This window comes from Cucurbita pepo, chromosome LG05 (assembly GCF_002806865.2).
Source record: "Cucurbita pepo subsp. pepo cultivar mu-cu-16 chromosome LG05, ASM280686v2, whole genome shotgun sequence".
NCBI lineage: Eukaryota > Viridiplantae > Streptophyta > Magnoliopsida > Cucurbitales > Cucurbitaceae > Cucurbita > Cucurbita pepo.
In genome coordinates, this window is record NC_036642.1 from 7,211,830 (window position 1) to 7,283,156 (window position 71,327).

At 35.0% G+C, this 71,327-nt stretch overlaps 7 protein-coding genes across 7 annotated transcripts; 4 read left to right on the forward strand and 3 right to left on the reverse strand.

The window, feature by feature from the left end:
- Window positions 1–1,717: 1,717 nt before the first annotated feature.
- Window positions 1,718–4,836, reverse strand: LOC111795235. The gene is made up of 3 exons (XM_023677533.1): window positions 4,642–4,836; window positions 3,193–3,456; window positions 1,718–2,022 (listed from the first exon to the last, which is right to left on the reverse strand). Exons 1-3 carry the CDS (start codon window positions 4,657–4,659, stop codon window positions 1,975–1,977), a joined length of 330 nt encoding a protein of 109 aa, XP_023533301.1. The 5' UTR covers window positions 4,660–4,836; the 3' UTR covers window positions 1,718–1,974.
- Window positions 4,837–6,261: 1,425 nt separating this feature from the next.
- On the reverse strand, window positions 6,262–10,842 carry LOC111795236 (UBP1-associated protein 2A-like). Its single transcript, XM_023677534.1, has 2 exons — window positions 9,243–10,842; window positions 6,262–8,061 (listed from the first exon to the last, which is right to left on the reverse strand). Exon 1 carries the CDS (start codon window positions 10,740–10,742, stop codon window positions 9,255–9,257), a length of 1,488 nt encoding a protein of 495 aa, XP_023533302.1. The 5' UTR covers window positions 10,743–10,842; the 3' UTR covers window positions 6,262–8,061; window positions 9,243–9,254.
- A 1,920-nt stretch (window positions 10,843–12,762) lies between these two features.
- On the reverse strand, window positions 12,763–23,805 carry LOC111795237 (small GTPase LIP1-like). Its single transcript, XM_023677535.1, has 7 exons — window positions 23,196–23,805; window positions 21,091–21,182; window positions 20,864–21,005; window positions 15,003–15,307; window positions 14,243–14,296; window positions 14,009–14,139; window positions 12,763–13,277 (listed from the first exon to the last, which is right to left on the reverse strand). The coding sequence occupies exons 1-7, from the start codon at window positions 23,284–23,286 to the stop codon at window positions 13,082–13,084; spliced, it is 1,011 nt and encodes a 336-aa protein (XP_023533303.1). The 5' UTR covers window positions 23,287–23,805; the 3' UTR covers window positions 12,763–13,081.
- A 3,473-nt stretch (window positions 23,806–27,278) lies between these two features.
- On the forward strand, window positions 27,279–29,939 carry LOC111794588 (violaxanthin de-epoxidase, chloroplastic). Its single transcript, XM_023676638.1, has 2 exons — window positions 27,279–27,700; window positions 28,581–29,939. Exons 1-2 carry the CDS (start codon window positions 27,383–27,385, stop codon window positions 29,871–29,873), a joined length of 1,611 nt encoding a protein of 536 aa, XP_023532406.1. The 5' UTR covers window positions 27,279–27,382; the 3' UTR covers window positions 29,874–29,939.
- Window positions 29,940–31,111: 1,172 nt separating this feature from the next.
- Window positions 31,112–38,122, forward strand: LOC111796064. Its single transcript, XM_023678753.1, has 15 exons — window positions 31,112–31,253; window positions 31,521–31,582; window positions 31,674–31,762; window positions 31,860–31,973; window positions 32,050–32,158; window positions 32,518–32,629; window positions 32,882–32,955; window positions 33,040–33,156; window positions 33,233–33,338; window positions 33,416–33,680; window positions 33,760–33,927; window positions 34,038–34,098; window positions 34,175–34,270; window positions 37,656–37,769; window positions 37,871–38,122. Exons 3-15 carry the CDS (start codon window positions 31,674–31,676, stop codon window positions 37,928–37,930), a joined length of 1,485 nt encoding a protein of 494 aa, XP_023534521.1. The 5' UTR covers window positions 31,112–31,253; window positions 31,521–31,582; the 3' UTR covers window positions 37,931–38,122.
- Window positions 38,123–42,811: 4,689 nt separating this feature from the next.
- Window positions 42,812–49,920, forward strand: LOC111796248 (S-adenosylmethionine carrier 1, chloroplastic/mitochondrial). Its single transcript, XM_023679012.1, has 13 exons — window positions 42,812–42,852; window positions 42,959–43,018; window positions 44,301–44,408; window positions 44,910–44,992; window positions 45,359–45,435; window positions 46,144–46,234; window positions 46,532–46,585; window positions 46,669–46,764; window positions 47,345–47,434; window positions 47,760–47,811; window positions 49,130–49,191; window positions 49,281–49,361; window positions 49,601–49,920. The coding sequence occupies exons 2-13, from the start codon at window positions 42,985–42,987 to the stop codon at window positions 49,724–49,726; spliced, it is 954 nt and encodes a 317-aa protein (XP_023534780.1). The 5' UTR covers window positions 42,812–42,852; window positions 42,959–42,984; the 3' UTR covers window positions 49,727–49,920.
- Window positions 49,921–56,061: 6,141 nt separating this feature from the next.
- On the forward strand, window positions 56,062–57,809 carry LOC111795089 (probable WRKY transcription factor 13). Its single transcript, XM_023677331.1, has 4 exons — window positions 56,062–56,324; window positions 56,395–56,589; window positions 57,306–57,473; window positions 57,608–57,809. The coding sequence occupies exons 1-4, from the start codon at window positions 56,062–56,064 to the stop codon at window positions 57,609–57,611; spliced, it is 630 nt and encodes a 209-aa protein (XP_023533099.1). The 3' UTR covers window positions 57,612–57,809.
- Window positions 57,810–71,327: the final 13,518 nt, after the last annotated feature.

A 71,327-nucleotide genomic window follows, 5' to 3' on the forward strand; every position in this document is an offset into this window, starting at 1 on the left:
AAGTAGATATAAGAGTTATGTCAATGTGAGGGTAGGAACTTGAAATTTAAGGTAAGTGGCAAGGTGTTCTTGAAGGTGGCTTCGATGAAAGGTATCTTGAGGTTCAAATAGAAAGGCAAGTTGAGCTTACACTTCACTATGAGTTCGTGGTAATGTAACTAAGCAAAAACGGAACTGCTACCGGGAAAATCATGAAAACTCTGGCAAAGTGCTAGAGTTTTCGGATCTCCAATTGACCACCCAACCTCACACCCATAATTGAGCATTTTTCTATATTCTCCCACTCAATACTTTGCAGCATACACACTCCCGACAAAGAGAGAAAACTCCACGCACTCAGAGCGTACAGATCATCGTCACAAGCCCCGTCGACGCGTCCCCATTCCTTGAGTCAGTTATTGTAAAGTGACCGAAAACGATTTGCTATGTCGTGTATCGACATGTTCTTCCCGTGCGTCTTCGATCTAGAAAATTAGGGGTTTTATCGTTGATATCAGAGCCTTAGGTTTTTAGATTATGTAGACCGATCTACGATCTTGGTCTAGCATACTTTATGATCCTTCAACAAACATACCATTAATGTAAGGTATGCATTTTAAAGATAATAACTGGTTTTGTTAGATGATGTATGTTGTTGATCGATTAGAATAATGCAAAGTTTAGCTTGCAATGTTTGTTATGTTTGTATGTTGAAATGAGGGGTATATAATATATGTTAAGATATAGACTTAGTATGTTATGTGTTGAATATAGATTATATCACCTAGAAGTCGAGGAAGAGGGCGTAAAGGACGACCCCCCTGCCAGGGGTAGTCTCATCCGCGAGAGATCACTAAATCGACTTGATGAAGTAGTGCCACCTCCACTGCCAGTGAAGCCTCATGCCGCACGTGATCATACAACTGCTCTAATGTGAGAATCATTCCAGGTGATTATGCAAACAGTTATAACTACCCAACAAACTAACGTTTCTTCATCAACTAGTGAGGCAAGAAACGTGTGAGACTTCAAAAGATATGACCCTTGTACCTTTAATGGGACCGCGTTGGATCCGATAGTAGTACATATGTGATTAACCTCAATAGAAGCAGTGTTCAGGTTCACTAATTTCTCAGACGATCAAAAGTCATGTGCATTGTTTATGCTGCAAGACTATATAAAGTTATGGTGGGAGTCCAAACTTAAAACATTAGATAAAATTGAGAATCTCTGTTGGTAGATAACATTGAATCTCAAACAAACTTAAAACATTAGATAGTATAGTATATTTTCTCCTATTTTTAGGAGTTAGTCAGTAATTGTATTCTATTTAATTATTGTGAACATTAATGAAAATACGTTGGATCCCACTTATTTCTAAATTTTAAGATGATATCAAAGCCGCATTCTTAACAATCCGGAACTAAGAGACCGATAATGGGGTGTATCAAAGCTAAGCGGCTACCGGGAGACCACTATATCAAGTTGGGAGTTGTTTTTTTTATTATTATTATCATTGTATTATGGTTTTATGTAGTTTCATTCTAAAACTAAAAGGCTAGAGCATCATACTAAATAAATCATCACCATGAGTATCTCATTTAATTAGATGATATAAATCAATGTCTACTAATAAGAAATTAGAAAATAAAAACATCATCAAATTAATTAACAGTTCCTTTTCTAAATAAATATTATATTCATATGCAATTCATTGCAAAAAAAATTAATATATTTATAATTACATTCTATTAAGAATGCATATTACATACCCACAAGAAAAGGTTCAACATTTTCTTCTTTTTTTCTCCTTTTTTTTTCCAGTGAAAAGTAGGTTAGGAGCAAGAAATAAAGAAGAATTATATATCTATCTAGCTTCAATTAAAGGAGTTCCTTGTTCATATAGTAACTCACAAACCAAATGTGAAAACAAAAAAAAAACCTGAGAGAAACCAACACAGCATTAGTCAAGATTGGTGAACTTTGAGGTTGTGATCATGCTTTCACACAACAGTTGAAGTAGCTTAGTATGCTCTTCCTTGTCTGATACGAAAAAGCATAAAACAAAAGTTGTAAGACAGAATAAAGTTTGTGATCATGCTTTCACACAAACAGTTCAACCATATGTTGTCTGCAAACCAAATCACATGCATTCTATGTATTCAACTATTAGTATCCACAAGTTGTATAATAAATGTAAAGGTAGAAATACAAAATTGCAATTAGAAAAGGATGCAAAATCGCTCCACAATCTTGAGGATTGTTGGGAGGGGAGTCCCACGTTGGCTAATTTAGGAAATTGTCATTGATTTATAAGTAAGGAATACATCCTCATTGGTACAAGGCCTTTTAGAGAAGCTCAAATCAAAGTCATGAGAGCTTATGCTCAAAGTGGACAATATCCTACCTTCGTGGTTTGAGATTCCTAACATGAACACTATGGGGCTCAACTTCCTCTTCACTCATTAGTCGAACATTTCCTAACTTATGTCAACCTATCATGAGTACTACATCATACTGTACCAACCAACTAGGGGGTTTTGCCAGGAGGAGGTTCGAGACTTCATGATTTAACATTGTTTGAACAAGATGTTACCAACTGTTTCAATTAATTGTGTGATTAACTATGATTATTAAAAAAAGATTTCTATTAAATTTTCTAATGAAATAATTTTAATCTGTTTTATTATTAGCTGATTAACAAATTGTTTTTAAAAGGAGTTCTTGATATTTTAACTTAATATAATTGTGAACTGGTTAGTAATTACAATGAAACAATAAATTATATTAATATTAAATATTATACTACACACAATTAAACAACTAATAAACCCACACCCACAGTTAATCTACTACAATTAAACTAACTTAATTATAGCACAACTACTTAATCAAAAAGCTAGGTTCTATTTTCCATCTCAGTTGACTTTTAAAAGAAATTATTTTTTAAATTCATTTAATGGTAATTTAACAGCTACTAAGCCTTGGGCAGGGTGGTAATCTTTATTAAAAAAAGAAAAAAGAAAAAAGGAAAAAAAGGCTTTTAGATCAAGTGACATTAGGGATTGAGCTTTATTTTTTCTAACAATAGCATATTGAATAAATTATTGAGGGGGGCGGAGTATGCGCTATCACGAGGAAAAAGGAGATGCTTAAAGTAGAAAGCTGCAAAAGGAGGGGGAAAAAAGCAAGTAATGAGCGAAGGAATCTTACCGTTGGGGAGTTGGTGTTTGAATGATTCAATTGATGATTCTCATGAGCATGAAAATGAGATGCGTCTGTGGTGGTGGTGGTGGTGGTGGAAGTGGCTGATGAGGCCATCAGTTGCTCCTCATTGCCAATGCTTGCCCTTGACAAATCCCTTTTGTGCTGTTTCCTATTTTCCCTTATTTTTGAGAAATCAACCGAATAATCAGGCACCTCTCTCTTTTGCTCCCAATCTCCAAATTGTGGAACACTCAGCCATGGAGCCACTTTCTGCATCCAAATTTAAACCACTCAAAATCATACCTAACAACAACCATCCAATATCAAATTCATAATATCAAAACTATTGCACTTTGCTACAAGACAATCCAGAACCAAACAGCCAAAACAATGCCAAATCTAACCTCAATAAAGGGATTTCCAACACGCCATAAATCTACTTATAAATGGTGTTCTTTAACTTGTAGAAAATTTTACATTAAGGGGATATTCAATTTCATAGCTCAATTTAATAAGACTAGAGTTTTAAGGTTAAATTCTGACACAATAGTGAAGTATGGAGGTAACTAGTTAGTGATATGTTTACGCGTTTCGGTACAGGCCCACTATCAATAATGTAACCCACTAGTTTGTTATCAGTTTGATTTCATGTGATTGGACGGACTATTGCTTCGACTTGCCCCACTTTCTCTCTTCTCTGCGCCAAAATCGAGCAGTTCTTAGGATCAAAAGCTCAGGCAAACAAGCTTTTATTTCATGTTTTTTATCCAGAAACTCCTTCCTATCCATTAAACATACTGAAATTGCTTTCAATAACTAATTATTCAAGTCTTAGATGGACTCCAGAATTCGTCGATTTTGATGTGTGAGAGCGGAGTAACATCAGAAATGAATCAAACAAATCATGGAGAAACGGAAGGGGAAAGTTCACAGAGGAAAGATTCTGAGCACGAAAGGCACACGAATTTCGCTGGAGGAGAAAGTAATTGAAATTTGAAGTAGAGAAATCGGAAGCAGCAGAAACTGCAGAGCTTCAATAATGCATTGGGGGAAAAGGTAATATTCAATATCGAGTCTCAGAAATTTGAATTAAAAACAGAGAACACAATAAACTTTGCCAAGAGTTCAATCATTCTATGGAAGCCGATGTTTTCGTATGGTACAAAATCGAGGAATACGCTCTGTTTCGTTTCCAAGAAAGTGCATCAAAATGACTATATAAAGAGTCTCCAATGTGTTCTAAATAACTAAGAGCGGAGTGAACTGTGCAATTAAGTGACAATAAAATCCTTCTACTCATAAACTGAATTCATCAAATCCTCTAAGATTTTCTTAATCTGCACACTCAAGAAGAAGGAGAAGAGATCAACATCATCGTCGTTCACTTCCACAATCTTTTCGCGCAACAGAGAAACCAAAAATGAGTGAAATCATAAGCATGAGTTCAAGAATTACCTCTTTGCGATCCTCCATGAGATTGATCTCAAAACCTTGGGGAATTTGTTTGTATGATTGAAGAAAACAACCGCGAGAGAGAGAGAGAGAGAGAGAGAGAGAGAGAGAGAGAGAGAGAGAGAGAGAGAGAGAGAGGTAATCTAAAATGAAAACTGAGAGAGTAATGAACTGAAAAACACACCGAAAGCTGTATGGACCTACGTTCCGTACATTTGAGACAGATGACCAATATTTAATTTCAACGAAATGTTAACCACAAACAATGAAAAACTATTATATGTATGTTTGGTATTTTAAAATTTTAAAAAATAAATAAATAAATAAATCAGGTGAATTCATAGTAAATAAAATAATATAGAACACAAAATGAAATAGGTATATCGCGACCAAGTGGTACAATTCTTAAGGTCATAATGTATAATAAGAGAGGAAACGCGCGGGGAGGAGGGAATTATGCCAAAGGGGGGAAACACTCATCTCTTCCTTAGAGCGTTTTGGCTTAGGTTGGTCTAACCTCGTGCTTGAGGACCTTGGAAGAGTTTTGGTGGGGGAACCACGATGAGTTTAGTTTGCGTGTAGACAAATTCTTCAACTTTGCTTAATAATTCTAGAGGAAGACGCTCTATGGAGAGATATCAAAATAGGACTAGAAGGTATGATTCATTAGTGTTTTTTTTATAAAAAATATTATTATTATTTATTATTTATTAATAATAAGAAGATTCAAATGCTCATATCTTCCTCCCTCTATAATTTTCTATAATTCTTATAAAATTGCCTTTTAACTTGAAGAATATTAGAAGATTGGACAATAGAGAGTGTCAAGTTGCTATTGCAAGAATTCAATGAGCGAAACAGAACGGGTAAGTGCGAACGGGAGAAGACCCACTGTCTCGAGATAAGGGACAATCGGTCGAAGTGGATCACTCGGTTTGACTGAACACACCAGTCTAGTCCAACCAAATAAGTTTTTCTCATTTTGATTGGTTTGACCATTTTTTAACGCGCTTTGAGGCTCACCTTTTCTTTTAATTTCGGATTGATTTGAGAAGTTTAAACAATAAGTATTTTAAGGACTCAGAAAATTATCCAAAAGAGATTGCACCTCAAGACTTTAGGTTAAGTTATGCTTGCAGTATGTTTGAATGCATGTTGTTAAGATGCTTGATTTTTCTGAAGGTAAAACGAACTCTAAAACTGAATGAAAATGAAAACATAACTATATATCCATCTTTAAGCCACTATAGTCTGTACCTTAGGATGATAAATTCATCTATGAGATGCTCAATACTATAATACAAGGATAATTAGGAGTTTTAAGAGTTCACCCACTAACCCTAATCGTGAACTCAACTCAGTTGCCGAAAGCTCGGATGACATTTTAGAACTGACTATGATTTATATGTGCTCTTCGGAGACAAGTAGAATCACCCATGATCTAGTAAAAAATCATGTTTAAGATAACGAAGTAGTTGGTTAAGGGAATCACGCATGTGTATAATGAACATAGGATAGACTTAAGTGGCATATTAAGATCACATAAAGTGTCCTAACACCCAATAATTCCAGTGGTAACCTAAGAATTTTTCAAAAAACATCTTTTAAATGGAATAGAAATGGTACCAAAAATAGGTTCATTCCAAAACCTTCTAAGCCATCATTCACAAAGTAACTCTCAATTTAAGGGTTAGGATCAATCTAAATATTATGAAGGAAAAGAACTAAGAATCTGAAGCTGGAGAAACCTCCACTACTTACATCATGACACTCTACCCAGTTCTAGTACAACAACACGTCTCCACTGTATAATAAGCCAATTCAGGTGAATGTCAGTTCTTGACTTGTTCTATTCCTACACCCATGAGACGTGAACTTCAAAAAAGGAATATCTATTCACCAGCAAATGCTGAAACAGTCAGATCCAAGACACCAGAAATATGTTAGCAACGACGAATGCATTTGAACGTCAAAAGTGACTCGAATGAGGTTTAAGCTGATATGCAATATAACCATGCTCTTGAAATATCTACAACTCAAAGCAATCCTCAATTCTAAAACAGTGATTGAATCAGAAATGCAAAAGGGGTCAATATAACAGATCAATATAAAAGGTTGTAGAATAATACAAAAGGGAAATGGAAACAAGATCCTAGATGATGTAACATGAAAATTGTGAGTTCTGAAAGGGTCAATATAACCAGATCAATACAAAAGGGAAATGGAAACAAATTAGTCATGCAAACCATTATTCCTTCACAAAAACGACCTTATTTCACGAGTAGCTTTTACAAACTGCAAGCCGACAAGATACTGAACTACCTACAATTACATTCTATTCCAAGATAATCATAGGTTATAGGTTATAAAGAAAATATTGAACTCAACAAACTCATTAGATAAACAATCTATGTCAGGGTGACCACCAAAAGCCAATTCTCAAATTCAGTAGAAAGAAAAACTTACAATGAAGTTAACATATAATCCCTCACAAGCATCCTATACAAAGTATAATAAGTACACAATAAATGTTTTTTCAGGTCAAATTGTTCCAATTCCTCGGCCCTTAGCACTGCAAAATGAATTCCAGGCTTAACTAAGCAAAATACAAGAATTTACCTTACAGTGGAGACAACCTGCAAAATAGTAGTTCTTAATTCCAACCGAGCAACCTGATTAACGTTAACTACCATATGCACACTCCATAGCATGAACAATATCAGCTCCAGACCTCAGCTAGCTCAGTAGTAAGGAAAATATAAAAAGCTAAATGAAAATTGACATTTGTGGATCAAAGAACAGTCTAACAAACATTTAAAATCAGAAACCTCTTCAGTACAATAACAATAGCTCCTTGCTTCCAAAAAGGAAGTAACATATGTGAAGGGAATAAAGATGAACTAAACATGAAAACAATTTGGAGATGCAGATCTCAGATCTGGATTTCAATATCGTAAAGAAAAACACAGACTAAAACAACCCATGTTTTACAGCTCCCCAAAGCATAAAAAAATTAGCTATGAACCAAGATAACCAATTTCGAGCAATAAGATAAGAAATCTAAATAGTAATCGGGTATTAAACTCTTGCAAAGTATAGAATTTTAGTTGGAATAATAGTTACCAAAATCAATGAAAGAGAATTAACCATAACTTAACTGTCTTGGGCAAGATCTATTAAAACTATTGGAACAAAAGAGTTTGAAATATTTTTTGTCAACCATTGAGCTAGAGTTTACACAATTTTACTTGAAAGTACTAAAACTGATCCAAATATTTAAAACAAATCTTGAATAGATCAAAAACTACAGATTTAAAATGGAGCTTAAATGAACAGGGTCGAAAACGTCATTTGCATCAGCTCCTTAAACTTCAGAGAATCACCTGATCAGTACAAAAATACTGACGCACATATGAGTGAGATCTGCACAATGAATAAGAAGGCATGAAAAAATAATTTCAGAAAACAAATTTTCTAGAACATCCTTTTCAAATTGTTTAATATAGCTATTTAAATTCAGGATATCACGTGGAGAAGAAAGAGGTCTTTGACATTAGAAAATTTCCTTTAGTTATGTGAAGTGAGTCAAAACTATCAGAAATAAAGATAAAGTATTTATCAGATGTCAAAGAGAGAATTTAATTTCAGAAAAGCATTTAGTAGAGAAACAAAAGTATTACTGACTATAAAAGAACTTGAGTCGACATTTGTGAAGCAAAACAAATTGTGGCAACACATGAAAATGGGGGGGGNATGAGAAATGAATTGGTTTATAGCATGCTAATGTGACCAAAATGTTAGTTCTCAAAGAAAATGGAGGAAAAGACACAGAAGGAACTGAAGAAAAAGAAGAAGAAAGCATTAACTTTAACATTTGAAGCTTTGAATTGAAAGAAGCAAAAGCTTCTCCCTACAATTTTACAAACGAATTTAAAGCATTCTATTACAATCCTGTATGGAAAGCTTGGAAAAGGACTCTAAATGCTGCTAAATAATGGATCGTAGTTAAATAGTACTTGCATATAAAACAGTGCAACTCTAGAAAGCTTTCAACGCCAAAAAGTAAGAGATCAATTACATCATCCTATTATACTAGCATCAAACAGTTAGAAAAATCATTAATCAACTTAGGTTTTGGATCAATTCCAAGAACTAAAATGCAACAGAATGATACTACCAGAACTAATATGCAACACATACAAACCTAAAATAACCACATAAAAACACGTTGATAAAATCAAACTGCAATTAAAAAAAATGCTACAGAACTAAAATACATACAATTAGCTTATCACAAAAATCCCATAGCTACTACCTTACGTCTATGAATTCAGGTGAAAATATTACTTAATGAAATCAGCCTACATACAACCAAGGAAAACAGATGCCACATTGTTAACACCATAAAGTCCTGTCATCAACTTTAGTATTTTAACGAACCAATCTTTTTCTCTATGAATAACTACTTTTTGTTTAATTTAAGGTCTTATCATTCTATAAATATCCTTCACAGCTCCATTATTTAAAGATTTGTTAGTAGAAAAGTCAATGCAGTAAATATTATATAAAACAAAAAATTGAGTACAAAGAGAGTGAAACAGTACCGAATCGAGGCACTAGTGCCCCATATAACCGCCAGGACCACCATACTGTCCAACTCCATGCTGCCCTCCCCTTACGGTTCCACCCTGTCCCATCTGTTGGTTTGGATATCCACCCTGCACACCGCTTTGACTTCCATATCCAATTACACCAGGACTTATATTTGCTTGACTACCATACCCACTTTGTACTCCAGGTCCGCCGCCTTGCACAGCTGGATTCAGCCCTGCAGCAGATCCGAGCGTCCCTAACAAATTAGTTAGTCCTAACCCAGCACCCTGACTCGCCAGCAAAGCAGTCAGGGCCTGGCCAAGAGCTGGGTTCAATGCTTGAGGAGGTCCTTGGTTGTAACCAACACCAGGCCCTGCAGGTGCCATCAGGTGCCCTGATCCAGATGCCGCCCCACCTGCATAATTCGGATTCTTATTCCTCTGAAACGGAGCATTTTGTACATGATGCTGGTGCTGAGACTTCCCTGGCTTGGGACCGTCGATGGCCCTCTGGCAATGCAACATATGACCCTCAAAGTTCTTGTGGGGCTCCTCCAAAGCCCTCTTAGCACTTTCTATCGTCTTGTACACAAATAGACAGAAACCTTTAGGCTTGCCTGTCACCTTGTCAAGCCCCAATGGTCCTTCATCAACTTCACCGAACTGGGAAAAGAAAGTTAGCAACTTCTGGGGGTCTACATCAGCTCCAACATTGCTCACATAAATCTTCCTCTGAGTATATTCCGAAGCAGGTGGTGCTTGAGGGGTTACTACCGCCGCACTCGACGATGGAACAGGCCCAACCGAAGCCAACTGACAGGCAGTCATCCTATTGCCAATCTTCTTCTGGGGTTCCTTCAGTGCTTTTCGAGCCCCACTACGCTTCTTGAAGAGGATGAAACCGTAACCCTTGGACTTCCCAGAGACCTTATCACACACAGCTTTGGAGTCCTCAATCTCCCCATATTGCTTAAACACGTTGTTCAAAGTTTCCGTATTGGTATCCCATCCGAGCCCGTGAACAAAAATCTTGCGGTGGGATGGGTCCGCATCAGCAACCATTCGAATTCTTCCATCCACATCCGCGTGCTTCTCAGCCGCTTCACGCAGCAGATTTATAAGCTGGTCCTTGCTGAAAGGCTCCAAGAGCTTTTGAATGGGCTCATCGTCGTCGTCAGCAGCAGCAGCAGTAGCAGTAGTTGTAGCAGCAGCTGAGGAGGTTGAAACAATAGGGGTCTGATGGTGGTTATCGACAGTAGTCTCATCGCCTTCATCTTCCTCCTCCTCCTCCTCCTCCTCGTCATCATCATCCTCCTCGTTTTCATCTTGATCGCCATCATCTTCTTCCTCGACCACTTCGTATTCCGCTAGATCCTCATGAACGACGTCCTTAACGGGTTCATCTTGGGGCTTGTTCTCGTCGAGTTCAGCTTGAGCTTGCTGTTGGAGCTTTTTGGGAGGCTCGGCAGGCTCGGAGGATTTGGAGGAGTCGAGCTTTCGCTTTCTAGCCATGGAGGAGTAGAAGAAACACCGAGGAGGAGGTTTGAGGGGGTCTAGGGTTTTGCAGAGAACAGAGAAACAAAGCAAGCGGGTAGGATGCGGCACCAATGTAGATGATAAGAGGATTAGGTCTTGAGATCAGATATTGAGATATTACCAATTTTGGGCCTCTAGAAAATAATTAGGCCCAAGCCCAAGCCCAATTCTTTCTTTGAGATAAGGGATAATATCGTCATTCTCGCATGTTTTGTCCTCACGGGTATACATCTTATGAAAGTTTCCATCCAACCTATGATCGTTCTAAGAAAAATATGTTAGTCTTTCTTAGTTATCTTGTCATTAAGATCACTCTCATTCAGATATGATCTTAGTTTATTTATATACCTCTCATTTCCTTGAGTGTCACGTGCCCACTAGTTTTCACCTTGGTTCATTCTCGAACCCCACATCTTACTAGAAGATACTAGAAGAAGTATCACTTTGATACCATTTCTAAGGACTCATGTCCAAGATTCTGAATTCGCATTTGACATCTTATGACATCGGCAGTCCCCTAGATCTTCTAGATATGGTCACTTTACTTGCTCCTCACTTCTAAAAGTGAAGACTGTCCCCACAAACTAACATAAGTTATTCTAGCATTCTCACTCACGTGCTTCCTAGAAAAATTCCCGGGAGAATACCAACATAAAATTTCTCCAACTTTAACTCTCTAAGTACATGATTAAAATTGGCTTTTGGAAATTTTGTAGTTCACGAGGTTTGTAATCTTAAGATCATCTTAATCATCTACATCTTCTAGAATGGAATTTGATTAAACGGAAAGTCTCTGTACTCAGAAACAGCTCTCGATACTTCTCTTTTATCTCGTCCTCTCGTTCGCATGTAGCCTCTTCTATTGGTTGGTTTCTCCACCACACCTTGACAATGCAATGTTTTTGGTGGGTAGAGTCTTTACCTTACGAGCCAAAACTTCCAACGGCTTTTTCTCATAGCTTAAGTCTTCTACCACATCCAGAGTCTCATAATCTTGAAGAAAATGAACTCTTCATCTACGTAGCGGAAGCATTGGGAACCAATTGCAACAACTATTCCAACTGAGGTCGGCTGATTATGCCGCACAGAGTAAATAAAAGCTTTAATGACGATAATTAGCTACTATATAAATGTAATCTGATGTTTATCTTGCATGATTGATGTCTTGGTTCATATCACTTTTTGTCTTTTGATTATGTCCATAGATGCAACTAAGGTATCACACTCTAAAACCTAATAGTAAGGCATATCCATGAGTGTAATTCTATTATGAAGATCTAAGTTTTGAGGCCTTAGATCCATTTATTACCTAAACAATATCTAAGTTTTGAGGCCTTAATCCATTTATTACCTAAACAATTTGTCATGGAATTAAATGTTCATAAACTAACTTTAACTTCACTTTTAAGAGTAACATTATAAAAATAAAATAGTTGGAAAAAAAAAATACAACACCCCACAAGTTTTCATCGGTACGTTGGGTCCTTGTCTTCACTTGGAAGAATGTAAAATGTGATTTGAGTATTTAAAAGTACTTAGTAAGTGACTCTACCGTTGGAGTCAAAAAATGCAATCATAAGCAATATGCTTCATTATGTGACCTACTTTTCGTGCGGATTACTTAAGCTCTACATTTTTTTTTTCCAGGTAGGACAGGATGTATAGCACTTATCAACATATGGTTCACGCTTGTGTGGATCAACCCATTAGGCAGGCTCGATACATACCTGTTAAGCTCTACGAAAATCCACCCCTACGCTACCACATTCCCGTTATTGTTACTCGTTTATCACCACCCTTCCTCATTAAAGTAAGCTTTGATCAATAATTATTAAACTCAGCACTCCTCCATTCCTCGCATCACCTTATGGTGGTATTTCTCCTGCCTCTCAACACACGATGGTTTGTGAAAGAACGATTTCATTCCCTTGCTTGTTCTAAACATAACTTGAGAACACAAAATAGCGCAAGGAACAAAAGAAAACGATTTTGAAAGTTGAGCACCGAATAAAAATATATCTGAACCTTCAACAAATGTATTTATCCTATACATACTCGTGTGTCTAAACCATAATAAAAAGCAATTTTGTGATGCAAGGAAACAAACAGTTGATCGGGAAGAATGGGCCGTAGTTGTTTTATAGCATATCATTAAACATACAATGAATCAAAGCACCAGTTACAGAGACGGAACCCTGAAGCCATGAAAGAATTAATGAACTAATTTTATGTCAACCAAAGTGCAGACAACTCATAAAGGTATATTTATAGCATGCCACAGCCACTGCTAATGTCCAACCTCGTCATTTGACCGATCATACGTTAATATCTGAGCGCTTTGATCGGGTAGAACTGTTTGTCTCCTGGGAGGCTGAAAGAGCAAATTTTGGAAGGTTGTAGTTTTCAGAAGCCGAAAATGGCTGCTGGGGATAAAGTGTTGGCGGTGGAGTAAGATTGCGCTGTGCCGGGAGCGGAGGAAGTGTGTTGTACTTGTACGTTTCATTGGTTAAACTGCAATTAGTTTGAACATCAGTACAATAAGCTACGACCCAGAGTCAATGTAATGCACATAAAGGAAGAGATCTTATGGAATCCCACAAGCATTCCAGCAGTTCGATCACACAGAAGAATTTGCATACGCTCTTCTTTCAGCCATTTTGGTAAACTAACTATATCATAATTAAATAAGATTCACAAATAGAAACAAAGTTGGAACTCAAGGCTGACTGGTTTCATACTAAATATTCAAGTATGTTTGAGAATGCCTTACGGTGGGTTAATCCACCCTCTCAAATTAGAAACTACGTCCTTCTACAACCTATAAAAATTGTCCTTTTGTTCAACAGTTGAGGTCTGAAAAACAAGCTAATGTATATCCAATCAATCAGACGTAATCATTTTATCTATGGAGATGGTTGCAAAACCAAAAATTCTTTTCATTGTCTCATACACCTCGAGTTACTCTCTTCTAATTAAAGGCACACATATCTCATGCAGCCACTAAACGTACAGAACTGGTCGAAAAAAAATTCTCACCCAAGGTTTGTGGTGTTGAGAACAAACGTATATGATTAAAAAATAAAAAACAAAAAAAACTCAGCAAGGTTATTGTACCATATACAGAAAAAAATAAATGGATAAACCAGACAAGAATCTTGCTAACAAATAGTATTGGAATTATCTTGCTATTAGATAAACGGCCTCTAATATAAAAAAAAGAAGCATTTTTCTGAAAAAAGTACCTAGCACGACTGTAGGACTGGTCTTCATCACTGATACCATCATCTAGACGCTGTACAGATTTTGGAACTGAAGACATGGACCAAGTGTTTGCTTCTGGTAAACTATCTGAGAAATATCTTCTCCGGATGAGCTGGAAAAAGAAAATCAACACATTGGATTATCGGGAGAAAGGAGCTATAATTTACAGGTAAAAGAAGAGCAGTAAACAAGATAATAGTAATAGAAAAGCTGACCATGCGGAAAAATTTGGTCACAGCTTCCTTGTCATATCTAGCCTCTTTGGCAGCCTGTGTCAAGAACATCCACCACAAGACTAATGAAAATTGAAATAGTAATGTACTGTTCGCAGCTTCAGAGTTCCATATTTTGCATACAATCAGAAGGAATTGGGTGCTATTTTTACTAGGACATTCACTAGTCAGTTAAGTTAACCAAGCTCACAGAAGTTGGATCATTATTATAACAGACGAAATGCAGAAGAAATCAATTATAGACACTAATATAATTAGATCTGCTCTTCATAGACAAACTTGGGATTTGCGATCCCAGGTAAGATCGGTTCAGGATCATGGGATCCTTTTCTATCAGATAGGAAGGGCTGTTGCACAAAATGTACTTCTAAGTAATTGCTCCATAGATCCTATATCTATCTATATGAAGAAGAAATCATGTAACAAAGGGGGTTCTTATTTGTACAAATGGTACTTCGAACTTGGAACGAGCATGAAGAAATTAACGATACTTCTTTATCTTTTGAGTTGTTCTGCCGGATCGGTCGTTCAAGACCTTTGGTCTCTATNCTACCAAATAATCCCAAACTCTTCAACAGATAAGTTGGGAAAATAGGGAAGTATAGAACACGTGAATGAAATGGAACCATGTTATCAATAAAAGAATTCAAAGCTATTACCCACAATCTACAATCTTAAAAACATACTAGTAATCAATTAAGATAAAGTTTGAGAAATATGAGGAAGAAACAATAATTCTTACAGCAATAAGTCCTCCACCGCCAGGGAAACTTTCAGTTAATGGAATTTCCTCACTGAAGGGAAGTAGACCCTGCTTCTCAACCCACTGGCGAGCAGCATCAACTAGATTGCCACTACTTCCTCTTGTACCCTCTTTAGCAGCAATATCCGCTTTGTTACCAATAACAATAAAAGGAACAGGAAGGCCACCAGGGCCTCCAGATCCTAAGGGAGCCGAAAATGTCCCAACTGTTGCAATCTCTACTGCCCACTTCTGTAGGCTTGATTTTGTTCTTCTCTGGGAAAGATCATGAACAAAAATGACACCTGTATACAAAATAAAAGAAAAGGGGATACAAATTAAACTTTAGGAAAACGAAGAAATTTAAGGAAGTGAAATTACCAAGAAAAAAAAAGGAGGGAGACAAGCCAATCCCCAAGCTAAGTTACAAAAAAAACCTTTTCAAATGTCAATAAGAGAGATTAAACTATTAAGTATTAGAAGGGACATAAAATTTCCACCGTGAAAGTGCTACAAAGTGATTTCCTTGAACTCAAGGTCAATATACAACCTAGATTGAAAAGGTCCTATTCAAGTAAGGCCACACAACAAAGAGATTCTATTCAAGTAAGATGGTAGCTTCAAAGTGATATAACCCAAATGACCTTTTCTTGAAATTTGCTGAAGACTCAAATGTTTCTCTCGAGCCATAAAATCCAAAAGAGAAAGCTCTCAATAATTGACGAACAAGACATTCTTCTCTTTTGATAGGGTGGCCTCCTAAAATTGAGGATAGATCATAGAAGGTAGTTGATGTTGAAGGTCAGAGCCCCACCTGCCAACTATGGCTGATGAAGCAAGAAGTTCACAAAATTCCAGCAAGGCAGAAAGTGTTAGAAAGACATCCAGGACGTCCAGGACCCTTTTACATAGAGGACACCATTGGATGAGCTCAATAAAAATTACCTTCTTTTGAGTACTTCTAATACTTGCAATCCAAGCAGTGTTTTAAAAGACTTGAGGTGCACACCTAAGTGCAAGGAGTCACAATTGCCCTCTTTCGAGACTTGCAACGCGATCATGTGGCATTTACTCTTGCCCTCGAGTAATTAGATCGCAAGTGAGCCAAGGACACAAATGGCTTACGGTTTAGCTTTCACCCCTTTCTTGGAAAACAAGGTTTAAAGAACATTTTAGAAAACAATTTGAGAAAGCAAATATCATAAGCTAGCAATCAATAAGGGACAATAACAATGATAGCATATAACCCAGGTAGAAAGATTTAACGACTAGTCGTATCCCTCTATAGTATATCTAAAGCAAATTGCCTTTGGCGGGTGTAACCACCAAAAGTGGTGATGAGTCATATGTTAACGAAATTATAAGGAAAATAAATAACTATGCTAGAATGAAAAACATACATTGAAAGCAAGGTAAAAAAAGTTGGAAATGAGTATGCGGTCACAGGCAACACACCCTGGACAAGCATGATTGTGACATTTTCTCACATTTAGTTGGTTGACGTCCTTGTCAACTGGCTATGCTTGAACTCAACAATGGGAATATCAAGTCTTCAACACGTTCTCAGATTATAGGGAGTCCCTTCCATCATACAAGGAACTCTTGCACAACTCTTTTCGACTGGTTGAGCCGTTGTGTCTTCTAAGCTAGGATCTCTTCAACAATATTCTTCATTGCAATAGGAGGTCATGTCACCTCGCTGCACCCTATGCTGTCTAGATAGGGATGGTAGGCTTTCAAGTTACTTACATGAATGTGAAGGAGAATTTTCATCCATGAAGACAATTGAATTTCATATGATGTCTTTCCGACCATCTAATAACTTTGATTGGTCCTCCATATTTTCTCACATGACGTTGATCCATATTTCCTAGGAATCGAAATTGTTTTGATTTCAACTTGGTTAAAACTTTGTCTCCAGCATAGAATTCTAGTGGCCTGCAGTCCTGATCAGCCCATTTTTCATCCATCAAGATGTTTTCTCTAGGTAAGCATGAACTACCTCTAAGGTTTGTCTCGACTCTTCGATGAAGTTGTGGGGTTCGAGACTCTTTCCAGCACAAGGGTGATCGATGACATTAGGCATGAGTGGTTGTCTACCACACACGATCTCAAAGGATGTCTTTCCTGTCAGAGAACTTCTTTGGTAGTTGAAGCTAAACTGAACAATATCAAACATTTGGACTCTATTCTTCTATCGAGCATTGATGAAGTGATGTAAGTATTCTTTGAGCAAATTGATGCAAGTATTCTTTGAGCAGATTGTTAACCCTTTTGGATTGCCAATCAGTTCGATGGAAGTAAATTGAGGAAACATTCAAATTTGATCCCAATAGCCTATACAATTATGTCTTGAAAGTTCCAAGGAATCTTCCATCTTGGTCATTGATTATACTAACAGGTACGCCCCACAACTTGACAGCATTCTTTAAAAATAATTGGCTTGTCATCTCAGCCAAACACGACATAGAGGTCAAGATAAACGTGAAGTACATTGAAAATCTATCCACATTCACAAGAATCGCCTCAAACTCTCCAACCTAGAGAAGGTGAGTGATAAAGTAGAGGGATACACTTTTCCATGAAAGGGAAACAACAATCTTGCAATCTTGGCTCTTTCAACTTTGTCCTGCAACTGCATAATATCATTCCGAAGATTTGGCCAGTAGTACCTTTGTTTAAGTAACGCAAAGTTTGTTGCCTACTCAGGTTCTCCAAGCAAGGAACATACAAGTGGTTGCCTCTAGTGAGAAGTAAGTCATTTTTGGTCTAGACCTAGCGAGTTTTTCCCTTTTTGGCTAGCTAGTTAGATCATAGCTTGGGCAACTGAGTCTTTGGACAAATGTTCTTTGATGTTGTATTGTATCATACCACTTAAAATGAGCAAGAATGCACAGGGCTGCATGTCTACCTTTTCAACTAAGAGCATCTATTTCTTAGTTCACCCGATTGGGCTTGTGCTCAAATTGAAAATCAAAGTTTGCAATAAACTTCTGTCGACAAGCCTATTTAGAGGCCCACTTGGGCTAGTTGAATTATTTAGAAGTGGCATATCGAATTATTGTCTGTCATGGCTACAGATTTGACTCCAAGGAGATACTGTCTCCCAATCTGACAACAACCGTCAACATCTCTTTCTCAGAGACAGCATGCCTCCTTTCAGCATCATTCAACTTTCTACTCACATATACAATGGGTTGCCCGTCTTTAAGTAAGATGCCAACCAAGACATAATGTGATGCATCCATCTCAATTTCAAAGGGTCTTGTTCGTCGACAATTCCGAGTATTAGCCCCTCCATCATGGCTTTCTTCAGGTTCTCGAAATAAACTTGACATTCTGGAGTCCAACTCAACTTGTAATCTTTCTTCAATAACTCAATTAAGGGTCTTGTCTGATAATAACTCTATTTTGTCTTGGAATCGATCGTTACTAAGATCAAACAAACGTTTTGTTGTCGCACAGGTAGTAGAAAGATCTCGAACGCTTTGTTCATATAGTTTTGACTCAAACATGGCTTCAACCCCTCAAGAAAAAAAACATAAAACTGTCTTTCTCGGACATATCATGTATGTCCAACATCAATCCTAAAATTTGTTTAACGAAGTCTCATATATTTCCTGCATGTTTCAGTTCTCTCGATTTTTGTCTTGCTAGTATCTCAACATAGAAACAACTCTGAGCAAAGCCTTGTTTTAATCTCTCCCAAGTGTCAACAATACATCGACCATCCAGGATATCTATGTACGAGGATTTTAACCACAACTTTGCATTATCAACTAGATGCATTGTCACAAACATAACCTTTGTTTCCTCCGTCACGGTATAGTAGCTCGAGAATACTATTTAAGGTCAAAGATAAAGCTCTCTAGAGCCTTTGGATCTTGGACCCCACAGAAAGGCTTGGTCTCCAAGACTTTTACCTAGTTAAACTAGTGAGGTTTAGTCTGGTGCTTAGATCCACCACCTCAGCACTGACAACATCAAGGACAACCTTTACGTCTTCATAAAGGTCTCAGACCATATGAACTATTGCTTTTTGGGAATGTTTAAGTCTTTGATACGCTCTTCCATGTAGGCAACAGAGCCCATTGAGATAGCCACACACTCAAAGCAACCAAGTCAAGTGGCTTTGCCTTCTACGGTCTAAACCCTTAACATCAACTCTTGAATGGACATCCTATCTAACGGGCTAGCTACCACATCAATCTTGTCGACTTTATTGGCAATCTCCTTTAGGCGAGATTCCAAATACTGAACATTGTCCGGGACATATTGCAAATAGCACATTTGCTCTTTGATCTTGATCAACCGACTAAAATGGGACTTGCCCAACATCTTAGTTGCGGACATGATTGTCAATTCATTTCTAGGAGTCAACTCGGCTTTAATACCAACTGACACAATCACACTCTTTCAAGACTCGCGACATGAATGTGCAGCACCCACTCTTGCCCACGAGTAAGTTAGCCAACTAAAGCTTGAATTATCGTCGATTCAGTGACACAAATGGCCTATGGTTTAGCCTCCATCACCATTCTTGGAAAATGGGGTTGGAAAAAGTTTTGGAAAGAAATACCAGAAGGAAAACATTATAAGCTAGCAAGATATGAGACAATAACAACATTGATAGCATATAACTCAAGTAGGAAGATTTGACGACTAGTCGTATCCCCCTATAGTACAATTTGAGACAAGTTGTCTTTGGTAGGTGTAAACATCAAAAGTGGTGTGGAGTGATATGCCAACGAAATTACAAAGAAAATAAACATTTGTGCTCAAGTGAAAGACATACAACGAAAACAAGGTAAAAGGGTTCGGAATGGGCATGCAAGCACGAGCAACATGCCATAAATAAGCATGGTTGTGACACTAGGCACAACTCTAGCACGCATGCCTTTTGTTTTACAAAGAGGGCACCATCATGGTGAGATAAAGCTAAAGAAAGGCCCTTTTAAAAAAGATAAAAAAAGGTTAACACTCTTATGGGCGAGTTCAACAAAAATTACCTTTTTTTGGGTACTTATACATGCAACCCATGTGGAGTCCGTGTTTTAAAAGGAACCTTGAGGTGTGAGCCTAGTCACTAGGCATAACTCTAGCACATGCCTTTCATTGAAACCTTGAGGCACTTTAATTAAAAATCATAAGACAATTCCTAATTCTAAACACAAGAACCCTTACATTTATCCTTTTTTCATATTCCCATCACAACCATGTATCACGTTACCATAAAGTCCCCAGATCATGATTTCTATACTATTTCTCCAAGATTCCTCTCCAAACTTTCTATATCCTTTTCTTTGTTATAAATCATTTCTTTCCATTAATGTTTATTTTATTTATTATTATTATTATTTATTATCATTATTTTTTCATAGAAACAATTTTATTGATAAAATGAAATGGTACAAGGGTAAAACCCATCCAAAAGGATTACAAAAAATTTCTCCAGTTTATTAAGCGAGGTTTATGTAGTAGCTATTACAAGAAGACATGTTTTATACCCCGATTAAGAGCATAAAAGGGAGAGGCTTCTAAACTTTGCATGAATGTTTATTATTATATCTACATCTACCTATATATTTATGTTTAAGTTTTTTTTTTTTTTTATAAATAATTTGCTTCACAAAAGGTATTTGATGTACCTTAATCTAATGCCTTATCAGGCTAAGAAACTTCAGAAATATGCCATAAAAACGAGGATAAACCTCCCAAATAGTACCAGTACATTGTCAATCGTTAGTGCTTGAAATTGTATATGCAACATGCTGAAGAATAAGACAAATGAACAAGTTGAAATTTCTGTAACTGATATTTGTAAGAATAAATATGAAAACTGACAGGTACCAAGATCTTACCATTAATCTGAGAATAGAAAAGGGAGCGACAGTCTTTGTAGCGCTCGTGTCCTGACACATCCCAAAGTTCAACAAAGAAATCTCTCTCGGCATCACCTTTTATGCTACTTGAAGAGCTACCAGCATTTCCATAAGTGATATGCTATCAAAATAGTAAATAGAACAACTGATAAATAGTGAATTTACAAGAATAACTGATGCCGCTTGAGACAGAAGGCAAGTCTTACCTTAACTCCAACTGTACAGCCAATTGTTTGAGAAGAGCAAGAAATAGAAGAACCGTTTACAATTAGATGAACAAGAGAAGTTTTCCCCACACCTAGAAAAATATTGAAATTCAATTTATCCAGTATAATATGGCCGGAAATTTAGAGGTTCAATAAAGCAGCACTGAACTAAATGATAGAAAGATTATAAATTTTTAATTTTTTTTTTTTTTATTTTACAACATAAACTAATTACAAGAAATAGACCCAATCCATGTGGTCATAGGTCTTCTTGAAATTAATCTTAGAAATAACACCCTGCTCCTTGCTAACTCTGAATTCATTCGTAATAAAGATCTCCAGGATTTCTCTCCCTTCAACAAAAGTCCACTGAAATTTGATACAATACTGGAAGCCTGAATCTATTAGCCAAAATTCTAACAATTATCACAAAAAGGCTACAAGCCGATAGGTTTAAGATCCTCCACTTTCCTATGCTCTCTTTCTTAGGGATGAGATGAATAAAAATTGAGGTATCATCGATCATTCCATGGAAGGAATAATAGATTATTAAGAAAAAGTTACTGATGGGATAAAATGCATTTACAATTACAAGTCGGACTATAGAAAATTTGTTGAGTGCAAATCACAACTTACAGAAAATTTTACTCATGAAGAATAAAAAGAGGCAAAAGAAATACACAAATGTGCATATTATATTATACATTTTAAGAAAAATAACAACTAAACAATTTAAATTTATCCTAAACTTCATCCTCCTAACTATTCGCCTTCCCCAAAACATCCCTGTGTTCTCTAGAAAGAGACCCGTACACAACAACTGTAAGAAGTTACATGGTAAGGGACAAGAAAAGAAAACAAACAAAGCACAGAAGTCAGAAATAGGTTTAAAAAAAAACTTATAATTGCAAAAGCTCTGAGACTATTCTTTTCAACTAAAAGTAAACATAAACTTCATTGTGGTCTAAAACTGAAACATAAAGTGAAATTATTACTGAAGAACATAATTAAGGCTACATTTAGATTGTGCAGAAATATGGGAATCAACCAAGTCTTAGACTTACTCTTGGTGTTCTTTTTCTAAGCATTTTTATAATTATGCCTGTAATAACTCATTCAAGTTGCATTCCTTGTCAGGGGTGGGATGTAAATAAATTGTAAAAATCATTATTGTTGGGCTGGATAGAGGCTGTTCTTCATCATTCTCCACTAGTTCAGTATATCTTATTGTACCTTAGTGAAAAGTGTTTCTGTTTGAAATAAGAAAAGGTATCGTCCATTTCAAGGAAAAGGTACAACAGAAAATTCATTCCAAGTAGGTCAAAGACAATGTTTATAAAGCACAAGGTACGCTATAGTCCTGAAATGTAATAGAATTTTATATATTAAGAAGTATAGTATAATGAATGATAAGATAATGAAAGTTTATTGAAATTTGAGGTTTCGCAGGAGACTGTTGAATTATATGAGCCTCTTTTATAAGAAAAATGAACTAAAGTAATCCTAAACCCTAGAGAACTAGTCTTAATCTCAAATATATTTACTTAGATCTGATGAATATGCTTAGGGTATATGCACTTCCCTCAAAGATAAATTGTATTTTGAAGTGAAAATAGGGCAATAGATTTATTTACCACACATTCCTGATGTGATGAAGTATACATAGAAGCAAACATTTTTATGTCCAAAATTCAGTAAATGACTGTGAGCTATTAGTCTTTCGAATTTATGTCCAGGAACACACACTTGCCAAACCACATGCCATCAAACCACTTTGATTTTGAAAATTTTGAAAGTGCTTACCAATCAAGTTCCCATTCGGACATGGACAATTCCATATTCCAAGTTACTATATCAAGAGGATCAAAATCACTGCCTCACAATTACACATCGTAAACTCTGAACTCAGCTATAGAAATAATTATCTGCCCAAGTAGATTAGCTAAACAGTGAATATGGAAAACAAAAGCAGAGTATCCTCCAGTTATACAAAACGTTTCAGTGGAGCCACCAGCAAAAAAAAAAAAAAACTTGAGTAAAAAAAATAATAGGCATTTCATCACAAAACGCAGAAGCAAAGAGACTAGAATGATGCAAGAAATAACCTGAATCACCAACCACAAGCACTCGAACCTGCCCACAGAGAGGACCGCCATTGAGTTCTTTGTTATCCCTATCGCGGTCCTTCCAGAACATGTTTTCTTCCAGACCTTCTAAACCGTATTCACCTCCGAAGAAGAATTCAATAATTAAGTGCCGTCAAACTGACACAACCTCCGCGAAGAACAATTTCTGAGCATATGCACCTCCGAGTTCAATCTGAAATCCATATTACATGAGAACTAAATGCAGATCAAAGCTGAAATAGGAAACCCCATGTCCAAACATCTGTCAAACAGAGTAGATGGCTTCTTCAAGAGGCCCGAAAGCAGAGATCTAGTTGCTGAATCATACAAGAAGCAAGGGTTTGAAAATTTTGAGAGGAACAAAAATGAAGCGAGGATTAAGGATCTAGAGGATGGCGTTGGAAGTGAGATTTTGTTGAGTGAGAGATCTGAAAGAGAAGAAATGTTGAGAGTGCAGTGAGATTTGAGAAGGTTGAGAAGACGAAGAGCGTTAAGCACCGCGCGCGCGCAAGGAGAGAGATGAAATGAAACCGACGAAGGTATTGAGTGTTCGTCCGTTTACAAAACGACGCTTGATCGGGGACACCTTTTTTTCTTTTCTTTTCTTTTCTTTTCTTTTCTTTTTTTTCTTTTCTTTTTTTCTTTCCATTTCTCTTATTTATTTTCGTTACATACTAATTAATAAATCTTCCAACATTAAAAGCTGATGCAAAAGTAAATAACAAAATAAGATCGATAGAGTTCATAACTTCATTTTTTTTTATCGGTTTTGATTTTTTTTTTACTAAAAAAATGTTGTACGAGTTGGGTGGTTTCAGATTAAAAAGTTGCAATTGACCATTACTTTTTTTACGAAGAACTGACCGTAATTCTTTGCATGTATATCCGTTTTATGATCCTAACCTTCCCATTTTTAATTATTAGACGTATTTTCTTTTTCTTTAAATTGTTACCCTTTCCCGTTTAAACCCACAAATATTCCTCAATAATGAAAGGGTTTTGAGTAGTGTGATACTCGAGTAAAATTGAGTACATGAATGAATAAAAATTACATTAGAATGAAAGCAATCCATGACTAAGAAAAGCTTAAAAAGAATGGAAAGTTACTGCCTATATGAACCAGGTGCACTTCCCTTTTTTCTGGCTCAACCATAGGAACTCCCAATTCAATTGGAGCAATTTCATGTTGGGGTGACCGTGATTGAGGACAAAATATATTGGTTTTTGTGGATAGTTTTCACTCTTAGGAGTAAATAACCTGACTATATTGTCGGGGGAATGCTAGGGTCATTGAGTGCCAAATTCAGATTTTGAATCTTGGGTATGGGTCGTTACAAGTAGAAACTTCGAAACCCAATGAAATTATAAAATTAAAAGAATTCTAAAATCTCAAAAGATTCCTTTTTCTCAAGGGTATATAATTCAAACTTAGAACGAATATTTTTCAAGTAAAATTCATCATCAAACGTTGCCCAAATGCAATTTTTAAAGTCACACGGTGGAGAAAGTTGATACTAGTTGTCTAGCCAAAAACCTCAAATGAAGCATGTCCGTTCAAACTATTAAAATTGCACCAAAACAAAGTGTACGCCAAAAGTTCATTTTGAAGGTCCAGTTGAATTGGGTTTACTTGTCCAAAATGCGTTCGATCATAGCCATATTCGCTAACAAACAAATGAAATGGGTTTGATGCTTCCATTACAAATTCAACAGGGTCTACGAAACCATTAACAATATTTGTAAAAATATTGTTAAGAGGTTGTTGTGTAAATTTACTCTCGGAATCTCGAGTAAAAGAATACAAGTACACTTCAAAAACTGACTTATTGTCTAAGGTGCTTACATTCAAGGGCTTCCCTTTTAAGGATCGAAAATCATTGTCATAATTTAGGCCAGAAACAATCACTAAAGTTCTCCCCGCTTTTCATTTTTACTTTGTTCTCGCTTGGTATCCTCTTTATTTTAGTGCGGTGAAAGGGATAACCATACCCTTGCTCATATATATATACTATTTATTGAGTTCAAACTTGTTCAAAGTTTGGAGATCCAAATTAGGCAATAGATAATCAGAATGTGTATTGGGTCAATGCGTTCGAAAGAGCCATTTGCATCCGATGAATAGTGCCGATTGTTGCAAGCAAAGAAATCAGGGGTTAGGTGAGACATGTGCCGATCAAGTGTTAAATTGTGCACAATACAAATCCATATAGGTGGACGGCGTTACTGTAAGTGAGGTAGTTGAGTTGAGTTAAGTTGGGGAGAGCTCGAGAGAATGGTTGCTCACAGCGAAAAAGCGCTCCATGAAGCAAGTACACGTGTTTCCCTTGAGCCATCACCTGAAACCTAAGGTGGATGGCTTTACAAAAGTTGTCGAGACCAGCATCCGCTCAAGAGAGAGCCTCCAACTGTACATGGTTGACGAAGAGAATGAAGTTGCGACAAGACTAGAGAAGTGTCAGTAAAGCGTTTACCATAGGATGGTAACCTAGTTAAAAAGTTGGTTAAAGTGTAGTATCAACATGAGGCTGTGTTACAAACTTCTAGACCTTTCTTTCGTAAAGGGTTGTGGCCATGATGAGAAAATATCGTGAGTCACATGCCCACCTTGCCACTAAAGGGATGTGTCTATGACAAGGAAATGTAGTGATATAGATCTTCGTATGACTTAGAGAAAACAATGGTTGAGGCCAAAGTGCCACGTCTAGGGTGCGGTCCTCCTTGCTCAGACGAGAAACATCAATGCTAGTTTTCCCATGGTTTGCCTGGTGAATCTTGGGCTAAGATCGAGAAGTAGGCGAGTAAGGTCCATAGTTGGATAGACAACCATTGGGCAATTGTGTTTTTTCGTTCTTATGCTGCGAGTCTCAAAAACCGTGAGAAAGCCCGACAGTGGATTAGCCCATAAGTAGTGCACAATTTTCTGTACTCATTCTAGGTGTGATAAAGTTTAGCCAGTCAAGTAAGCAGCCAACATGATATTTGCATCATCATCAAGACGATGCCGAGATTAAGTGGGGGAGAGTGTCACAATCCACAATGCGGTTGTGTCACCGGTTAATTCATCTACTTAAGGGAACTAGTTATCTACTTACCCTATAGGGGAATAAGTAAATTCAGGAGTCACATGTCACCGGTTAACTCTCTATTAGGCATATTGAATCGGCTTACTAGCCCTCATAGGCAAGAGTAAATAACTCACTTCGGATTAAGATCGAGTCACATGTAATCATCTTGTGAAATATTAATCTTCTTAATTAACGTTTTTATAAAAAAGATATTAAATATTTCGTGGTCTAGCCTTATACAAACATATTGTATTAGATACCCTACTCACATGTCTCCACATGAATGATTTGGATCAAATTATTTGTAATAATTACAAAGTAAGTCGTATCAATAGTATTATCAGGAAAAAGAACCAAACCTAACGCATGTCAAGCCTTAAGGTTATTACTCGAACATGATCCTCATGTATGTCAACTACATATGTTTCAAGATTACATTAATAACCTTAGATTTTTCATACAATACATAATATTAAATTACAAATAAAATAATCTAAATAGTTAAATAATTAAATACAAGTCTTAAGAGCATAAATTCGGAGAATGTCACAACATCACTATTTAGATACTAGGTTTTAATCCCCACACACGGACAAACAAGGTGGCGACCATTCGGCCACGTGAGGGTTGATATAAATAAGTGTCATGATGCGACTGAGAAGGACGACACATCATCCAACATACTAAGAGTGTGCATTAAAGCAAAGTTGAGGCATAAACAAGGTTGAAGAGAACGAGGCAACACGAGTGTCAAAGGCAAGCTCGGAGAGGACTAGGTAGTGCCCTTGGTCATAACCTCAGAAGTTGGCATTTCAATGAGTTTCGGTATACGGCTCTAGAGTTAAGTCTCTCTATATAAAAAATGAAAAGTAAAATATTTGGTGCCAATCGAATATCCGACGGACGCTCCACGAGGCCCTATGACTGCTCGCAAAAATGACTTCTACTCTAAAAGGATTATAAATTCTTCAAAATATACTATAGAGGGATGGATCACACCACCCTGTGACACATATGTGTATCACATGGTGCCATATATGACACCCAAATCTTATCATTTCTGAAAAAAGAGGGAAAAAGAAACGATTGACGAACTATGGGATGATTAAAGCAACTCAAGGAAGCGTGTCTATGGAAGCTCAGTGGTTTGTGAATTCAGGAACTAGGGTTGGAAATGGATGGCCTCTGAACCGCCATTTCCAGAGAAATCGGAAAGCCGCTCATTCCGTTACTCTGTCGATGCCCAGCCGCCGCCGAGTTGTTTCTCGTCGGCGGCTCACCGTTACGGCGGCGGCGGTTGCGGAGGCGAACAAGAGTGCGACGAAGGCGGAAACTCCGGTGAGGATAGTGGCGATTGTTGGTGAAGGAAGCATTAGTCCCTTAAAATCCACTCCCTGGGAAGAAGTTATGCTTCATACCGTCAGTACTCATTCTCAATCTCTTGATCTTCTTTCTTTCTTGCACTTTTCTCTGAATTTTTTTAACTTTCGATTAGAGAATCCAGTTTTTTGTTGAAAATTTCTTTAAATTAAGCCTCGTTTACATGTTAAAATGGAATTCAAACCTAATTTTAAATTTTAGAAACCGAAAACTTAAATTGGAATTGCTATTAAACAGGTTCTTAGTATCTCGTTTACATGTTATTTGTGTAAAATTTAACCTAACCATCAACAAACTTCGTTTTGTTCTGAATAGCATGTTCATGTGCATACAATGTTTCTCTGTCCATATCCATAGTCGAAGATAAAGACAATTAAGAAACTACTTTACTTGATGGCTCCGCTCCAGCATTCCCCTGCATTTCCTCCCTTCAACATGGTCACATTGCCGAAGACGATCCCCACAAAACCAACATGGGTCTTTTTAGCATGCTTTGTTTGTGCCTCACTCACATGCATCTAGGAAAATTTCCAAGTAAGACTTGCTTAAATTTGGAATTCCTAAGATTGAGCCACCGAAAAGGAAGGTACACTTATTGGTATAGCTAGTAACTTCAATTTCTTTTAAGCCTTTCTTAGTCATTCTATTATCAAGATTGCTCTCATTTGGATGTGGCCTTTGTTCATTCATCTACCCCTCCTTTACTCAGGTGTCACACGCCGATGTTCTTTCTCTTCATCTATTGTTTATTGTTGTGTTTTTGCTGTGCTTATATCCATAAATGCTATAGTGTCAAGATTAGTTTCATTTTTGTTGAGAAGTGGAAGAAGATGAAAATAAACCAGAAAAGAAGCATTGTCTTTATTTAGCAACCTCACCAACTTTGCTTACCGGTTTCTATGATGCTCTTTATAAACAGGCAAAACGACTAAAATGGATCGACGAAAGCTACAAAATGCACGTCTTTGCTGATAGGTTCTGTGATGCAACTCATCCAGACACCAAAAACATTCAAATCGTTTGCAATGCGGATATTTTGGTCATTGTTGCTGTCACGAGTAAAGATTCAGTTGTATGGATACAAACGAACTGCAAAAACGTCCAAAATATAATCTGCTTCGACTCTGCAACAGAGTTCGTTAACAAATTAGGGGGGTTATCCTTCCCCAGTGAAACCGAAAGAAATGTACTGGGAAACATTTTTGGAAATTCTCAGGTGTTGGAGAAAAGAAAGAAATCTGAGGAAGTAGTGCAGACCGTATTTGAGGCTTGGGATCGTCGTAATTCGGACGATATACGGTTCTGTTTGTTGGTAATAATCAATGCATATATAAAGCCTGTTCCTATATTGAAGAATCTAAGATCAAAAGGCTTTTCAACTCTAAACTGCATGGTAAAGAATTGTGGAAGGCAAATATTAAATTGCTTGATGGATCCTAATTGTAGGAAAGCTCTTCAATGCTTGAATAAGTGCAGCCCTGTGGATCAAGTGTGCAACTACAGGTGTATTGCTTCCTATGAAAGTCCAAATCTTGAAGCATTTTCATTATGTGTGCTGCAAAAGAACAATTGTCTCGAGTTGGATGCAAAAGTTCCCGAAAAGCCTTACGTGTCTCCAATGGAGAAATTTCGAGGGAAGGACCTATGTCACGAAACAGCGGAGGATCTTTTTGTTGGTTGGTTAGGGAATTTGGAGTGGAGTTGGCGTGTGGTAGCTGGGCAGAACCCAGCTTATGATCAATTTCCATGTCAATACCAACTGTTTTACAGGGGGAAAGCGAGAGGATCGTTCTGGTACGAGCCTGTTTTCATGGTGAAAACATTGGAAGGAAAGATGGTGTGGAGGCGACGAAGATATCGAGTAAAGAGGGGACAAACTGCAGGGACATTCTTGTTCAGTGTGCTGGATAATGGTGTTGTTTCAAATGAGTTTTGGAGTATTGTGGATGTATGTGATGATCTATCTTGGGGTTTGTTTCATTATAAAGGCGCTGCTCGAGCTGCGGGACAGTCGTATACGGGCGCTGTTCTTGTGAGTCCAGATGGTTCATACCCTCAGAATGATCATCAAAAAGAGAGAGTGGTTGCTGCTTTGGAGAAATGTGGAATTAAAGAGTGGGAGCTCTTTGCAGTTGATAACTGTTCATGTATTGATCCTCCTCTTGGAATTCCAGACGGTTCAACTTTGCATTCTGTGATTCAGGTTAAATGAAACTATGAGAGGGAAACACCAATTATTCTTTTACCCATTAAAACCTTAGGCAATGGCTTCCAACAACCCTTATGGACTAGAATCTCTCAAATAACTCCCGAAAATTTGAAACTTTCGAAAATTTGATCTAACCACTAGATTGAAGAATAAGATTTTGAAGAACTCCAAAACGATAAGGAATCACCTCAATTCAAAATTAGATTCCAATTACCTTTTAAAGTCAAACTTAGATAATAGTAAAGTACGTAACCTAAACAGAAAAGACTTACATAGAAATCCGTTGCAATTTCGTCATTTCAAAAGTTTTAACTTTCATACTTCATAACCATAACTAGTTAGTCATTAGGTAAAAGTAACCATATCTAGATTTCGATTATTTCTAATGAATTTGTAACCATCTAAGAATAAATGAAGCTTGCTTGAATTATCTTTGTTACATAAATGAAGTTTGATTATTTCGAATGTAACGAGTTGAATTTTAATGAACGACTTTACTTAATGCACTTGACTTTATCTTGGAGTAAGTTAAACAACATTTTTCGTACTTTCTTTGAAGTTTATATTATATGTGATTTAAGTTAAACAAAAAAATCTAGGAGACACGTTAACAAAATATGTGGATATTGGAAAATTGAGGTAATGCAAAGTCTTAAAAAATTGAGGTAATGCAAAGTCTTAATTGGTTTGGTGCTGAAGATATTGACAATCGTTTGAGAATGAAATTTTTAATTGACCAAATCAGTCTGCAAGGGAGAGATTTGTTAGGTATGAGACTAGTATTTATTATTATTATTATTATTATTATTATTATTATTATTATTATTATTATTATTATTATTATTATTATTATTACCTTTCTCAGGTTGCCCACGTGAAGATTCTCTCTCCTGCCAACTCAGCAAGTTCGTTACAAAGGAATGATTGTCATTTTTTTTTTCGCGCGTAGCTGAAGAGTTTGAGTCAACTTTTGTTCACCGTAAAAGGGATTTAGTGCAAAAGAAAAAGGAGAGAGCTCCCTGTTCTTACTCTCCTTCTACTGTTCATCGTTCTTGGGCTGGGAAGTGAACATTTATTGAGTTAGTTATTTCTTTCTCCTCTCTCGCATAATCTGTATTCGGTGTTCGTTTGATTGATTCACGTTGCTTGGTTCACTATATTTTGATTATTTGCTTTTCCATCAGTTTTCGGTCTCAGTTCTTCTTATCACGTTCTTTTCTTCTTCTTTTTTCAGTTTCATTTTGATTTTGATTCTGATAGTTGTGTCGACGATGATCTTTGCTTCATGATTCTCATTTCCGATGCCTTTTCATGCGCCAAACTCACCTTCACTGCTCCTACCCTATCTGATTCTTATGATTTCTTGCGGATAATTTCTCTCAAGTATGTGATTAACCGTACTAATTTCAAGAAACAGAGGAAATTTTTCTTTATCTTCGAGCCCCTGCATTTTAGGACTTTTTTGTTTTGTTTCGTTAATTAAATGGAAAAGCAATCTTACATATGAATTGAATGAGAATAGAGCGAGTAGACTCATGAATTTGATGAGATTGCTAGCCCTAACAGACTATTTTACCATAATAATTCACAGACTCTGAATTATTTGTGTTCGTTTTTCATGCTCTAAGCTACTCCTAATGAACGTTTCAGAAACTAGGAAGCATTTCGTCATAAAACAAGAATAAAAGAAAGGACGCTCCTCTTCCTCACAGGTTGGTTCTGAATGCTATAAACGAATTGCATTTTCACAAAACTAAGGCTGATGTAGTTTCTTTAATTTTCTGGAATTGCATTTCTTTTTAGATGAAGAACATTGTGGGAATCTTAGCGAGTAGGGAGATTTCCACAAACACAAAAAAGATAACCGAGTCTCAACGTAGACTTCATTCCTGGTAACTTTACACAACGCTGTGTTCCATAATTTTCTCTCTTTAAATAATGATAACCTGCACTTTCTAATACTACCATGTATTACAATGGATATTTTAGTGTGGAAGAATATACATTGAAGCACTGCTCAACTGTTACAATTTTTCATTCCACTACTATACCACAGGGTATAATAGAATTTTTTCAGGGTGGTGATCTATTTTACTGCAGAAGGTAACATTTTCTTTACTGTAAAATAGTTTATGATTGGTCAATCGATATAATGATTCTATTTTGAATATACTTGCAGTGCTATATTGGAAGATAATCCAAAAGTATTCGAATGGATAACTTCATGCCAGCTTCCAGTGAGATCAATTATTAAATTTGATGAATCAAATTGGAATTTCGTTCAGGCCGTAAGCTTTGTTTTTTAATTGCTTCTATTTTATTTCGAACGATTATTAATAATAATCACGACTAATAATAAGTTTATTCGTCAGGATTATAAAACCGTGCTACAACCAAAACATTTGATGCTATTATCCTCAAGTTTGTCCCTTTTGGGAAGGAATAGGATTTCATTTATTGGGCATTCAAACAGCCTCTAAGTACAGAAATAACATAAACTCTAGACCCAAACATAACAAACTGGACTAAAGACTTGAATAAGCAATAACAAGAATTATTCAGCATTGTTTCTAGCATCATTTGTGCGAAATTGACATTTTGCCTTTTTTTTCTTCTTCTTCTTCTTCTTCATGATATAACTTCTCAGCTTCAGTGGCATCAAAATGCATCAATTTCAACTCATCTGGCCCTAATATTTATGACGGGTGAAGTAGCTGTTATTGAAAATGCGGGACATGAATGCCATTATATCACATCTAGTATTCACTTTTAGCACCTTATTCCTTTTTCTTTTTATTATTTCAACTTTAGAGAAGTTATAAACAACGGTCTGCAGAAATGGATCTCAATTCAATAAAAAAGATAACGGCTAACACTTCCCTGCACTGTGAACTTAAGTTAGATAACTGCATCTTCTGTAACAAACTTCAACATCTAATTATTTCTGTACATACTTTTTAAATAGCTTGTATTTTCCTATAAATATCATTTAACGAATTATCGTTGTGTAGGACCTACACTGATTGATAGATCCATCTCTTTACATGCTGAAGAAGAAATTCTTGCTTTTACAATAGATAAGGAGGTGAAGTTTTTACCTTCACACATTCATAATTTTAGTTTTATATATCTAAATAATTTTAGTTTAATCGTGGTTCAATCATCGCAGTTACATATTTGGAGATATAACCAGGATAATCATTCTCATGCTATACTAAGTGCATCTGGAACAATTAAAAAAGTCCAATTCCACCCGTTGGGTGCGCCATACATATTGACCGCTGAGGTAAATCATTTGAATTTAAAATGCAGTGTCATTTTTTTAGTAAATTATATAACTTGATATAAAAATATGCATGCAGGTGAATAATTGTAAAAACCTCAAACGTAGCGTGCTAATTACGTTTAGATCTTATCATCCAGAAGGGTCAAATGATATACTTTTGACCACTACATCTACTGCACCAGGTGACAACAAGAATTTCATTACCAAGTACCACTAATATACAACGGTGGTTTCTTATTAGCCTACATTTGTTTTTTAGATTTTTCAATCGTTGTGGATGAAAGTGCTGAGGCTGCATCAACATTCCGGATTCGTCGAAAAGTTACTAATTTTTGTCCATTGACTATTGAGATGAACCCTCTTATTACCTTCAATCCACCCGCAAGCGAGAGCTTGATTATGGAGGAACAAACTGTGGTGGAATGCCTCCGTGTTGTGGGACTGAAGATTTGGCAATATGATGCCAAAGCTGACAATGTGCTTGAAAACGAACGTTTATGCATACCAAACGTCGTTCTGAACTGGTATTTTTACACCGCTTATGTGTGTTTCTTTTTATTTAGTTATTTTAGATTAAGTGTGTTGTGGACTTTTGATATGTAGTGAAAGGAGTGCAGACATCTCCCCATGCGGCAAATTCCTGGTTGCTTGTGTTGTTAATCGACAGAAAGCCGACGAGAAGATCTTCAAATTATTTTACGAGCAGCTTGATGATTCTACACTTTGTACGCTCGTATATGATATAAGGGTGTATTCTATAGCAGATTGCAGGTAATACATTTATACATTCTATTGATGAGGCATTTACTTCTTTTAAGCGCTGAATCTTATATTTTTACTATGATATTGTTTGTTTGTTTGCTTGCTTGTGCAATAAATAGTTTTGGTAGAGTTCTTAAAACAAAAGGGATCAAAGCTGGTTATGCGGTGAATGCAATTCAGGTTTGTTGAATATATAACTTTAAAATTTTTTGCATTGATTTTCTCATTGAATAATAAATGCAAGAAATGATTACAGTTCTCTCCAACTTCAAAATACATAGTGGTCGGGTACGGCAGAAGGCATTATTCTCTCAAAGGAATTGGGTGGCCTTGTCCATATACTATATTGGAGGTAATTAATTGTACATTTAAGTAGTATAGCTTCAAATAAATATATATTAGATGGAAGTTTTGAGAGTAGTAACTCAGGTAACTTATAAAGATGATCTTTAAATAAATTACTTTAAAAATGTCAAAATACCAAAGGAATTTTTCTGGCCTGAACTAAAGAAAATGGTAAATGTGAGACGAGAACCAACTCTTGCCCCACCTTAAACCCCTCAACCACCCCCCCTTCACTTCAAGAAACACTAGCATGTTCAAAACATCCACAACACATAAAAGAAGGCAATAGAGCACCCTTGCCTAAGCCCTCTAGAAGCAATCTTATCCATTGATAAGGATGGAAAAGTTTGTAGACCTGAAGTCCAAATTCAATATCTCCATTTAAACTCAAACCTCTTAATCCTTTCGGTCTCTTAAGCACCTATGTGCTCATATTCTCCCTCTAATATTAGCCAATTAGCCAATGTCATGGCTCACTGTCTTTACTAGCTCTACAAGGCTTATGCATGCCCAAACCCTATACACTCCTACTCTAGTGTGTATAACTAGGCCCCCGGACCATAATATAGAAGGAGCATAAACCATCGAAGTCCACCCAACCCAAATTAGAAAAGTGGAAGGCCACTGACCTATGTAGCTACCTTAAGGGCGGGCTTTGAAGATGTTCTATTTTAAAGCATAAGAACAACCCCGAAGCTCCCATAGCTACCAGGGCCACCCACTCCACACTTCTACTTCCATATAAGCTTCTATATAGGACCAACAATACTTCTTCCACTTCGTCTCTTGTAAAATAATTGTTCTTACACCCTCAAAAACCAAACGTCTCGTCTCTTGGCGCAGTCTCGAAGCAAACCTCTCACAAATCTAACAACTTCTTTTTAGTTTGGACGTCTTCACTCAAGCAAGCCTCTCTCACCAAATCTAACAACTTCTTTCTAATGTGGATGTCTTCGAAGAGAATCACCGCTAAATTTCCACAAAACCTTCTCTATATCCACCCATTTTTCCATAAAAGTGGTAGAGAACAAACTTGGGGTGGTTTGAGGATTTTTTTGGACTAACCTAAAGTTTCAGGTTGGTTGGATTAGTAACCAATTATAAATTATTTCAAAACCCAATCTTTTAGTTTTGGGTTGGGTTGCTAGGTTGTTAAAAAAAAATTCACTCCGTCAAGAATAAACGATGAAATCGTGTACTAGAGACAAAAATCAAAATGAAGAAAGAACGAAAGTGAGTAACGAAGAACTCAGCTTCTTCACGAGTTTCGGTGAGATGAGCCGTAAAGCGTAAAGTAACGAAGAACGAAAGAAAAAGTTGAGTTGAGCTGTTAAAGAACGAAGAGAAGCAACTGGACGAACGAACGAAAACGAACGAAAAAGAAGAATTAAGAACTAAGAAGAAACGAAGGAGCTGGACAAACAACGAAGCTGCTTGACGATTAGAAGACGAACAAAAAAGGACGGACGAGGAAGACGAACGAAGAACTTACAAGAAACGAAGGAGTTAGGACGATCAAAAGGCGAACGAAGAAGGATGAACGACAATGAAGAATGATGATGCGACTCTGATGGGCTAGGTGGTAGAGGATATGATGCAACCCTGGGTGGCAGAGGAACTAAGTACAGTGTAATGTTAGGTGGTAGAGGTTGGGCTTGGTCCGGTCTCAATCTCAACTGGGTTGGCCCGATCCTTTGTCCATGAACTTGTACCCCTAACTCGAATTGGATCTTTTAAGTTATTAAAAAAAAATTCTAACTCAACCTAAAATGCTATTTAACCCAACTCAATTTTTATAATTCGAGTTGGATTGGGTCGGATTCTCGAGTTGAATGTACACCCTTATAAGCAAAATTCGTAATGGTAACAATGCAGCTATTAACGATGCAAAGTTGTGGTGGATGTCTAGATACATGGATATTGAAAGTAGTCGATGTGAGAACACTACTCATAGTTCTTTTGAGAGAATATTGAGGTATTAGTGAGAAGGAAATTGAATAAGTTGAAACATGTCAAAAATACTCAAATCTATGTCAAGTAGTTTTGTGGGCTGATGTTAGATATTCGTGATAGGTTTGAGGAAGACAAGGTTTTTTGTTTCGTTGAAGGTCTGAAAATGTGGACAAAGTCAAAACTATATGGACAACAAGTTAGGGCCTTTTGATGGTATATGTGATAGTGCAATGGTTGTTTGATCTTAACAATAATCAATCTCGAAGATGTTCAGTGGAGTTAAAGTTCCGCAAGTTGAGGTAATAGAAATTATCGACCTAACTCATAAAAAATGGAGAATGTGACAGATTTGAAATTGGAGAGAGGGCATGTGAATCTTCCCATAGAGAGGTAGAAAACTACGGTGGAGACTACCAACTAGAACAATTACAGTAAGGGGTCTTCATATGTAAACGGGTCCATCAAGAACTTGAATGCCCACAAAGGGAGGATAAAAGCCTTCAAGTCAGCTGTCTTACTTTCTCAGAAATTGCAAAGATAAATTGAATCAAGTTGGGAACTAGGAGTGGACAAACAACTGTAGATGGATGACTCCGTGTTAAGAAAAGTTCATCATATATTATGAACACTATCACCCTAAAGAGATTCATTGTCAGGAATTAGTTGGTGACTTCCTATGGACACTATCAACTTTTGAGAGATTCATTATTAGAAATTAGTGGGTGACTTCCTAATGCTAATAGGCTCCATAATACTATTACATTTTGGAGGAAGCGATTCTCGTGTCGGTAAACCACTACAAGTTCATGATTAAAGGATAGTTGGAGATCTCCTAATCATCTCCACACAATATCTGAAGGGCACATTAGAACACTACTTTGTCACGTACCAACTCATAATCATAGGCTCTGAATTAGATATTTGTCAATTAAATCAAATTCACTATTAAAGATTAATTAACCGCCTTTCAATAACCATCACATCGTGCAATCAATGTAGAGTATTCCTTATAACATTGTCAATTGCTAAAGCTAGCATGCAAACCCTTTCCAATAGAGACAAGGTACAAGTTATTTGGCGAACTCTTAACTGTCTTTACATAGTAATAAATTCTCGTAGCTTGTTTGGGATATAATTAAGTCAAAGCATCATGCTTTGCTACTAGCTCATAGTTCATATAATTTATTGATTCTATCCATATCCTATCCTTAATTACATAGTAGTTCAACCAATTGGATCAAAATTGGATTCCTAAAATCAATTGCACATTAGCATAAGCTATAAGAAGAACTTGAATAGTAATCCAAGTTGGCTTTTCCAGCAGAGTCGGCTTGTTTATGGTTCCAATTTCATTTAAATCCTTGAATGAATACATATCTATAAAATCCTCGAAATAAAGGCATTTTCACTATCTAACATGATGATGCTTCCAAGCTCAGATTTACAGGATTTCAGATATGAAGCTTATAAGAAGCATCAGTAGTCATACAGCGGTGATCAATGTGGCACGCTTTCATCCCAAGCCTGGAGAAGGTGTAGTCTATTGCACAAAGGTATGTGCACAAATGACTTTACATCTAGTGTAGTTATATATATTTTTTGTATGTTGGATGTTAAATACTAACTTATTTAGATTTTTTTTTTTCTTTTCTAGGAATTGAAGGGAGGCAGAATTATTGCCCTCAAAGGTTACCCAGAAAATGAAGAGAACTAAATTGAGATGATACTTCGTTTCCATTCCTCCTCAAGGACTAGATTGGCGTTGGACCCCAAGACTGGTATTAGTCCCTAGTTGTTCTGATTGATTGATTTTTGTTTTTTTGTTTTTTTGTTTTTTTGTCGAGCTGTTTAGATTGGTATTAGACCCCTAGTTATTCATTCACCCCTAGTTGTTCATTCATCCGGTAGGTTTTATTTTTGTAAAAAAACTGAGAGCTACGATACCATCTTAAGAATAAAAAATAGAAATAGATTCGGCCACAAAATAGAATTTAAGTACCAACAAAAACAAGATAAAGGATATTAACAAGACTTAAGAACATTTGTTTGAAATTTAAATCATTCAACAGACAAGATCGATCATGTCTAGCTTAATGATTCTAAATATGCCATCTAAATTTAGCCCTAACGATAAAAAAATCACTGGGAAAGTAAAATTTAGATTACCATGGTGATCAAATATCTCAAGACAAGGAACACTTGTTTGAGATTCGAATCACTTCACAAACAAGATTGATCATGTCAAAGTTGAATGATTCTACGTACCACCTAACTACATTGAATTGCAAAGAAACCAAGATTGATCATGTCAAGTTGAATCAAGATTGATCATGTCAAGTTGAATGATTCTAGGTACAATCTAACTCCATAGAATTGCAAAGAAACTCAGTAATCCACTAAACATAGAATTGCAAATAAACTTATTATTGGCTAAAGAAATCACAAATGCTATTTTTACTACATTTTTCAAGTCTGTTTTATAGAGATAACATACATAATTTTATATTACTACATTTTCTAAGGCTGTTTTGCAAAGATAAGATACAAGATTTTATATAGCCTCAAAATAAAAATCCTTAACAAGGCATTTCAAGAGTTGTAACTATATTTTATAACCATAATTAGCTACTATGTATACTTTATAGGCATAATTAACGACTACGTAAATAAGCCTTAAAATACATTAAATAAATATTATAACTCTAAATTATGATTTACCGAGAATTTATAACAATAGAACTTTAGCATGAATTGAAATATCTTTTAACAATATTTTCTTTACCTCTTCATTGAAGTTTTGCGTATCCCTTCTATTATTCTCATTGATTTACACACAAAAATTGAAAATAGTTGGACTACTTAAATAAAACCTCTACCACATGCATGACGTGACATTTCTATATGGAAATATTCATTTAAAATCATTTACAAAATAATGTCATGGACTTATACGTTTGTATTAAAAGTTTTAAAACAAAACAACGAAAAAGATGAAACATAAATACATTAAAGAGAAAATTGAAAACTATGCCCTAATCTAACTTAAGATCTACGAAATAAAATACAACTAGTTTAACACAAGTTTTATGGTTTTCAATGCAATGCCACCGTCAACCGTACATGGGTGCCTTTCCTTTATCTAGAGTATAAGTATAGCACAAGGCTTGAGTATTGAAATAACTCAGTAAGACCCTACTATTGAGGTCAAGGAAAGTAAACACATGCAATATGAATGGGAGCTATCATTTAAAACCGTCTTTCTCTTAGGCGACTTTCCAGTCCGGACAAATTGGATGTGTATTTACTTCTTTACACACCCCCCACATGTGCGAGCATGGACCTACCATGCGGGCTCGCACACCTCCTGGGCCTTCTAGTCAGGCTAGCGTCTATGGTGCTGTTGTCGGACACCCAGACGAAATAATGACCGTCATAGCATCATGAATATGATGATCATTTCCATTTCATAGTGTACACGTCCATACTCATTATAAAATGGAAGTATCCCGATGCATGTGAACGTACATTTATACATGAAGTCCCAACATTTTCCATTGTAATTAAATCATGCAAGACAATCCCCATTGTTTTCTCATATACTATACTCGGTAATATGCGTACATAAAATCTTACAAAATTATCTCATTCATGGCATAACCTTCAAATCATATCATTCTTATCTTAAAACATATCATAGTATGTCATAACATAATATCACCTAACATAATCATGTCACATATGACATTTCATAACATATCATAATTCATCGTAGCATAATATGACATTTCATTTATACCATAATGTTACTTGACATATCTTACATATCATATAACTAAACATATCATATCATCAAACATATCAAACATATCACACATATGATACGTGTAGGGTTATTGAGCATGTGTTATCATATATGACAATTCTTCCAACCAAACCCATAGTAGAACCACTTACTTGGTTGGCCTCAGCCAAAGTTCTATCTTATTTTTTAATTTGGCTTGACTTTATCCCTCAAAGTTTGTTTTCAACCTATGCGGAGACGCTTCACCATATTAGTAATATTCACCTAATTCCTTCAATAATTTCAATTCCTATCTTAATTTAACTTAAAATGAGTAATCGAGAATTATACTGACCTTAAATCCTTTCAAAAATTTCAAAATAAGCTTTGGAAGGGTAAAAAAGGTAGGACTATCAAACATACCAACCCGAGCTATTTCTATCGTTTTCCAGCTGCAGGAGTGGTGGAGCCGCACACGGGTCGCATGCGTTTGTAAGTCATGGGTCACATATGTATGTTCAAGCACATCGGAGTATTTCTCCTTATGATGAGTACAGATGCGTACGTTATGAAAAGGAAAATGATCATCATGTTTAACATGATGCTATGACAGTCACTATTTTTTCTGGGTGTCCGGCAACATCGCTAGCCTGACCAGAAGGAGGCTTGAGGGTGTATGAACCGCCTGGTGGGTCCATATTCGCAAATTTGGGCCATTTGTTGAGTAGTAAATACACATCCGATGACTCGGACTGGAAAGCCGTCTAAGAGAATACGACTTTAAATGATAAGTCTCATTCATGTTACCTGTGTTTGTTTTCTCTGACCCTAATAGTAGGGTCGCTTACGAGTATTTCTTAAAATATTCAAGTCTTGTGCTCTTTTATATTTAAGGTAAAGGCAAGATACCTCTGTACAGTTGACGGTGGTGATATGGTAAAGACCTTGGAACCTGTATTAGGATAATTGCATTTTTACTTTGTTGATCGTAGGTTAGTTTAAGGCATCATTTTATATCTTTTCTTTGGCTTTACTTTATTTTGCATGGAACATTTTTCATTGTTTTATTATAAGATTCTTACGCAAACGTATAAGTCCATGTCATCGTATTTATGAAACTATTTTTGAACATTTCAACATAAAAAGATTATGTCATGCATACAATATCGGCTCTAGTTTTACTTTGTTCATCTTAAAAATCTCAAACGGTAATCCATCTCCATAAATATCTATAAAACTTTAACCATGATCGTAATGTCTCATCCAAACTATGATTCAGTACTTTTAAATCACCTCATAACTTTTATACTTTTGATTTTGATGTCATCTTTACTCAAGTCGTAGGACATTGTTGTTACCGTGATCAGCAGTTCCTGAGGACTTGAGAAACTGAAGTTTGCTGAATTCGAGATGTAGTTTTCAGCAAAAGTATTCACAAATTCAAGTTGGATGTGTAGGATTCAAAATTGTGTTGCTCCTTCATCTACTGAGGCTGAGTACGTGGCAATAGCTAAAGCGGGAAAGAAGATGATATGGATGACAGACGATCTAAAAGAATTAGATAAGAAGCAGCGCGAGAAGATTCTTCATGCAGATAGTCAGAGTTCCATATAGTTGGTAAAGAACCCGATCTATCAAAGACAAAACAAATCAGAAGACGATACCACTTCCCTCACAAGTTAGTAGCAGATGGCAATATATTTGGAGAAGATAAAAGGTGCAAAGAATCCAGAAAACATGTTGACAAAATGTGTTGATGTCGGAAAATTGAGGTTGTGTAAAGCCTCAAACTCGTAAGGTTTCTAGTTCATAAACTGGTTTGTAATGGATACTTCAATATTCCAAGAGTTTCAAGGTCTCTTTCCGGAATAAGTATTAACAAAAGAACGGAAATTGAAGGGAAAGAGAGATCAAACCTTCTCGGTTGCCCTCATTCTCGCATTCTCGTTCAAATGGGGGAAGAGATCTCAGACACGATTAAGAGCATACAAGTAGATTACTTACAGAGTCTTTATAATCATTCAAGTTCTCTCATGTTTTTCAGGTAGCAAGGAATTGATCGATTATAGATGTTTAAAATTTTAAGTTGTTTTGTTCTACGAGGCTCATACTATTCAAATTTTAAACAAAATAAATTTATGTTTTGTTTTAGATGAAAAAAAAAAAAAAAAAAAAAATTANAAAAAAAACTTGACCATCATTTTTACTTAATCTTTTTATGTTTTCAATTATGTTTACTTAATTGTGACTCGAGATAGAAAATTGAGCTGTGACAATGACTTTCTAATAATGACTACCAATGAACACAACTTGTCCTATAATGCATACGAGTGCAGATATATAGTTAATGAATGAAAATTTATTAATTAAAGAGTTCAATCAATTAATTTTGTATCATTGGAGCTTATAATCTATAGATGCTCAAGTAATTTTGAATTTGTAAATAAAATGTATTTATGTTTTGTTTTAAATGAAAAATCTTTTGTGTTTTTATATGTTTTACTTTGGTGTGACTCGAGATAGAAAATTGAGGTGTGATAATTGAGTAGCTGATAATGATTATATTAATGAACACAACTTGTCCTACGATAAATGAGAGTGCAACTCCTTATCCTACAATATATAAGAGTACAACTCTAGGTCTACAGTATATGTATTAATTTTGTATAAAGAGGAGTTAATTACTTTGATTCAAGGGTTTTTATTCGAATAAAACTATTAAGGTTGTCTTATCAATAAATAAAACCTTTGACCTAATTTATGTTCGAGTTTTATAGGATGATAAAAGAGAAAAAAAAAAAGAAAAAAAAACGAGAGAAATTGGATTTGTGCAAGAATAGCCTCGACAGCTGCAGGTTGGATAATTAAATAAATTGTCATATAATTTGAAATATATATATATATATATATATACAAATCTTTAGGATAGGGGTCGGATTACATTTACACTACATTTTGCAGCACACAGCAAGGCCATTACAGCAGCCATGAACGCGAAAACCACCTCCCAACCATCTTCAGGTTATTTCTCTTCTTTCCAACATCTAATTTGTGCATGTAAATCAATTTTGATGAAGTTCATTCACTGTTGGATTCTCGCGCTTCTTCAACTTCCAATTTTCCTCGCTGTTTTTGGCATTTTGCTTCACTTCTTTTCAATTACATCTTCCCGTTTCGCACTCGAACTTCTGTGCTGCAATTTCGTTATCGATTCTTTAACTTGTGTATGCCTTTGTTCTGTTCAGAAGAATTGATTTCATGTTGGGCTAATGTTGGAATTTGGTCTCAGTTTTTGGTTGAACACTGGAATATATGTTAACGTAGATTTTGCTACCTTAATTTGTTTGATTTTTTAAATTTATGGGTTCATATATAAATGTAAGGCTTTTGAGTTTGCAAATGTTAGGGGTGCAAACGTTGCTCCTCATCAGTTAGAAATAGGAAGTTTTTGGGTGTATAATTAAGTATAATATTGCAATTAGTATATGGCTTTTGTTTCTTGGGTGTGGAGTTTAGAAGTAAATGATCCCATTGTAGATAAATGAGTTCATTGTCCTAACAGCTACCTCTAATGTGCACTTACCTGACTACTTCCTTTTGGAGTTTACATAATTTACTTTTTCGTTTAAACAATGAATGGAAGAGTGTGTTCGTTTTCCTTTGTTTTTTCCGCTTCTTAAGTCACTATAATGTTTAATATTGGAGTGACTATAATTTTTTCGCTTCTCACTTAGCTAACTTCGTAAATGACTATAATGCTTACTCTGTTGATTCATTATTTTTTAAATAAAACAAGACAAGAGACCCAGTTCAATCCAATGGTAAGAAGGTGTGGTTGAATTGGATCATTGCGTTAGTTGAAATTTTTGGAATGTACGTAACTTGTAACGTTGGTTTGGATCTCGATAATCTGTTGGTGTCCTGACCAAACCCTGTAATCCCATGCAGTGGACTTGAGGGCTCTTCATTAGTATCTTCAAATTTCAATTTTATAATATATAGTTTATGTGTTCTTCAATGTATTTGGATGATTTTTCTTTAATTTTAGATTCCTACATGGTTCATTTAATGCAGTCACTCTTTGGATTCTAGCTTATTATTATTCAGACTAATGTTGTTCTTTCTAAAGTGATATTAGAGTTTTTAATTCTTAATATTTTAGTGATAGGTTCTTATCAGAAATTAAACAATGCATACAACTTTCTCGTGTTGTGCCTTCGACTCACTTTTACACCACTGCAGTGATTATTTTCTGCTGTAAGATATGTTGAATTTTTGAACAGTGTATATGTGTACTTTCCAGATGCATCTGATAGGCAATTGAAATTACCTCCAGTTGATTCAAGAAAAGTCTTTGCATCTGTCAGCATGAAGGAAGAAAAGCCATTTGATTTTCTGCGTACCGTATTTGGTAAGCGAAAACTTCTCTTTCTGAAGGGAATTTGAGTGATAAATTTGATTGTAGGTTCAGCATGGTCTACAATCACTTCCTTTTACTCTTTTGTTACTGTCCTGTAGGATGCTCTGAAATTTTGAATTTATTAATATGATGATTTGTTGAAAAATTAATATTCTCATCTTGAAGCATGTGATTTTATAAAATTTAAAGTAAGAAACAACGTGAAGAAGTTATGTTGAATTGGCTTGGAGTCAAATGAAAGTGTTGATTGAGATTCTAACAAAATCCTATTTGGTTGCTGAATTGTGCTATATAAAACTCATGGAATATGAATATTTATTAATCCCATTTGATGCTTGATGGTAAGGGTAACACGTTAGGATAGCATATAGGCTAATCCAGAGCACATTACAGCTGATGTTTTGTTTTCTTAGTTAACATTTTCATCTTTCATCTACCATTTGTTTATTTCTTTCACACAAGACATTTCAAAGAAATTTGTGAATTTTGCAGAGGGTGTCATAGCAGGAGGTACAGCGGGTGTGGTTGTTGAGACAGCTTTATACCCCATTGATACAATAAAGACACGGCTACAGGCATGCAACCTTACCTAATTGATATGCAGTGTTTCAGTGGCTGTATACTAGGGATTATAAAATCATATTACATAGCTACTTAATATAAGGATTTCTGCTAAAACGATTAATAAATAGTTGCTGGTGCTGAATCAATTCCCTATGGCACAGTAAATTTGAACCTCTTTGAAAGCCATCGAACTGATAGTTTGCTTTCATTTTTCCTTTATGGTTCGTTTGCCCATGTATTATTATTTCATCATTTATTTTGAGATGATGAAGGTATGGCTGAATTTAGGATATTGATTGCTTAGGGGATGTAGATTTAGGTCTAAAGGAATTATATTTAGAATGGCTGCTAACTTTTTCCACTGGAAGTTCATACAGGCTGTGCGTGGAGGAGGACAGATAGTATTGAAGGGGCTTTATGCCGGTTTGGGTGGAAACATTGCTGGTGTGTTGCCGTAAGTACCTTCTAAAGGGTATTAATTCCAAGTAACTTCTAAGATTTTTAGCAACAAACTATTATTATGGTTCACTCCATTGTTATAAGTTCCATTTTATGTTATTGATTCAGGAAGCAAAATGATAATTCCTCTATGTTTTGGGCAAGTTTCATTTATGTGACTTTAGATTTTCATCAACACATATCATTTTTCACGATCCAAATTTAAAGTCCAATAAGTGTACTGCGCATATCAGGACTCAGTCCATTATGGTCTTCCGAAATCCGGGACCAGCTATTGTACCAAGTCTTCAGGCTTCAAACTTCCCATCTCCTACCATTTTATCTCAAAATCTAACTTAAGATACTTTTCTTGGTTAAGATTGAAAACAGCTAGGGCCAAGACAAAGAGAAGGAAGTTCCTTAAGCTTTGTTATTTTTGTGAGCTACTTGCTTCTCTTTTGTTATCCTTGCCGGAAGGGATCCCTAAGAAAGCATTCATAACTCCACTGTTGGCCACTAAGTGCTTTCAGAAAAGATTTTCAGGACAATATTGGAAACAGATGCATATATGTGTGCATGTGCACGCGTATATATATGTTCTTCCTGCATTCATTAGAATGAGTTTACTTACCAATTATCATACAATACCCTACATAATTTTTCTAGTATTTTTAATTCTTGGTGCGTGGTTCTTGGTTATTTAATAATTATTCTTTATGTGCAGGGCTTCTGCTTTATTTGTTGGCGTGTATGAACCTACCAAGCAGAAATTGCTAAGGACTTTTCCTGAAAACCTTAGTGCAGTCGCACATTTTGTAAGTGGTAAACAATTTCATATAATTGTCTTGTCAAAAAAAAAAAAAAAAAAAAAAAAAAAAAAAAAAAAAAAAAANAACATGATTTATTGGACCATGCAACACGTCAGATTGATTAAAAGTCTGTATAGTCTTTTTTTTTTCCTTCTTCTTTTGAGTTTGTTTGAACAGTCATCATGTTAGGATTACATCACCACTGAAATTGAGGATCATACATATTTCATACTCTGCTTCGGTATATAATTATAAGGCTTATAGTTGCCTAAATAGTTTAGATTTGGTTGCTGCATATTGCAGTTGGCTGGTGCAATAGGAGGTATTGCTGCTTCTCTGATTCGTGTTCCAACAGAGGTAAATAAATGTGCGCACACACACACACACACACACACATATTTTCCAATGATTTTATTTAATGACCAATTGATGTAACTTAGGTTGTTAAACAACGGATGCAAACTGGACAATTTGCATCAGCTCCAGATGCTGTGCGCTTAATTGCAAGAAAAGAAGGTTTTAAAGGACTCTATGCAGTGTGTAACTCTCCTTCTCTATAACAATTTTTGATGTTGCTATTGTAGAGATTTTTTTTTTTTTTTTTTTCTGTATAGTTGAAGAATAGATATAAAAAGGAGAAACAATCTTAGAAGAAATCTCGTCATCTTCATTAACTAGCAAACAAAGAAATTATAATTTATTGTTCAACCTTTTTTTACTGAAAATAAGCGAAAAATACTAGATTTTTTTTTTTTTTTTTTTTTTTTTTTTTTTTTTTTTTTTTTTTTTTTTTTNCCAAAGAAAAAGAAGCCAACATTCAAACCTTACCAAATTAAGAATGAAGGCAAAAAAGATAAAAAATCTAAAAGGACTCAACTAAAGTTGCAGTTGCACATCATTCACCGAGGACAACGAGGTCTCTTCCTTTACAGGGCTATAATGGGAAGGGACAATTTTGTACGAGTGGTTATATTTCAGGATATAAAAAGAAATGGAAATGCTAAAGAAGAAACTAATGTTATAAGTGAGACTTTCCTTCTAAAGTTTGGTTTGTGAAATTCTTGAAAATGCTATTAAAGTTTTGCCTGTAATTTTTTCCCTTGGTTATCATTGTAGGGATATGGATCTTTTCTATTGAGAGACTTACCTTTTGATGCAATTCAATTTTGCATTTATGAGCAGCTACGGATAGGTTATAAGCTGGCGGTAAGCTTTTGTTTCATTATGTTGAAATCAATGTTATAAGTTCATTGGACAAAAATTATTCAAGTTCTTCCTTGGTGCATGAGTTGGAAAGTCTCACCATTTCACTGAATGCAAATGTTCTATTTCTCTCTGTGGGCTTATTTTTGTTATCTGCCACTTTTCTTCTCTTTTTTTTTTTTTTTTTTTTTTTTTNACAAATTATTGTAAAAAATTTCCGGGTGCAGCATATTTTTCCTTGTTAATAATTGGGGCCAAAAAGCTAATTGGAAAATATCCAAACTCACTTGGTGGGAGCTACTAATTGATTTGACCTATTTTCCAACAGGCAAAGCGAGATTTGAATGATCCTGAAAATGCTATAATTGGAGCTTTTGCAGGTAATTACTGTCAGGACCATATAGTCATGCATAATTCAGATATTGATACTTTAACAAGATAATAGTATTGATATTCCTTTATTTCTTCGTTTTAGATTTTTTTGTTGTACTACTCTTTTATTTTCTATCATTCAAGACAAAATGATTGGCTTAGTATTCCATCTTTTCTTCTGAAGAAACATGAATCAAGAGGTTGACGAATGCACTAAGATGCTTGATATACTTTTGAATGTGAATAGGCCATGTAGACTTGGCACTGCAATTTAAATGTTAAACTAAGGCGAAGTGTTTCCTGAAGTAGCTATTTGGTTTCCTGAATTCAGTGGCAAAGCACAATATCTATTTATTTTTTTAAATGCATTTATAAGCTTAAAATTTCCCAAAGCATTCTGATCAGCCTTGGGAGTTATGGCGTATGGGAGGATCAAAACCATTAATATGAACTAAAAGAGGCACCATCCTGCTTCTGCCTGTATCAAAATAATTGTTTGCAAAAGAGTGGAGAGCCCTCGTTAATTTACTCCCATTTTATTAGGAATTTAAAGAATGGGCAGGTATATCACCTTAACTGGGCTTCTTTTCCTACAATGGATAAATTCCTTTTGTTACTGTTTTCTCCCTTTTGCAAAGGGAAATTCTGTAGCTCTAGAAATGCAGTTGCTGTCAACCTGTGGGAGGTTTGCAGAACATAATTAGATGTAATTTTAACAATGGCAGGGAGAGATAGAGATGTGGAATTGTGTAAGTTTAGGTGGACCTCCCAAACACAAACGCTAGCACCCTCAATTTATATCAATTCTAGGGTTCAATCTTCCATTTACACAGTCATGTATCTTTCTGCTCTCAGGAATATATTCCTCTTGGAAGGTTCTTGGTTGCTCACTAATGAAGCTGAGTTCTTAAGTTTCAGCAATCTTCTTTAATCTGTCAAAATCTCATCAACAGCTTGTGATTTGAAGACTTCTTTTTGGGGTTTCAAATACATCTATAGAGCCTCCTAACCTAATCAAATAATGTAAAAAAAAAAAATTCACATTCTATCACTACCACTGGTGCTAGGGTCTTCTAGTTCTCAGTCTAATATCCTCAAGAACTGATAAAACTGAAAGGCTTTTACTGTGAGGCATAGGTAACTTTGTTTTTATTACTGCAGAACATAAATGATGGGCATTTCTTCAACTTGAAATCTACTTCATTAGCAACTTAATTGTTCAGTTACTGGTATTAACCTGGGTACTAGTTTACAAGTTCTGAATGAGTTATTGGTTGTACAAATTACAAAAATTCATATGCCTGCCTACCTTTGATTATTACGTAGGTGCATTAACTGGAGCTGTAACCACTCCCCTTGACGTCATTAAGACAAGATTAATGGTTCAAGTAAGATAAATTTCTTTCCTGCCTTCACATTCTTTTAATTTTAGTTTCAAGCTAAAACTTTTCCATTTTATTTATTTCTATTTTTTTAGGGATCTGCAAACCAATACAAGGGGATTATTGACTGCGTCCAAACGATTGTCAGGGAGGAAGGACCTCCTGCTCTTTTGAAGGTATGGATTTTAGATGGATAATTTTCAAACATTATGAAAAATATAGAAAAATGTTTTTAGTTGGCTAAATAAAAACACTTTTCAAAGTAAAATGATGTATAGGGATCCAGATGAAAGTGAAAAATGCGATTTCCTTGTAGTATCTAGACGTTAGCATATACGAATCGTGATGTTTAGAAGACCCAAGGCACACAAGGGTTATACACTAGAAGTTTGGTTCATATATTTAGGTATTGCAGGGTATCGGACCTCGGGTGCTATGGATAGGCATTGGTGGTTCGATCTTCTTCAGCGTCCTTGAAAGCACAAAACGATTACTGGCAGAGAGGCGTCCCACTGCTCGTGAAGATCCAAAGCAAGACTAGTAAGCTCTCATAACTTCCAAAATCTAGAATTAGTCATGGCTAGTGCTTGTTCCTTTAATTTATGAGATCATGATGATACCAATGAAATGGATAATGAGATGTAGACTTGTTGATTCTTTGTAGAACAGTGACTGAACAACACTGAAAAATAATGAATCAGTTTTCCCCAAAATGGGGTGTTTTGTTTGGTGGCCTACACATGTTCTTGGGTGTGTCAAAACAGGGAAGTGATGGGTTAAGGGTAAAAAGGTTACTATAGTAATGTCACATGAACACCAAACAATGAGCTAAAAGTGTGCGTCTCCTCGACACATAATTTTGTGTGTGTCGACACAAATAATGAATCAAAAGAATCAAAAGTGTGCATCTCCGTGACACACGAAAGTGTGCATCTCCTCGACTTAAAACAGAGGTCAATGCAGTTTAGTTATTATTTTCAATTCTTATTGAATAACTTCTCTTAGGCGGCTTTTCAATCCAACTAATGTCTGTTTACTTCTTTACACACGACCTATATGTGTGAGCATGAGTCCACTAGGTGGACTCGCACACCCTTGGACCTGCTAATCGAGCTAGTGCTCTAGTGTTGTTGCCGAACACCTAAAGAAAATAACGACCGTCGTAACATCATGATAAATATGATGATAATTTCCATTTCATAGTATACACGTTCGTTCTCATCATAAAAGATAAGTATCCCGATGCACGTGAACATACAATTATGTGTGAGGTCCCAACATTTTCCATTGTAATTAAATCATGCCAGAAAACCTTCATTCCTTTCTCACATATTATATTCGGTAATGTTCATACGTAAAATCTTATAAAATCTTTTCTTTCATAGAATAACCTATAAATCATATCTTAGGGATTGTGCATCGTAAATCTTCTTATCTCAAAACATATCATTGCATGTCATAACATATCATGACCTAAAACAATCATGTCACAGTATATCATGGCATTTCATAGCATATCATGATTCATCGTAACATAATATGACATTTCATTTATACTCTAATGTTACTTGACATATCTTGGCATATCATATAGCGAAACATATCATATCATCAAACATATTAAATATATGATATGTGTGGGGCCACTAGGTATGTATAATCATACATAAAACAATTCTTCCTACCAAACCAATAGTAGAGCCACTTACTTGGTTGACTTAGGCCGAAACTACTACGACCCCTTGATGCTAGCATAACGTTACTCTCTAAAATTTAATTCTACCTAACGAGTCCCACAATCATAATTAGAATTCTACTATGGAAATTAAACTTTTAAACTAGCTAAATCTAATTTCGGATAAAATAATTTAAATTAGCTAAAAACTAGTCATACTAACTTTAAACGCTTTCGAAGAGTTGAAATTAATAGGAAATAGTCGGAGCGTATCAGACCCAAGCCGAATCAACTGAAATATCCAATTAGAGTCGTGAAAAAGTGAATTCTCTAATTAATTTCAAACCGTTCAAAGTGGGATTAAAGGAAGTACCACTTTCTCACCCTAATGATGTGAAACAACTCCATTTTATTTTATTTTTCTTTCCTTTTAATTTTGGGTTATTACAAGGCATACAAATAGAAAATATTATCTAAAATACATTTAATGGTTAACTTCATTTTTAAATTATTTTAAAATGAAATTTCTGAAATAATTACAAATTCAACATGTTAATGTACATATATATATATATAGCACTGATTAACTTTTAAGTAATGATAATTAATATTTTTATTTTATGTCCAAATGGTTGTTTTATTCAATAATTAAAATAAATGTTGACAAACGATAATCATATTAGCCAAATATTGATTAACTATAATCATTAACATATATATCTTAATTTTTTGTTTACTTTATTGTTACTATTTCTATAATATTTTTTAATAAGTTCCTAACTTATCTAATTAAAAATGAAATACAATAAATCATTGTAGATAAAAATTTAGGATGTACATTGAACTCGAGCATCCGAATTGATCCAATCAGAATTATAAAGTTTGAGTTGGATTAAATAGAAACTTGAATAAGATTAATCTGGTTGAGGCACGACACCTATTTAATGTGCAAAGAACTGTGTCAACCTAACATAATCTGAATGCACTAAAAAAAAAGAGCGAGTTGTGTCAGGCCCAACCCACGTTCTTCTTGCTCGGCCCACTACTCCCGTGTACAATACACTCTTTATGGCCTATGTGCCCAACTCGATTACTCAAGTTTCCTTTTCTTTCCCTCCTTTGATGTGACATAGACAGGCCACTCGCAGTCTACATCAGTATTTCTTCGTTCTTCCCACAATCGCTACTTGAATACACTCTCTCGCCACTCACTCGGTTCAATTTTTTTTTTTTTGAACAACCTAAAACCTAATTGGAACCCTACCCCAAATAATTAAAGGGTTGGATTGGGTTGAGTTGTGAAACAATTTCGAGTTGGGTTGGATTACTAATCTAACCAACCCGAACTTTTGAATTGGCAAAAAAAAAATTCCTGAACCAAACTCGGCCCATGTACACCCATAATAAAAACCGCTATTTGTGACTAGTAATCATCCTTATCTATATTCATATTCCCAAAAATACATAGAAATCAATTAAAAGAACATGGAATTATTTATTATATTACATAAACCAAAAGGCAAGAAAAAAAAGGGGGGGAAATGAATGAACTCATGGATTAAATTATGATTGGCTACCTAATTGAGAAATTTCACCCAAAAACAAAAAAAAAAAAAAAAAAAAAAAAAAAAAAAAAAAAAAAAAAAAAAAAAAAAAAAAAAAAAAANGTTAGAAAAGTGATAAAATAAGATAATCATGGGTGTTTTATGGACATTGGTATTAGCCATTATTATTACTATGCCCGAATCATGTGACATCATCGCCTCGTGAGCTTCGCGCAACCCCCTCCCTTTCTTCTCCTAAAATCCTAATTTCTTTACGTTCTTCAGTTGGCCGTATCAGTCACCGGGGAAAACCAACCCTCCAAGAAGAATCATGCTATGCCCCTGATCCCTATAGATGAAAGGAGTTGCTTGGTGATCCCTAGGTTGCAACACGTCTGGTCATTAATTCCTCGCGCCTTTACCACCATTTCTAGGATTGATTGCCCTGAATTCTAGAACATGATTGTTATTAAATACTAACCATTTTCAAGATAATATAACGATTGTAAGCATAGTTTTCATTATATACTAATTGAACTGATCGCTTAAAAGATAACAATTTCTGCCCTCTTTTAGTGTGAAATTATTAGTAATGATTTATAAGCATCATGTTTGGGATACCCTTTTTACAACTATATTGAGCACTTTTATTGTATGAATGGGAATAATCATTTTCATAATTATGTGTGAATTATGTGAAAATTATATAAATCCTCTCAATTAAATAATTTTGAGAAAAAAAGTAAATGCACCAAAAACGGATAATAATGTGATGAGGGCTTGATTTTAAATTAGAGAAGTGGTGGGGTGTAAAAAAAGAAAAGTGAAGAATTTAGGGACGCAAAAGGTAAATAACTTTTTAAATTTTTATGATTAAAAAAAAAAAAAAAAAAAAAAAAAAAAAAAAAAAAAAAAAAAAAAAAAAAAAAAAANAAAGTCAATTGAGGATTGGGCAATCTTTTAAAAATATATGTTTCATAATGATATATAAATTCACTGGTGATTCATCATCATTGCCTCTCTATATTTCATATTTCTTTCCACAAAATGGGACAAAACTATAACTATTATAAATCCTAATCATGCGTTTTCTTATGGAATTATTTCTGTCAAAATTACCTTTTTACCCTTTTGTAACGATTCAATACTTGATGGTCTCGGTATAGCCCTGCATCTCATACGATATAGTTACTTTACTTGCTCTTCGTTTCTAAGACTGAAAACTATTCCCACATACCAACACGAGAGCATACTTAACCTTAAAGTTCTTATAATTGAATCACTGAAAAGTTAGAGTAAATTTGGAGTTAATAGCAAGGTTTTGAGACGTTTAATGTCTATTTTTAAGAAATATATGAGTTTGTAATACGCATGTTTTTGTTCTTTCACTTAAAATGACGTTAGCATACATATGATAGTAAGCTGAAATTGATGTAGAGTTTTAGAAAGTCAAATCATTACAATATCGAGTTCCTATTCTGTTTATGAATGAAGTGTAGGAAGAGATAACGGAGAAATCGTTGCTCTAGAATTTTTAGTAATTGAATTTACCCACTTTTGGACTTTTAAATATTGAGTTCAAAACAAGTTTACATTTGATCGGTGTTCAGATAAAATTTAGGTTAACGAATCTGGTAATACGTAAGCATTCATTCCATGTGAAAGTCGTTTCATAGAGTTACAAAACCTATCAACAATAGACGTTTAGAATTAGTGTCGACAAAATTCATCAATAATGCAATAAATTAACAATGTAGTTTATATTAAGCACGTTCCTCGATGCACTTTATCACCTATATATGTATATATGTATATGTATGTGTATGTATATATATATATATTCGAATGCACTTTATCACCTATATATGTATATATGTATATGTATGTGTGTGTATATATATATATTCGAATGCACTTTATCACCTATATATGTATATATGTATATGTATGTGTGTGTATATATATATATTCGAATGCACTTTATCACCTATATATGTATATATGTATATGTATGTGTGTGTATATATATATATTCGAATGCACTTTATCACCTATATATGTATATATGTATATGTATGTGTGTGTATATATATATATTCGAATGCACTTTATCACCTATATATGTATATATGTATATGTATGTGTGTGTATATATATATATTCGAATGCACTTTATCACCTATATATGTATATATGTATATGTATGTGTGTGTATATATATATATTCGAATGCACTTTATCACCTATATATGTATATATGTATATGTATGTGTGTGTATATATATATATTCGAATGCACTTTATCACCTATATATGTATATATGTATATGTATGTGTGTATATATATATATATTCGAATGCACTTTATCACCTATATATGTATATATGTATATGTATGTGTGTGTATATATATATATTCGAATGCACTTTATCACCTATATATGTATATATGTATATGTATGTGTGTATATATATATATATTCGAATGCACTTTATCACCTATATATGTATATATGTATATGTATGTGTGTGTATATATATATATATTCGAACGGGCTCCTTTCATTATCTGTTGGGCAACTGAAGGTGGAAAAAGTAAAAGAGAAAACAAGGGTTGTATCTGAAACAAAACCAAACAAAGAGAGTGAGTACTAATGTCGTGTCTTTAAGTGGATTGTCGTGTATAGTTGACCTTCAAATTCAACAGTGAAAATTCCACTAAGAACAATGGGGACAAGAGTTTTTATGCTTTTGAGGTGTGGGAAAACAGTGTGACAAAATCAACCCTCCAAATATCCAAACCACCAAACTACCTTAACAATGGAACTACGACCAGAACTTATCTAGTGTGACTTTATTGCCTCAGCTAATCTCTCGCCATTTGTTCATGGAAATCTTACCTTTCATCCGAGTAATAAAAATATTTAATAAGTGATCATATTATTATAATCGAAAATGCAATCACATGTAACATGTTTCATGACTAGTAGGACCTATTTTTTCAGACGGTTACTTACACACGATTCAAATGCATGGTAATTCTCTCTACACTACACACGATTCACGCATATAGTACCCTCTAGAGAAGTAAGCCTTGCTCATGAGATATATAACATGCATAAGGTCCCACATTACATTAAAAATCATTGTTCAATGAAATGATGCACATAATACTTCCTTACATTCGTGACGACATAAAATTCTCATAAAACATATATACATATTCGTGATATTTCATTCATGCTTATCATACATGGTACATTATGAAGATCTAACATGATCGTATTAATCTAGAAAACATTGATTAGCAAACGAGAAGTACATACGGTACAACAATTCATTAGAATATTATATCATAAATAATAACACGTAAATAGATCAAAGGTTACGTGTTATTCATACATCAATTCTTTTATCTAACTTAGCGTTAGGCATCCCAACCGTAAGCTCTTAACACTATTTATCTTTATGAAAAAAATTAAAAAAATTATACGTCAATATATAGACGAAATCAAGGATAATTTTTAAAATCTTTTGATATGGAAATAGGTAAAGGAAGGATGTAAAGGCATTGAGGTATATTATAAAATGGCACCCAAATTCCTTTTCTCTTGACACCTTCTTTCCCCTTTACAATTCCCAAAAACACACACAAAAATGGGTTCTAAATCCCAAATCCTATTAAACCCACAAGCTTTGTTTGAAGATGAAGAACATGAAGAAGCATCAACTCAACATCAAATGGAATTCTTCTCTTTCCCTTCAAACTTCAACGTTTCTCATCTTCCTTCAATCCCACAACACCAAACCCTTTCTCCTTCCACTCCCTTTCTTCACCCTAACCTCTCTCAAACCCTAAACTCCTCTCACTTTCCTACTCCACACCTTCTTTCCTTGCAAACCTCCACTCCAAATCCATGGTGAGTACACTCCAACCTTGTTTTTGTGTTTCTATTTGGTTTGTTTTTGATTTGATGTGTGTTTTTGAAGGGCATTTGGGAAGAGAAATGAGTATCATTTGGGATTGGGAGTATCAACCATGAAGATGAAGAGGATGAAAGGAAGAAGAAAAGTGAGAGAGCCAAGATTCTCATTCAAGACCATGACCGATGTCGATGTTCTTGATGATGGCTACAAATGGCGCAAGTACGGTCAGAAAGTCGTCAAAAACACACATCATCCTAGGTAAAAACCTAAACTAAATCTGTATTATCCCACATCGGTTGGAGAGGAGAACGAAACACCCTTTATAAAGGTGTGGAAACCTCAACCTAGTAAACACGTTTTAAAAACCTTGAAGGAAATCCCAAAAGAGAAAACCCAAAGAGAACAATATCTGCGCCTAAACCGTTACAAATGGTATCAAAGCCAGACACCGGGTCATGTGCCAGCGAGGAAGTGTGCCAGTAAGGACACTAGGTCTCGAAGGAGGGTAGATTTGGTGGGGTCCCACATTGATTGAAGAAAGAAATGAGTGCCAACGAGGACGCTGGGCCCTATAGGGGATGAATTGTGATATCCCACATGAGTTGGGGAGGAGAATGAAATACTATTTATAAGAGTGTGAAAACCTCTCCAGAAACCTTGAGGGAAAGCCTAAAAAGTCTAAAACATTAAAACCTCTAAACCCTAGAAACTCCAAAACCTAAACCCCATAACCCTANTTCACTACTACAAACATCTCTCTCACGCGCAAATGTATGTTGTCATCATTATTTTTGAAATGGTGGGCAGAAAGAAGTAATTATAAGCCTTCAAAACCATCAACAACTAAACAAGTAATGATGAAGTTCAGAATGTTTTTCTTTTCCTTTTTACACCCAAATCTCAGTTACAATAATAATAATAATAATAATATCTCGATTTTTTAACACAAATTTGTCCTGTCTCCTTCAATGCAGAAGCTATTATCGTTGTACACAAGATGATTGTAGGGTTAAGAAACGAGTAGAGAGATTAGATGAAGATCCAAGAATGGTGATAACAACATATGAAGGACGACACATTCATTCTCCTTCCCATGATACTCAACACTCCGAACCTCATACCCATCTCAACAATTTCTTTTGGTACCCTCTCTCTCTCTCTCTCTTTCTTTATTTTTTTTTTTGAAGAAATAAGGAATGTAAATGTGGATGAAGACTTGCAATTTTGTGGGCCAATTTTATATGTTTTAGATGAACAAAAGTTTGGTTTATTGCAGGTAATAATGAAGCAAAAGAGGTGGTGGAAAAAGAAGCAAAGAGATATGCTTTTGATTTGGTATTATTTTGTTTTAGTTTGGGCTTTTTTTAGGGTAATTTTCATGTAATAGCTTTGGTTCTTTTGTCCATCTCTTATCTTCCCTTCATGTGTTCATAATGTAAGGGAAAAGAGATGGAAATGAACCTTAGTCACGTCTTGTTTTGTATTTCACCCTTTTTTCTTTCTTTTTTTTCCCACTCTATTTGGTGTATATTGTGTTTTTTACTTATCAAATGGGAGAAGAAAAGAAACAACAAGTTCTCAAATACCATTTAGAGTCCATATTGGTGAAGAAGGATGCTCTAATATCTAATATCATGTTAAGAATGAGCAATATAAATGGGATCGAAAGTGCATTCATATTCCTTAAGTTGTTGAGAGGTATATGACATTAACTTTGTCCTTCTGCATCAACATGCATCTCAATCCTTCCTCTAAGACATCGTTGTACACCTGAGATTACTTGAGCCATCTAGCGCTAATATGGAATGAACCCAAGGAAAAGTTTTGGAACGGATTATCTTGATAATCAAGATCAAGAGTAAAGAAAACTCGTGATTCAAATCACTCCATAAGAGGTTTGATCAATACTACTTGAATGACTGTAGTAAAACTTTAGCCCTCAACAAAGCTAAAATTGAAACTCTATTATTTTAAATTAAAAAAATGTGATATCTACTCGGAAAGGAGAGAAGGCTTTATATAGCCTTTGACAACCTTAACGTATGACACATAAACTCCATATAAAATTGGCTAGTTCATGAAAAATACCGATAACCTCTATATTAAAATGGGTGGTTAATGATGGAATATGGTAACGTAAGTGAGTTACCATATAACTTTTAACTCATATTAAAAGCTAGCTTAGATATAACAAACAAATATTTAAATTATAATTAAATAATGCAATAAATGAAATTGGCTTATTAACCATCCTGCATTAGTTCCATAAATTCAACTATGAGTTCGTTAAATGCAAATTAAAGTGCATTTAATGCATCTTTATATTGAAACTCAACTTTGCACAATATATAAGGAATATCTCACACGTCTTCTAAAATTTCCTTTTACGAGCTCACCATAACTTGAATATAAGTATACAAAACTTTCACTTTTAGTGATTGAGGTTGACCTGGCCATCTCATGACCGCCTCTATTTTAACCCAAATTTACTATAATCCCTTTATTTGATAAAACATGTTGTATAGAACTAGTCATATAATTGATGCACCAATAAGACATTTTTAAGATGAACCTAATGAACCATATCCATCTTGGAGTATACAAGTATATCATCAATGAAGACAATGATAAACGTATCGAAAAAGTCCTTGAACACCTGACTCATCAAATCAATAAATATTATAGAGGCATTTGTCTGACGGAAGGACATCGCGACATAACGATGAATTCATAATGCCCATAATGGCTTTTGGAGACTGCTTTTGATATGTTTTCCTCTCTGATCCTCATTTGGTGATAACTTGATCTAAAATCATTTATCTTTGATAGAGGGTACTTGTTCTTGATATATCTCGTTTAACTCTCACTAATCTACACACAAATGCATAGATCCATTTATCCATCTATCCATATTTATTCTTCACGAACCGCACAAGAGCTATCCAAAGTGATTCATTTACGTATAAACCCTTAATCAAACAACTCCTATAATTATTCTTTCAGTTTCTTAAATTTAATTGGCGTCATTTTGTAGGGTGTCTTAGAGATCAACGTGATTCCTAGTCCAAACTTAATCATAAAACTGACTTTTCTAACCAGGGAAACCATAGCAACCCGTCTAAAAACACATCCTCGAACTCCTGACAACTAGTAATGAGGATATAGTTCTTCTTGCATTACCGATATCCATCACCCTAGCTAGAAATGCTCCTGCATCGTATCTAATCAACTTCTTGCCCTTCAAAGCAGTTAAAACTCTCCGAGGGGTATTCTTGGAGCTAATCTCCTTGTAGGTGAAACTTTCCCCTATTGAGGGTTTAAAACTCAATACACGGACATTACAATCTAAAAAGGTTTGATTCTTACTAGCTAGTCCATCCCTAAGATGATATTGAAATTATTCATACTTAGAAAAATTAGCGTCACACCAAGGACTCACCTTGAACATGTCACACTACCTGCTTTGATCCAATGAGTAGCTAATAACATCTTGTCTATAAGAGTGGATACGAAGAACATAAACTGTAAGGGTTCTAGTTCTACGTGAGCATGTTCAGCAAATCTCTCTAAGATAAAAGAGTGTGTAAAACCAAAGTCAAATAACTCATATGTTAAATAGTCAAATATAGGTAGGATACCTGTAACAACTACGTCAAGATAGTTTTAGACATCTGAGGTGTGAGAATCAAGGTCCCCAATGTCATCGAGTAAGTAAGTAGCCACTTTGAACGTTTAAAAAAAAAAAAAAAATTATTGTAGGAATTGCTTGGATTGACCTAAATCTTAGGATGAATAAGAATTAAAGAAAAATGAAAGATCTCGGCTAAGAATCAGCAAAAATATAAACCAAGTTTTTTTTCTCAAAAATCATAACGCTTTAAAATAACCTACTAAATGACTTCAATCGCTTACGAATTTTAAATAAATGGCCTAATATCAAAAATTTTGAAGAATGTAAGAGCATGTTTAAAGCTTATACCAAGAATAAGAGTAAAATGACCAAAATGTCCCTATATGTCAGTAAGTTAATTCATGGCCTAAATAATTTTTAAATAATATAAGGCCTATTTTTCAAGGGTAAAAATGACTAGATAAGATATCAATGTAAATGGAGTAAGTTTATAAACTAAATTAAGATGGGTGGAAAAAGACCTAAATACCCCAAATTATGTGAAATTTTACATAAGACTAAATCATGCTAATTCAAGACATTATGGATGCCTGTTAGAACGTGTTTAAGGTATAAAGCAAGACTTGGATGGAAAATAATGAAAATACCCTTTAATGACCCTTTTATAAAAAGATAAAGGTAATATGATATTGTGAAAGACCTATACATATTATTATGAAAGGTTTCTATGGTTATGACTCGTATGATCGGTCCAATATGATTACATGTTTTTCCCACCGATGTTCTAACCATGTTTCTTGTAGGATGCCTGATTTGCATAATGTCATGACTTAGACTAAGTAGACAAATGAAACCTTGGATATAGGTATCCAAACTATGTTGTAGGGAAACACGAAACCTTGGACTTATATAAGAACTCATACTATGTTGCAGGAGATGCATGAAACTTGAGACATAGGCTATATCATTACGGATGCATGAATCCTCAAGCAGAAAGACCAAGTTCATGTTGTTCATCACCCATAGGATTCATAAGGTCTCTCAAAGAATATCTAAGGGAAGGGCTAGATCCAGTGCAATGCATGGTGTATGATCTAGATAAAAGTGTAATACTCTAGTATCCACCACAAACACGATTAAAAGCCTAAAATTACGCTACTTACTAAGTTTATACTCATTTTAATTTTTACATGTTCTTTCATGTAATGACTCGAAGTTGGAGTATTACTTTATTTGATTGACGGTCTATTACTTTGTTTTTTTTTGTTCCATTCGATCCTTTACTTTCATGTCGATTTCTTGTAGTAGGAGTATCCATCTAATTGGACATGGCTTTGCATCATTCTTGTTCATCAAGTATTTCACCGCCCGGTGATCAATATCCAATCTAACATTAAGCTGACAAGGAATTCAGTTTTGCACGGTCGAAGCAAACACATTGATAATCGTTTCCACTTCCTCCATGATTTAAGTAAAGATTGAACTGTGATGCAAAATTGTCATACTAAGCAAGTGACTGATATCATGATAAAATCTTTGACTCCAGTTGTGTTTGAGAAGTTACGCATGTTGCTTGATGTCTTTCAAGATCTTGAAGTTTGATCTAAAGACTCCGTCATTATTCTACGGGAGGGAATGTTGAAAAAAATTTAGTTGCTGTTTTAGTTCCTGAAATATCAAATCATTGATATGATCTTATGCAGATATCTGATCATAGATATGATCTTATGACAAATTTTTTGTTTTGACATGATATTCTGCTCTCGATTAAGATTTTATTTTTATCTTCTGTTAACATTGTATTGCTATAAATATAGTCATCTTTCACATAATAAAGTAATAAAGTGTTAAATTATTGACTTTTTTTTCCTTCTTCAAACTTATCTTCATTAAATTTAACACACATAAAATAAAAGACTCTTATCTTTACTTATCTTCATTAAATTTAATACAGAAAATAAAAGACTTGTGAGAACCACGTTAATAATGATCGATTTTGGATATTTCAAGAAAATTTAGATGAAATCCACTAATATATGACATACATACCTAAATTACGTCAAGAGTTGAATTTCGGGACTAGGTAGGAGAGAGACAAGTTGTACAACCCATTCAAAACGAGAAATATTGTCTTATGCTGCAAGACAATATTTCAAATGATGATATTGTTACTGATGACATAGAGACGAGGAAAAACATTATACAAATATATGTTGCTCTAGGTCCATTGAAGACAAAAAGTGAAGAAAGTGAAAAAGAGAAAAACCCGTAAGGAAGAAATATTTAACACGTATATAGAGATTAAAAAGAAAGAAAGAGAGTTCTATCACTATTGTAAGGAGAATAATGTATCATATACGGATCGACAATAACACATAAGTGAATGAACTTTCATCCTAACAAGGAACACTTGGTGTATCTATTTTTTCTATTGAACTCTCGCACGAAATTAAAATGTTTATTGTAATGCAAAATTCAATTATTGATCTGAACCCAAGCCAATATTGATTCCATAGAAAAAACAAGACCATGGGTTTCATTTTACTTTTAATGTTTCTTGGGATATAAATATATCTAATAAATGGTATGTCAAATTTACAATACTATATGCATGGATTTGGACTATAATTATTTATTTATAAAAGAATTCATATATCCAAAACAAAAAAAAATTAAAGATGTGTGATGTTTTTCCAACAAGAACATGAAGGGTCACTTAAAGTTGTTTCAAAATTGAAGGAGTAGCCTCGCAACTGATAAAAGTATAGGGATGTGGCCTTGTTTGAGTGATCCATTTGGAAATTGGGTTATGGTGTCCATTTGTTCGACAAAAACAAAATTAGGTACGAGAAAAAAGGGCACAAGGAAGCTACGTTTGTCCAACAAAAGGGCACAACATCATGTGATTATGCTTTCACTATGTTTGTTTTACATGAACCAATGAACCACTGAAAGAGATGGATTGGATAGCAAGTATTTGGCAGCCATCAACAAGTTGTTGAGTTGCATTGTTCTTGAAGCTTCCCATTTTTATCTAATGGAATCTCAAATATAATACCTTTTATGAACTATCCAAAGTTCATAGGTTGCATTCCAAAACTAACATACCTATCATGGCAAATCCATAAGTCATGGGCTCAATGTCTAACCCGTCATCCATATTGTCTCACCAGCAACTTTATAAAGTAGCGCCTCAACTTAGGACTATTTTTTCATGACATGGGCAAAGCAAGCTATCCTAAGTCAATAAAACAGTATAGTTAGTTCACCCACATTTAAGATTCTCCGTCTCGTAGATCTGTGGCACAAAAAATGGGTGAGCCACTTTCGAACCAAGAGTGAAGTTTATGAGCAGCTAGAGAACCGCTTGGAACTCTGAAGCCTCTTCAGATGCTCTGATAGCAATAGAGCTAGACCTAACTTCCTAGAGCCTAGGGTAAAACTTGTGGTATGCACTAGGTTAAGGATGCAACGAGAGCCTACGAGTAGGTTGCTTATTGAGTATTATGCAACAAGAGCCTACGAGTAGGTTGCTTATTGAGTTTTTTTATACTCATCCCTTTCTCCTTTCTTTTTCAGGTGTACGCAGACTGCCGATTGAGGTGGGGAACATTCAAGAGTTGTGCAGTCACAGAGTGGATCGTTTTGGAGCATCAATTTGCTTTTATGTTTAGAGTCATTTGTAATTCATATGGTAATTGTATCTCGATCTCGTTTTTCCCTTTGAAATAAATTTGAACAACATAGTCTTATAGTCGTTTGTATTTAATTTTGGTGTTATCTATCTTTATTTCAAGCTCTCCAATGGAACAAAGAATTGCGTTCTGGGTTTAGGTGTCGACCGAGGAAGAAAATTCAAAATTAGCCTCAACGACGTTAAGTCGTCTTCTCAAGTCCATTCCTCTAGCTTAAGTGGAGTATTAAGGAAGACTTCTGATGAAGGAAGCATGGCCTAATAATGCATGTATCGTCCTACTCAATAACTACACCCTCTGAGTTTGCTCTAGTGAGAAACTAAGTTTCCTCTCAACTTTGGACCATCATAATTTACGTTGTAGTCCACGAACGGCCCATGTCGATGGAAGATGATGATGGGGCCGGTTTAGCTGAATCGCCCATGTCGACCTAAATTTCTATCCCTCCTTGGTTTTCATCAAATTGGACCTCTCTATGGCTGGTTCTCACAAATTTCTCAATGGTTCCAGAAACTAGATACACTAAAGAAGCTACTAAAGAAAATTTGGAGGAAATCGGGTACCAAAAGTTCAAGAAACGAGACTCCGAACATCGGACAAGAGGTAAGTAGCCATCTTTGGCTTTTCTTAAGAAATACTTGTAGGGATCGCTTGAATAACTATATGAACCTTAAATTAGGTATAAAGAGCACATCTGGTTATATCTACACTAAAAATCAAATAGTAGTGAGTTGGACGTTCAGGATTCAGAAATTTTTTGCTCTTTCATCTACTAATACTGAGTATGTGGTAATAACTGAAGATGGAAAGGAGATCATATGGATGACAGACTTTCTAGAAGAATTATAAAAGAAGCAGCACGAGAAGATTCTTTATATAGATAGTCAGGGTGTCATACAGCTGATGAGAAACTCAGTCTATCATTCAACACATTAGAAGACGATGTCATTTCACTCGCAGGCTAGTGGAAGAAGGTGATATATGTTTAGAGAAGATAGAGGGTGCAGAGAATCCAGTAGACATATTGACAAAATGTGTTGATGTTGGAAAATTGAGGTCCTGACCATAATCACTAATTGGTCACGTACAGTGAAGATATTGATGTTGAGATTGAAATTCTTGGTTGACTAAATCAATCCAGAAGTAATAGAATGGATTATGGATTTTGCTTCTTATTTATTTATAGTTTATTCAATAGTTACGAGTAGTAAGTGACTATTTATAGCAAAAAGCAAAAATCTGGTAGAGATATATGTACATAATTATATATAGTATATGGTTACTTAAAACTATATATAAAACTATATATAGTGAACTGGATTATATATATATATATATATCCTTAGACAGTACTTTCACATGTACATAATTATATATAGTATATGGTTACTTAAAACTATATATAAAACTATATATAGTGAACTGGATCATATATATATATATATATCCTTAGATAGTGCTTTCACAACGTACTTTCTACTTTTTGAAAGTTATTGATATAAGCCTTTAGCTAATATTCTTGCATTTTCTCCCTTCTATTCTTTTTTGTTCTAGATCGAGTATGTATTGTTGTGCGGTCTTAACAACATCAGCCCGTTGACAATTATTAGATGTTATTCTTTGTAGCATCTCATAAGCTTCATTGAATGTCTTTGACAAAATAGCTCCATTGGCGAAAGCATCCATAACTTGTTAGCAATATTCAATCAATTCTAGAAAATCTTCATTTGGATACAATGAGGCGAGGTAATCCATGGTAAGGACACTTTTTAAGTTTCGCTTAGTGTTTCATCTTCAGTGAAAGACAACAATCTCATTTCTAAACCTTATGTTTCTAATTGGTGAAAATACTTAACAAGAATTTCTCTACTAGACTATACCAAGAATTAATTGTTTGCGTTAAATATTCAACCATCATTTAGCATATCCTTCACAGAATAGGGAAATAAGCTCAATCTAATCATGTCTCTATCTACTTATTTGAATCGAAATGACTCACTAATGCCTAAAATAGCTTTAGATGTAGGTGAAGGTCTTGTGGTAGTCCATGATATTGGCCAATGGTTTGCAGCATTTTGAATCTCACCCGCTTTAACTCAAAAGTAGTTGTTTGCATTTGAGGTCTAATAATGTACAAATTTAGCTATTCCACAGTCGGGTGTGCATAGGCTCTAAATTTTTTCTTTGTCATCTAGCATTAGCAGTGATCCTCTATTGATTAGTGATCCGTGCTGGATTTTCAAACTCCTGATTTAGTTGGGCTCCAAGGTTTATTGGCTCTTTACTCTGTCATTCTTTATTACTCTTGCGACTTTCACCTAAAGTCTCTCTATCTCGGGATCCAAAATAAATTTAAATTCATAGGTTGGTTCATACACTCAATTATGCGGCATTCAGCCGCAGAAAATTCTGCAGAAATAAATTCAATAATAGAAATTCAGCTTACTATGACTTCTTCTCGGATCCAACTCACTATAATCTACCACACTAACTAAATTAAGTTCTTGCAATGGAACGAAAGTATTAGAGAGAATTTGATTGCTCCGTGTCTTCTTTCAAATAAGAGAATACTTCTGGAGGTAAAATGTATAGTTTTAATAACTCTCTAATAAACTAAAATTACACCGTAAACCTATTTAAACTACATAAAGCTTTCTCCGCCCCTCTAAAGTTAGAGGAACCTATATACCAATCATGTAAAATTGGTAAAATAAGAATAGAGAGTTCGCATTTAGCGTCTCTCTTCCTTCCGTTTGCTGTCTATTCCGTTTTTTCCCTTTTGGCAGCTCTCTTTTCTTTTTAGGTAAACTTTTTCTTATATATTCTTCATTACTTCCCATTTAGGGTTGAAAAGGACTAAACGTCCATTTAGGATGTTCCTAATTGGGTAATCAATGACCCACATGGTTCGATGATTTGGATTATAATTTTCATGTCATCCTCGAAAAATTTGTTTTTCGTATTGCTTCAGCGTTAGGGTCAGCAATTTGTTTCCAGATTTGTCAGTAGAGTTGTTTCCAGATTTGCTACAACATCATGGTTCAGCATAAATGTTATGAAATTCTACCAAATAACTCAATTTATAAATGTGTTATTAGACTCGATTTATGCAAATTGACTTTCTTTTCATGTTGAAACACAATGGACTATTTCATGCTTACTAATTAAAATAAATGGAGCAATTAATTAGAAAATTGTTTGTATGAGCGTAAAATTAACTAAAAAACTGATATAACTCTACTTTTGGAGAGTTGTCAGTAATTAGTTACGTAAATCGAGTTCTATCACCCGAGTATCATTCTTAAACTCATATCAAAGTTCTTGGAGCAGCGGAATCTTTCAAATATTTGCAGATAACACATATATCATGTTTATCATTTTAGCTCAGTCCAATGTCCTAAACATGCATTCTTTTTAGAAATATAAGGTAGTTCATACTCTAAGTAATTAGTATTTTTGTCATTAAAAGATATTTTTGGCTGGTAATTATTCCAAAAAAGACTATTAATTCTGCAACAAAACCGCTCATACCCGGCAATGCAAGGGAAGCCATCGATAAGATACTAAAAGTCGTGAATATTTTTGGAATTGGAATAGCCATTCCGCCCATTTCATCGAGATAAACAAGACGTATTCTATCATAACTTGTTCCCGCCAAGAAAAAAAGCGCAGCGCCAATAAATCCATGAGAGATTATTTGTAAAATAGCTCCATTGAGTCCCGTATCGCTTATAGAACAAATTCCTATAATTATGAAACCCATATGAGAGACGGAGGAATAAGCGATTCTTTTTTTTAAATTGCGTTGACCCGCATGCTAGCAATAACTTCCAAACCTCGAAGGGTCTATGGGATGTAAGAGAATCGCTTGATACTTTGAGGTCTTCCTAAAAGATGACTACATGTAGTAAAGAAATATAGAGTAAACTGAACCAGATATATACCCTTAGTCAGTGCTCTGAAAAATGTATTTCATGGATTCTTTGTATTTCTCTTCCGGTACACAGTTGAAGTCATAAATATAAACCTCTAGTTAATATTCCTCCTTGCATTTTTCTCACTCTTATTTTTTGTGTTCATCTAGATCGAGTATGTGTGTTGTTGTGCAATCTTAACAACTAGTATCCGAGCTATGCAAGATTCACTGCGATCTGTGAAGATGGAAAGATCAAAGATTGGAATTGAGAAGTTTGATGGATCCTATTTTAATTTTTGGAATATGCATATTGAAAATTATCTATACCGGAAAGATCTTCGTGAACTTTTATTGGGGTGAAGTCGGATACCATGACCACGGAGCAATGAAAGCTCAAGGATCGCAAGACTCCAGGCTTGATCTAGTTGATGCTGTCCAGAAACGTGACATTCAACATATTATATATATATATATATTATTATATTACATCAATAGTGTACTTTCATTTCCTTTGTCCAAATTATGTCTTTAAATATGAAGAGAAAGAGAAATATTAAAGCTATATAATGGTAGAAAATATGATATCATTTAAAAAGCATATTACAACCCTCCCTCCACACATGTAATAAACCAAAATACAGTGAAGATATATATATATATATATATATATATATATATACCAAATATTTAAATTTTCACTTATTAATTCTGCTAATTATGGATTGGACGGTTTTTGGTGGCCGGGGTATAATCCATCGTCACCAAGTCATTGGCGTTTTTCAATCCTCCCCCACGGACTATGTCGAGCGGATCCCCCTCGCTATGCCTCGTCTTTTCAAGCAAACTCCGTCCACCCAAAGAGCCTAAAACACCACGCATAGCGAATTTTTAAAGCAAGAAAATGTTAGTTGAAGAAGACAAAGATGATATTTATGATAAACCGTAATTCAAAGCTAAATATCCTTGACATTAGTTACCTGTGGTTGTAATGGAGAGAATGAAAAGACAGAGAAGGGACAGTAGCCGAAAGAGGCGATAGCATGAAAGTTTCGATGCCTTCGAAACCATGTTTTTGCGGTATGAAATTATGAACCCGTCTTTTTTTGCTACTTCGGGAGGGTTTTTGCTCGGATTAATTTACTTTTTCTTTCTAAAAAATTTGCCTTATATAGAACTTGGATTTTGTCTCCATGTATAAAAAAATTATATATAATAATAATAATAATTGTAACAATCATGTTAGGGTTTAAATGGCCAGTACCTCCAATCATACATTTTCAGATGTCTATGTTTTCTTGGCAATTAGTAACCAATCAGTACAACTCTCTCTCTCTCACACAAAATATTGATATTTTCGTATCTACTCATAATTCTATTTATTTATCTTGCTTTTTATATTTCAAAACTACGAGATCCCATTCCGTTAGAGAAGATAACGAAACAACTCATATAAAAATATCGAAACCTCTTCCTATCGTTTTAAAAATCAAGAGACGAAGCTCGAAAGAAAAATCTCAAAGAGGATAATATTTGCTAGTGGAGACCGACATCAGACAATGTGCCAGTAAGGATGCTATGCCTCAAAGGGAGTGCATTTGGTGGGTGTCTCACATCGGTTGGAGAAAGGAACGAGTATCAGCAAGGACGTTGGGTCCTAAATGAGGATGAATTGTGAGATCTCACATCAATTAAAAACAAGAACGAAATATCATTTATAAGTTGTATGAAAACCTCTCCACAGACTCATTTTAAAAATTTTGAGAGAAAGCCTGAAAAAAAAAAAAACCAGGAAGAATCTTACTTCCAACTTGGTCGTACTGTTCTGTATAAGTTGTCGTGTTTTTATTTATTTATTATTATTTTATTTAAAAAAGTGAAATGGAAATTGGAATGATGTTCCCTTGTTCCTATGTAGCTTTCGAGAAAACTAATAAAAGAAAAAAGACATTGTGACCATTCATCTTCAGAATTGGAGGTTTTATTGTGTTGTAAGAATCGACACGTAGAGACAACTAGGGAACAACTTCAACCTTTTAGGATTTTCTTAGGGCACAACACGAATCTATATATATAGACCAACACTATACATTTCTTTTAAAACCCTTTCGAGATCTCACGTTAGTTGGAGAGGAGAATGAAGCATTCTTTACAAGTTGTGAAAACTTCTCTTTAACAGACGTGTTTGGAGAAGAAACTCGAACGGAAAAGTTCAGACAAGACAATATTTACTATCAAACCGACTTGAATATAACTAAAGAAGTAAGGGCCGAATCTAACAAAAATGGGATGTATGGTAGGTAAGGCCTAGGAAAAGGCAAGGTAGGGCAAAGGGGACAAAGACATTACAACAACATAGTAAATGCCTTCAATTATGCAAACCAGGGGATTCTAGAAAAAGAGAGGTGGGGTAACATGTAAAAAGTGAGTTTTATAGGTAATTTTTGAGGGGTCAAAAGTTTTTCACTGCTTCAAATTAATTTAAACAATTTATTAATACTATAATTAATGAAATGAAGATGAAACAAAAGCATTAATGAATAGAAGAAGAAGACAACCGACAGAAATAGGAGTAAATGTCGGTTTGAGTTGAAGGAAAGACATGGCCAATGGCCAATGTGAATTCGTTAATGTTATGAGATTCCTTTTAAGGACTATGATATGATCTAAGTGCGAAAAACCAATTGAAGTCGGCAAAATACTTCTCTACATATGGTTCACGCATGTGCACATAACCCACTAGATGACCTCGTATACGTACCCTCTAACTTGACTACGAGCTAGGAGATACAAATACTAATGGAAACCATAGAAAGAAAGGAGTGTGTATCATATCATAGTATACTTGTTTGTATGCAACATATCCGAGAAGTAATCCATGTTCATGACATATACTATGCATGAGGTCCCGCATTTATACGGCGCATGTCTTTTGGCCCATGCACGTGTCGTACCATATGATTGTTTAATATATGTGTATTATGTTATTTGATGCTATGAAGTATGTTATGTTACGTTATATCATAAGTTATGCTATGAGATGTTTATGTTATGTTATGGATCTTGTTGTGACTTCCATGTCATATGATATATAATGTTTCTATACGATATGTCATGCACTCTATGTTAATCTGAGTACGGTTAGGATTATGAGATACTGAAATGCCACATATGTATTCATAAAAGTTTATAAAAGAATGAATGTATGATCTGCATCATACATTTATGTCATGATTTAAAACTGTGACGATCTCATGCATTTTTTTATGTCATGTGCATCGGGATACTTTCGTGTTATAATAAGTACAAACGCGTACATTACGATCTGAACATACGCTATGATATTTTTCTAGCCATTTCCCTCTGTGGCTTCGGCAACGTGAGCATACGCAAGCTAAAGGGCAAGCCTAGGGAATACGTATATGCCCCACCTGGTCAGTCCATGTGCGGGTATGTGGCTCGTGTATAGAGAAGTACTACACATCTAATTTTAGCCTGGACTAGAAAGTAGAGTTCAAGGTCATTAAATATTTTTGTTCAAGGATACGTCTCACAATGATTGCTACTCTTATTTTTCAAGTAAAGGTAATATAGCTCTTGTATACATGATGGTGTAGCAACAAAGGTCATGGGATCGAAGCTAGGATAGTTGCTTTTATATTTATATTGTAGCCCTTAGGTTAGATCATGACGTTTTCATTACTTTGAGTTTTTGTTATTTTGATTTTGCTATTTTCTCGATGATTACTTTTATTTG

Bases quoted from the DNA above. Each gene is read 5' to 3' on its own strand.
- LOC111795235 (XM_023677533.1), bottom strand. The intron at 2,023-3,192 runs GTAAGATTCCTT...TTTTCGTATCAG, and splicing joins CAAACACCAACTCCCCAACG to ACAAGGAAGAGCATACTAAG.
- LOC111795236 (XM_023677534.1), bottom strand. From the start codon at position 10,742: ATGGCTAGAAAGCGAAAGCTCGACTCCTCCAAATCCTCCGAGCCTGCC.
- LOC111795237 (XM_023677535.1), bottom strand. From the start codon at position 23,286: ATGTTCTGGAAGGACCGCGATAGGGATAACAAAGAACTCAATGGCGGT. The intron at 14,140-14,242 runs GTCAGCTTTTCT...TTCTTTTTCCAG, and splicing joins TGACCAAATTTTTCCGCATG to CTCATCCGGAGAAGATATTT. The intron at 13,278-14,008 runs GTACTTTTTTCA...AACTAATTGCAG, and splicing joins CAGTCCTACAGTCGTGCTAG to TTTAACCAATGAAACGTACA.
- LOC111794588 (XM_023676638.1), top strand. From the start codon at position 27,383: ATGATTAAAGCAACTCAAGGAAGCGTGTCTATGGAAGCTCAGTGGTTT. The intron at 27,701-28,580 runs GTCAGTACTCAT...CTTTATAAACAG, and splicing joins AAGAAGTTATGCTTCATACC to GCAAAACGACTAAAATGGAT.
- LOC111796064 (XM_023678753.1), top strand. From the start codon at position 31,674: ATGAAGAACATTGTGGGAATCTTAGCGAGTAGGGAGATTTCCACAAAC. The intron at 32,630-32,881 runs GTATTCACTTTT...ATCGTTGTGTAG, and splicing joins ATGCCATTATATCACATCTA to GACCTACACTGATTGATAGA. The intron at 34,099-34,174 runs GTTTGTTGAATA...AAATGATTACAG, and splicing joins ATGCGGTGAATGCAATTCAG to TTCTCTCCAACTTCAAAATA.
- LOC111796248 (XM_023679012.1), top strand. From the start codon at position 42,985: ATGAACGCGAAAACCACCTCCCAACCATCTTCAG. The intron at 43,019-44,300 runs GTTATTTCTCTT...TGTACTTTCCAG, and splicing joins CACCTCCCAACCATCTTCAG to ATGCATCTGATAGGCAATTG. The intron at 45,436-46,143 runs GTAAGTACCTTC...CTTTATGTGCAG, and splicing joins AACATTGCTGGTGTGTTGCC to GGCTTCTGCTTTATTTGTTG.
- LOC111795089 (XM_023677331.1), top strand. From the start codon at position 56,062: ATGGGTTCTAAATCCCAAATCCTATTAAACCCACAAGCTTTGTTTGAA. The intron at 56,325-56,394 runs GTGAGTACACTC...GTGTTTTTGAAG, and splicing joins ACCTCCACTCCAAATCCATG to GGCATTTGGGAAGAGAAATG. The intron at 56,590-57,305 runs GTAAAAACCTAA...CCTTCAATGCAG, and splicing joins AAAAACACACATCATCCTAG to AAGCTATTATCGTTGTACAC.